Source organism: Mytilus galloprovincialis, chromosome 2 (assembly GCF_965363235.1).
Source record: "Mytilus galloprovincialis chromosome 2, xbMytGall1.hap1.1, whole genome shotgun sequence".
Taxonomy (NCBI): domain Eukaryota; kingdom Metazoa; phylum Mollusca; class Bivalvia; order Mytilida; family Mytilidae; genus Mytilus; species Mytilus galloprovincialis.
Window position 1 is genome coordinate 69263644 of NC_134839.1, and position 72089 is coordinate 69335732.

Sequence of the window (72089 nt, forward strand, 5' to 3'; positions counted from 1 at the left end):
TTTTTTCAAAAATTTACCTGTATAGAAATGTAATCGAGTTGACCTTTTGGTCATTAATTGTGTAAAACACTATTGTTAACAAAAGGTCGCATTAAAAAATTGAAAAAAATACACGTAAGTCAATGCTACGTCTATGTCGAAATGAAAAAGAACGAGCTCTTGGAAAGAATGACTCATATACAGATTGCAAACTATTTCAGTGTCTCCAGAATGACTATTACAAGGCTAAAGACTCGGCTTGGAGATACTCGCACGACAAATAATTATCCCCGAAGTCGCGGCCCACGTGAAACGGCGTTACGCCAAGACAGATAAATCTGCATTAGTCATCTCCGGAATCGATTTGTAAAATCGTCACAATGAGCACGACAAACCAATGGAAGAAATAACAACAGAATATATGCCCAAACAGTTCGTAACCCACAGTGTAGAATGGTAACGGACTTATGGATAACAACCTTGCTTGGTGCAGGCATTTTCTTATGTAGAAAATGGTGGATTAAAATCTATTAAATTCAAATACTTTGAAATGATTAAACATTGCATGAAATGTACATTTACCAATATGTAGTTAAAAAAGGGGCATAGCTCCTCATTTAAGGTAAATCCAACTTTAAATATAGATATTAACCATGTGGAAATAATCATTCCCAACTACTATACCATAATAAGACAAAATTTTAAATTTTCTGAAAATTCCTCGGATTTATTGTTAAAACGTAAAACAGAAAGTCGTTTTACTATAAATGAGTTCAACTAGAGAATTTATTAGAAGTAGTGGATTCGGAAACCAAAAATTACTTGCAACTAACGTTGCTCGTTGATTACCGTTTACGAATCCACTACTTCTAATAAATTCTCTAATGTATAATTCAAAGATAGTTCTCTTGATAATTTCATTATTTGAAATGCAAAGAACAAATGAAATAAAGGAACATTTTAAATTTGTTAAAACAATTAAAGCAGGCAATGTTTGAACAGAACTATAAAATTGATTTGTTTCTGTCACAAAAGAATGGAATAAGATTGATTTGATAAGATTTCAAATGATGAAATACAACCCACTCTGTTTCATGGTAAAAGAAGCTATTTTCGTAGTAATAAATTAGTTTTTTGTTTTCAATTCCAATGTTTCACACTCTTTAATCCTATATAATATATATGCTATAAAATAGATCCCTTGAACTTATTCTTTCAGAGGACCATGGCAGTCTTGTGCTATGAAACAATTATGGACGAACAAACATACTCTTTTTACCAGTGGCTGTTTATATTTCGCCATTCATTTCTTTTAAACTACTGTGGAGAAGCTACTGATAAAAAAAATTTGTTCAGTTGTTCTCTTTCCATACATTATCACTTACTATTAGCCACTTAATATTGATCTAATCAAACAACATCACTCAATCATGTTCAAAAAGGACATATTAAACAGATAGTCTGAAACATTATAACTCTTGCTTTTCTTTATATTGACATAACATCATATGATGAAACAAAATGTAAAAAGCATTGATAAAAAAAAATAGAGGTACATTTTTTCCTTCAGTTAATTAGCTATGCATTTTTAAAGGTGTTAATGAGCTACGGGTTACTCTGAACGATAAATCGATTGTAAAACGATCTTCCAATGAAATTGGATGTTAATTAGTTTACCAAATGTTCATTGAAAAACTATAATGATTTAGAATTTTTAAACAATTAAAGCAGACAATATCTTAAAAAAGATAGTTGATTTATTTCTGCCACAAAAGAATAAAAAAAAAGATTGACTTGATAAGATTTCAAATGATGACATAGCACTCATTCTGTTTTATGATCAAAGAAACTAATTTCGTCAAAAAATAAATTAGTTTTTGTTTTTAATTCCAAAGTTTCATATTCTTTCATGCATGCTATATATCCCTTGAATTTATTCTTTCAGGGGACCATGGCAGTCTGGTGTGATGGAACAATTATAGACGAACAAACATACACTCTTTTTACCAGTGGCTGTTTATATTTCACCATTCATTCCATTAAATCTACTTTGGAGAACCTTCTTACAGGAAAAAATATTCATTTGTTTTCTGTCAATACAATAACACTAACTATGCGTCACTTGATATTTATGTTATCAGTCAATCATCGATCATGATCAAGGTGTTGAGATCTTAGTCTGAAGTACTGTGACAACTGTAAAAGTACCACTCTTGTTTCTTTTTTTTATATTGACATAACAAAGTCATGATATGTTTCAAAAAAATAAAAATAAAGGATTAATAAGGAAAACAAGAGGTACATTTTTTGCTTAAAATAATAGCTTTGTATTATTGAAGGTATTTACGAGTATACTCTCAACGCTAAATCGATGGTAAAACGATCTTCCAATTAAAAAGGATGGTTAGTTTAACAAATGTCAATTGAAAAATTATAATAAAGGAACATTCTGAATTTTTCAAACAATTAAAGCAATATTTGAAAAGAAAAAGAAAATTGATTTATTTCTGCCACAAAAGAATAAAAAAAAATGATTCAATAAGATTTCAAATGATGACGTAACAACCATTCTGTTTCCTGATCAAAGAAACTAATTTCGTAGAAAAAAATGAGATTTTGTTTTCAATTGCAAAGTGTCATACTCCTTCATGCATGAGATATATCCCTTGAAATTATTCTTTCAGGGGACCATGGCAGTCTTGTGCTATGAAACAATAATGGACGAACAAACATACACTCTTTTTTTAGTGGCCGTCTATATTTGGCATTCATTCCATTGAAACTACTTTGGAGAACCCACGTATGGGGGTAATTGTTCAAGTGTTCTCTTTCTATGGATACATTAACTATTAGCCACTTGAAATTTAATATAATCAAAACTACATCAGTCAATCATCAATCATGATCAAAGTGTTGTCATCTTAAACAGTTAGTTTGAATAACTGTAACAACTTAAACAAGTACCTTGCTTCTAATTTTATTGACATGACATGATAGGATGAAAAGAAATGTAAAAAGCTTTGATAAAGAAAAACTACAGGTACATCTTTTGCTTTCGATAATTAGCTATGAAATATTTAAGGTATTAACGAGCTAATGTATAGTCTTAACGATAAATCAATGGTAAAACGATTTTCCAATTCAGCATGATGTTTGGTTTACTAAATACTTGAAAAGGTTTTTTAAGTATTTAAATTAACTAACATACTTCAAACATATGTTCTTGCCTTGACAGATAACAAAATGTACTACCTGATGCTAGTCTGCTTCGTCGTTATATCTATTTGCGGATTGAATGGTAAGGCGATCTTTAATTTCTCATTATTTATTCATTTATATAATATTTATGAATAACATTACTAATTGTCGTAGTTTGTCAATGTTATAAGTTCAGTTTTGCACTGAAAGTCAGCCTGCAGGATTAACCTGTAATTCAGTGGTTGTATTTTTTTTTTTTACTGTATATCATATGTTTCCCGTTTGAATTGGTTTGCTCTTGTCTTCACGAGCTTTTCATAGTTACTATGCGGCTTGATTTTTGTTATTGTTTTTAACTTCTACGTCGTTTTTGTCTCTCGTGGAGAGTTGTCTGATTCGCAATTCTACCACATCTTTATATGTTTATGTTAATATGCAGAAAACATCTCTTGGTCTTTTTTCCTTCTTTTCCATAGAACAGATATAGAGAAAGAATATAAAAACTAATTTAAAAAAAATACCGAACTCCGAGGAATATTCAAAACGGAAAGTCCGTAGTGAAAAGACAAAATTTAAAGCCGAAAGACATCAAATGAAAGGATTACAACTGTCATATTCCTTACTTGGTACAGACGATACACAATAACTGATACTTGCTGTTTGTTATTGTAAATATAGATCGATTCGATTTTTTGTTCCCTGAACATGCAGTATGGGAAATACTTTTAAATCATGATTCCTCTTTTTAAACAATTCTTCACAAAAGGAACAGAGCCCGTAATTTTGCATTTGTTGACTATATCTGATTTGTAAAGTATCTTTGATTTCGGATACAAAAATAATATGTTATGTTACTTAATGTTAATTAACATATCAAAGAGGTAATAATAAGAAAAACGATAATGATAACATTTGAAATTAGGATTTCCTTGGTTAAGTGGAAACTAAGGTAAGATTATGCAAACTACTTAAGACTAGCACTTTATTGAGGAAATAATGAAATTAAACACATTTTACTTAAGTGCCAATGCTGTGCGTGCTTATACTTTTATTGCTTATTTGATGTTCTGATTTTGAAATGCAACGTTGCGTAATATACTTATTTTCTAACTGTAAGTTTTGAGAGATTTAATTTTGTGAGAGCAAGTTGCTTTTATATTCTCCTCTGCTTCCTGTATCATTGTGTTGTTTTCCCTTACTAGTTAAACTTCTTATTGTTTTCTATCAGAGCTTATTTTATTTGTTAATTATGAATATTGCTTCAACTTAAAAGTTTGGAAATGTTGACATCTATTTAATTAATGAGACCTAATTAATTCGATTGGGACGTTTTGTTTTCATTTTCTAAACGATTTCTTTTTCTAGTTGTACCAGCCAAAATTTGCAAAAGATATATTCAAGAACAATGACCAGATTTTGCATCTTTGAAAACTTAAACTGTGCATTTCAAGGTTGACATTTGATCATCTATGATTTTGTCGTTAGTCACTAAGAGGGTCGAACGTTACCAGAGGGACATTCAAACTTATAGATCAAAAGCAAACTGACAGCGAAATGGCGATAACAGAAAAGGACAAACAGACAAATAATAGTACACAAGACACAACATGGAAAACTAAAGACTAAGAAATACGAACCCGCCAAAAACTGTGATCTGAAACTGTCATTTTGATCTGAACAGCTCCTAAAATACTGCATATTGAATTATAAGGTCCTTTTTAGTTTTTAAAGCAATCTTCAGACTCACCCACAGCAGTGAATTCGGTACATTTCAGACATTTGGCTTGCAGTAAATTAGTTCTGAATTTATCGCAGTGGATAAGTCTGAAATTTGACTGAAAAGCTGAACATGACTGAACTATCTATTTGTCAGCCTGTTAAGAGCTGTTTAGATCTAAATTACCATTTCAGACTAATTTAATTTACTAGTAGTGATATCTTTTTGAAGATTTTTAGATAAAAAAAATATACTGTCCAGGACGTAATGTGCTATATCAATTAAAATAATGGCGTCCCGTTTAAACAATGTAAAAGAAAGAAATTAGTATCTTATTGTATGGTAAAGAATGCATTACTACATATGAAATATCGCAATCTTATCAAACAAGAAAAGATTAATCACCAATCATGAAATCTGTAACATTTAGCCTGAAAAGCTGTAACAACTTCAACAAGTCCGACTCTTACTCATCTTTTTATTGATATATCAGGAAAGAAAATTATAAAAAGGTAGTGGACCATATTGACAAATAAGAACTAGAGGTATATATTTTGCTTTCGATAATTAGCTATGTTTTATTTAAAGTTTTGACGTGCTAATACATACCCTTAACGATTAATCAATAGTAAAAGCTATCTTTCAATTAAAATTGTCCAGTGAGATGGTTAATGTATCAATATTTAAAATTTTTTAAGCGTTAACATCAGCTAATAGACTTCATATATGTATTTGCTTTCCACAGAGTAAACATGTACCATCCAATAATAGTCTGCTTCGTCGTAATATCTATTTGCGAATTAAAAGGTAAGAAAATCTTTAACTTCTCATTCATTTTGTATAATGATCATAAATATGATTTATATGAACTAGTAGGAAGCCTGTTGTTTAGTGGTTGTAGTTTTTTGGTGTTGTTCATAGGTGTTTCTCGTTTCTCGGGCTGTATAAACATTAGACCATTGGTTTTCCTGGTTGAATTGCTTAACACTTGTCATTTTGACGCCCTCTATAGATTGCTTTTCGTTGTCAAATTTTTATACATCGTGACTTGGATGAAGAGTTGTCTCATTGGCACTCATGCCACATCTTTTTTTTTTAAGTTTGTCAATATCATAATTCAACTTTTGGGTTTTTTTTGTATAGCAAGCAGTAGTAGCCTGTAATTCACTGGTTGTATTTTTTTTTTATTGTACATCATGTTTTTTCGTATACCGTTTTGTATGTACTTAGTAAATCATTCCGTATCTTTTTCGTTTGAATTTATTTCTCTTTTGTCGTTTCAACGCTTGTTATAGTTAACTTTATGGTTTGTTTTTGTCAAATGTTTTATTAACTTAATCCTCATTTGGCCTCTGGTAAAGAATGTCATTATTAATCCTACCACGTCTTCTTATTGTTTATTGTTTATCCGCAGAAATCCATTTTAAGTATTTTTGTGACACCATGCAGCCTACTCTTGGTTTTCCTAGGTTGTGTAACCGCATGGTAAATGCACACTCACTTTCATAAACATGTGTGATTTATAATTGAAAAGAGTAAATCAAAAGTTTGATGTAGAAAAAAAAATTACTTTAAAAATGTTCAGTATTACAATCCCTTCACAGTTATATTTTGATCTGAATATCTCCTTTAATTCTCAAGAGCCAAGTCATAAAAAAAAATCAATCTAGACAGGGTTATTTTCTAAAAGGGAGTAATTGATAAATCTGAGTAAATAGGGATTAATTAATGAGATGTGTTATTGAAGCAAATAAAAATTACACTTTTGATAAATTGTGTATGAGTAACAAGAATATCACTAGGTGTTGATAATTTTGTAGGAAAAGATTTATGTCTAGTGGAAGGAATGGTAATAATAAGATAGATTGGGGGCCTAAATGAAAAAAAAATTGGAGTTTTTAAATAGTTGTCAAAATATAATTTATATCATGTTTTTTTCAAAAACTTTCAAACTTCAGGTTTTGCAGATTTTGTATAGATTATATATGGAAAACCTAGTTTTGTATGATAAGAGAAAACTAAACCATAGACAATGGGGTCAACGTACTCATGTGTTGGTTATATTAATATGAAAAATTTTACGCATGCATTTGAAAATGTCTGTACCAAATCAGGAATATGAAAGTTTTGTCATTTGATTTTGCCATGTGGTTAGGGACTTTCCGATTGAATTTTCCTCGGAGTTCAGTATTTTTGTGATTTTACCTTTTACATACTACTCACTAAATTTGCACATTCCATTAGATTTAGGCCGATTCTTATCTGCTCTTTCAAACTTCTAGATTGAGGGGGACACCATGGCAATATTCACTAGTTAATTTTGGAAAGGAATTGCATATCCCATTGACATGTAAGATATGAGTTTGGTGGGAAACTTTTGTTAATCTATTTTATATTGTAGACCGCAATTCTTCGTGCTTTGAAAACATTTACAACATAACTTCCAATGGATAAATCTAATTATTAGTATACAAGCAAATCTAAATAAGTTTTATCACTACTAGGTTTTGTCTATGAACCGCTCCCTAAAACAAGTAGTGTTTTTGAACAGTTACTGATTGTATAATCCCAACGGATTCACAATTTACTTGAGTTATTTCGCGATAAAAGAACTGAATATTTTCGCTGATGCAATCTGCAATCCAAACCATGATTATTTTTTTTCTTTTATTTACTTTATAATTAAAAAGCTAAAATTGATTTAGTACATTTGTGATACCAAACAAATACTAATGATCATTATTCTTAAAAACAATTTACAGTGAAATACAATATCATAATTATATGACAAACAACTTAACTGTTAATCGTTAATTTGTTCTCATCTCTAATTGATTTTAGAAAATTCAAATGTTAAAATGGAAAACGTATAGAATATAAAATTCCTAAAGGGACATTAAATGGAGGATATTATAACATAATTCTTTACGGACAGTTATGAACACTTCTTTTAAAATTGTCTTACTTTTTTACACATTTAATGACAATGGTGAGTAAATTCAAACTCTAAGGTTATTGCATGAATATTGGTGAATATTGTTCCGAGTAGATATTTTTTATTGCACGAGGTTCTGATTTTAATATATATATATATATATATAAATTACAAGGGTTAATTTACACCAAAATCCATACAAAAACACTTTTATTGTAAATCTAAACAAATAAAAGAACATATATAAAAAAGTAGATGTGGTATGATTGCCAATGAGAAAACTTTTACAAGAGACCACATGACACAGAAATTAACACCTTTAGGTCACCGTGCGGCCTTCAACAATGAGCAAGCCCATACCGCATATGCAGCTATAAAAGGCCCCGAAATGACAATTTGTTTGTCACTGAAAACGCCATCAATTTGAAAATTTGTTTGAATTAGTGCAATGTAATATATTATGGCAAATTTAAAATTAAATATGTTCTGTGTTAAATATGTTTTTGCTATACATTATTCTTATGTTCAATGCATTCGAGATTGTCCAAAGTCATTTATATAACGGCCCATTTCAGATGTTTAAAATGTTCAGGTTATCTGAAATTTTGACTTGTTCCCTTTTCTGAGAATATAAATACATTTGTAAACATACATTTAATGGGTTTAAGAAATCAGTAATGAGTAGTGATATCTATAAAACACAAATGTTTGATTATATTTGCAGCGTAAATCACAACAAATTTCAGAATAATTTAGATGCTTCTTTTACCAGGTCGTTGATTTATACATACATTTATATGTTCAGAAGTGGAGTATATATACTTAAATAACTGTTTTTCCGGACCTAAGTTTGTTTTTAGGTGTCACACCACCAATTACTCCCTCCAATTTAGAACGTATATGACAGTAGGCCTACTCGGACAAAAAATAGTGCATTTGATGTCATTGTTTAGCTAAACTATTAACCAACAAATTGGCAGAAATGAAACTTTTGGTAAAAGAGAAATATATTAATATAAAAAAGAAGATGTGGTATGATTGCCAATGAGACAACTGTCCACAAGAGACCAAAATGACACAGACATTAACAACTATAGGTTACCGTACGGTCTTCAAAAATGAGCAACGCCCATACCGCATAGTCAGCTATAAAAGGCCCCGATATGACAATGTAAAACAATTCAAACGAGAAAACTAACGGCCTTATTTATATAAAAAAAATGAACGAAAAACAAATATTTAACACATAAACAAACGACAACCACCGAATTACAGGCTCCTAACTTGGGACAGGCACATACATAAATAATGTGGTGGGGTTAAACATGTTGGGATCCCAACCCTCCCCATAACCTGGGACAGTGGTATTACAGTACAACATATATATATATATAAGAAGACCATTTTGAGCTTAAATTAACTTGTTTATGAGTTTGCATTCAAAATTGAGGATAAATGCACTCCATAGTATACTAATTTAAGATTTCCAGAAAACCAGGGGTTATTTTCGGAAGACCTCTTCTTTCTTATATGATTTCAAACATCTGTTGAAAATTGGCATGTAGAAAGCTGATACATGTACAATTCATGATATACCTGGTTTCTATGAAGTTAAACTTAAGGTAAAATATTTAGAAAGCTGTGAAAATTGCAAAATTTGGTTGAACAGATAGGTCCTTTCAATTGGTGGTCTGACACCTATATATCTGTCTTGTTTTACTAACGTCATTCCGTCTTGCTGTTCAATATAGTTTCCTTCGACTGTTTTATTAATTGTTGATTTCTGGGCCTTTTATAGCTTACTATGCGGAAAGGGATGTGCTCATTGTTGAAGGTCTTTAGGTGAATTATAGTTGTTAATTCTGTGTCAGTTAATCTCTTGTGAAGAGTTGTCTCATTGGCAATTATACCACATCTTTGTTTTTTATATCAACATATATATCAGAATGAAAAATCGTGTACACAAGACACGCCACGCCGTTCGTCTACAAGAGACTAGTCAGTGGCTCTCGAATCTAAAAAGATAAAAGGACAAATAAAGTATTGAGTTTAAGAGAATTGGTGGTCCAAAATTCTGTAAGATTCAATCAAATACAGCTAAGGTAATATATTCTTGCGTATAAACTAGTATTTCGTGAAAAAGAGTTTTTTTTTATCACATTTCATCATAATTATGACCATATCAATGATAGTTCACATCAAAACACATATTCTGACTAGTCAGATTGTGATGGTGATAGCCTCGCAGAGTATACCTCCACTTTCAGTGGCATAACCCCACTACCTCAATTATTATTCGAATTAATCAACAATCAATAATTATTTGTGATTGTTATAAATTGAAAGAATGTTTATGCCTTTATACTAGTTTTTTATGGGATATGGGGTATGGGGTATATATTTTAATTGTGAGAACAATTGTGAAGTAAGAAGTTTAACAACCTGTTTATTTTAAGAAAGCTTACACCATAGGCTTTCATTTCAAACCACAAATGAATATGTTCTTTACTCTTGCATATGGTAGACCTTAATAAGTGTATTGTCTTATATTTATAGTACCTAATGTCGGTCAAATTGAATCTTTTTTCGTGACTCCGCATCCAACAATGCACATTGGAATCGAAATAACAGCTGTGCAAAGTTTCGTGCTTTAACAAAAAGTAATTATTTTTTCTCATATCCGCCGTAATATACATGATTGAGCTCAAAAATGCCAATGAATAACATATTTTGGTCGATTTCACAGTTAGTGCTTCTTCTGATTTATAATTGGTTATCTAGAACAAGTAAACGCATGTACTTAAGATGAAAGAAACAAAATCAAGAATTGAAATTGTTACTATAAGTCAGAAGAGCGTTAGCTACGGAGTAAAATAAGGTAAAAAATTGATAGATTATGGAGCTCCTTTTCCAGATATTTAAGTTAAAAAAAAAAGAAATCTACAATCTGGCTAAATTTTTGTACATTGGTAAACCACTCCTAATGAGCTATTACAGTATTATATGAAAAGAAAAATGGGTGTTATGGGGGGAAATAGTTTACCCTATATCGTAGGAAGAAAACCAAGGAGTCCGAATATCATTGGTAATCATACAACATCTCCTCAATTTGATTTTAAAGTCACATCGTGATTACACATAAATTGACAGTATTACTCTCATTGACATATTTTTAGAGAAACATTTTATTAGCATTAAGGTTGATAATCCGTTAAGAGTCTGAATTATATTTTGTTATTTTGAATGTATCAAGAACAATGTGATTTTTTTAGAATCAAGGTATTTTGTCTTTAAATCGGAAGCAATTACAAAGATGCTTTTCAGTGCCAGGTACCAAAAAACGATGCTGCAACGAAGGAAATTAATTTTGCAATCCGTAAATGGCTTGATTATCAAGAATTTAAGAATAAAAGAAAGTAGAAATTAGCATGCCGCAAATGTTGCATAGTCGATTAAGCAACATTACATGAAGGGAACATAATTGATAAATTTTTCAGTATTGGCTCTTCTTTATTTTGTGAAAATAAATAAAAGTATGTTCAGCGTTATTTAAAACACTCCTTACAATAATTCGATTTTACTAACAAATAATAAAGTGTTAGCAAGACCATAAAATTAGTTTTATAATCGATGATGAAAATATATTGTTTAAAGCATTGTACGGTTTTTTAAATTGCAGTTCCTGTTTTCAACAAATCGAGTTGAGCATATTAACCTTTTTCGTTTGCTTATTCAGTTGGAGTATAACATTTGAATTTTAAATATAGATTCACTTGATAGGAATACATATTTTGAAATTTGTTAAATAATTTAGTGTTTATGATATTGATTTGCATCGAACTTTGTCTTTTGACATTACAGCTAAAATCGATCTCCGATGTTAGTCGTATGTTATGTCTACATTCTTCACTCTTGAACAAAGCTATGATTTTTTAAATGCAAAACTACAGTCAAGATGCGTCATTTATAGACAAATAAGTGTCAGTGAACGTACATGTCAAAACAACCAGTCCCATCCTTTTGAACGTCACTAATCTGAATTATAAATGATTAAATTGGAAATTTTGCTTAAGATATTGTGTTCCAACCGGTTATTCAAAATAACCTGCTTACATTTGTCCGTTATATATTATTATGTCGAGCAATGGTGTATATTTTTTTAGTATCTGAACTTTTTTTCTTGGGCATGGCTGAGTAAAATTGAGTTTCAGGCAAACATTAGCTTAATATATATTAGAATAACTGCGACATTAATATTTAGACGGGATTCATGATTTGTATATAACTTTACGTTAACCTTTCCAGCTGCAAGTTCTTTTAAGGAGTAGGGGTTTATCTAAGTTTCACAATTATTTGTAAGGAAAAAATGAATAAACTCCAAAGATGTAACTCTAACTAAAGGAACAAGTTTTTTTCTTAAGTTATCCTACAACTAAGCCTTCCAGATGTTTTCCCTCTAATATAATCAAATTGTCCTTCTTACTTTAAGCGGTTTTTAACTCATCAGTTAATTTTGCTACTGAAAGACATTAATCGTACCTATATATATGATCGAAGTAGCAAGACGTGCTTATCAATCACGCAACAATATTTACAATTTTTCTCATTGTCAAGCTTCAATACCCCCAACTAGCTTTCTATATTTTAAAATTGCTGTAAATTTTGTTGGTTCAGAGCGTTATGTTTAGCAAATACGAGTACATCTTCTGTCATGAATAACACATTTTTCGTCAGGGGTAATTGTTTTGGTCGTTCTCCCACCCGTAACATATAACAAGGATGTCCGTGAAAAAAACGACTGTAATTTGTAAAGGATAACCGTAATTTATAAAGAATTGCCGTAACTTTTAAAGGATGACCGTCAATTTTAAGAATATCCGTATTTGTATTCAGATCTTTTTGCTGAGTTTGTCTCGGTTAGCGAATATAAATATGTCTAATCAATTTCTTTTTAACTATTTGCTGTATTTTGAATTCATAACAATGTTGTATACACAGAGAAACAAGTTGTCAGTAAGCTGCTGGAGTCTCTTATTGACAACATTTTTGTTGAATTTAGAGGTAGACCACTTTTTTAAATTGTCGGCATTCCTATGAGAATGATAACTGTGCCTCTCCATGCGGACTTCTTCTTCCTTTCGTAACGTTTGGAGTTGCTTTAGACACTTGTGAAAAACAAAAAGATCAAAGAACTCAGATCATTTAATTTCACATTCAGATATAAATTGATGATGTTCTTTCTTTTAACTATCCAAACTTCTCCGATTGGATTCCATTTATATTTCCTCCATTGCTAGAAATTAAAGAAACAACAAACACGGCTTTCTCTGTCTAATGTTTAGACTTTTACAACAAATTTGGCATAAGCGGTTATCTCAGTACAAGAATCTATAACAAACGAAACGATTTTAATTTTTGAAAATTATCAATTTCTCCCACCTTAGAAGCAATATACCAACTGCACCTACATGTGGAATTATCATTTCCCAATCCATTTGGTTTCCAAAAACGTATTGCATCTGCCACTCAGACTTTGTTAATCGTCACCAGTGTCTGAGAAGAAAGTTGATGAAGAAGGTGTATGCAAGAAAAAGTCTAGTATTTTTTTTTCTAAAAAAGGGAAGATACCAAGACCTTGTTGATAAATATGTATTCAAATATCATCTTCACAAATATTACACGATAGTATTGAAGTCTATATTCTAGGTACTGACGTTGTTTATCATCTCAATAACATTTTATATTATTTTTTTATTTGTCTTTGTTAATTATTGCTTTAAATGTCTATCCGATTTTTGGTAATATATACAAAAAGAAGATGTGGTATGATTGCCAATGAGACAACTATCCACAAAAGACCAAAATGACACAGACATTAACAACTATAGGTCACCGTACGGCCTTTAACAATGAGCAAAGCCCATACCGCATAGTCAGCTATAATAGGCCCTGATAAGACAATGTAAAACAATTCAAACGAGAAAACTAACGGCCTTATTTATGTAAAAAAAATGAACGAAAAATAAATATGTAACACATAAACAAACGACAACCACTAAATTACAGGCTCCTGACTTGGGACAGGCACATACATAAATAATGTGGCGGGGTTAAACATGTTAGCGGGATTCCAATTTCCATACCCATTTGACGTTGTTTGGTACTTCCACATGTGATAAGGTTACTTTTTGTATTCTTGTCTTTCATGTTTGATAATGTGCTATATAAGCCTTTATTTTCCTTTGTTGACATAGCTGTTGTTTTATAGTGATTAAGACTATTACCACAATGTTTACTGCTGTACCCCTATTTTTGACATGCTTACCTATTACAGTTTATTTGTCATAAGAGTAACATGATTAGGTAGCTATAAAACCAGGTTGTATCCACCATTTTTCTATATAATTAAATGACTATACCAATTCAGGAATATGATATTTGTTATCCATTCGTTTGATGTGTTTGAGCTTTTGATTTTGCTTTTTGGTTTGGAACTTTAAGTTTTTAATTTTCTTTGGAGTTCGTTATTTTTGTTCTTTCACTTTTTTTTTAAATACAGGAGCCTTTAATTCAGTGATTGTCATTTGTTGATCAGTTACATATTTGTTTTTCGGGTTTGTTTTTTGGGGGGGGAATTAATTAGGCCGTTAGTTTTCTCGTTTGAATTGTTTAACATTTGGCATTTTGAGGCCTTTTACAGCTGACTATGCAGTATGGGCTTTGCTCATTGTTGAAGGCTGTACGGTGACCGATAGTTGTAAATTTCTGTGTCATTTGGTCTCTTGTGGAGAGTTGTCTCATTGGCAATTATACCAAATCTTCTTTTTTTTATATTTAAATAACACACTTTTATTTAAGTGTAATTGATTCACGAGGGATTTATTATTTCAATGCGCGAAACTGTTTTATTTCAAAATCGATATGTATCATACCTGTTCGAATTAAAAATATAAAGATATAACGCAAACAATCCAATAAATGACAAATAATTAATGAAAGAAGAAATTAAAAGAATTCTCTTGAGCAAATTAAAAACTAAGCATTGGAACCTGAAAAGGCAGTAAAAACTATTATACTCTCGACACTGAAATGTTCTTTTGTGGCTTTCTGATGTAAAGATTAATAATTCATTGACATGTTGTAGTTACATGAACATTGCATTATAATTATTTAATGATTTTTGTTTTAAAACTTTTAGCCATTCGCAGTTACTTTAGTTACTAAAATAGTTTTCAATTAGTTAAAATATTAGCATTTTTTAAAAGGAAGACAATTACAGATTGCATGTGTACATGTAAAAAAGTATAAGCTCAAAGTACGAATGAAAACGACATACCTTTAAAGTTATATGAAACCTCAAATTAAAAAAAAATGATTCCTATGGATTTTTTTGTAACAAAATGGATAGTTTTCACTCTTTAACTTATGTACATATACTTTTGTCTGAAGAAAATTCTTTAATTTGTCCACATTTAGAAGAAGTTTACTTTTTTTAATTGCTTGAAGGATGCAATTCGCCGACATATTTTCCGTATGCTTAGTCACCTTAGCGTGACCGTTTTCGTACAAATGCGGTGATTGCAATACGCATGGATCTGTCACTAACTCAACTTTCATCTGATAGGACTTGTTAAACGTGTGCTCAATATCCACGCTTCTTTGTTGATGTTTACTATAAGATGACAATCGGTAAATTTCGGTTTAAAACACGACAAGTAATGAGCTGCCATATTTTCACATCATAACAAGCAGAGAGAGAAAAAAAATGATATGCTGGAAAAGATGGGTGACACACACCAAAGTGGCTTTCAAACTCAATGGTCCAAAAGAAATTGACAACGACCTGGCAAATTTAAGTCAATAACATGGATAATTTTAAAAATAAAGACAGTTTGTTAATTTCTAAAATAATTAAGCTCGAGTCGTAAAATATATTAAGAAACGGCTGCAAAGAAAGTGTAAATCAATCTGAAAAAGAAAGACACATATTAAAGAGCTATATGCCTTTAATGAAAAAATGATAATATAATTCACAAAGTCATGTTTAGTAAAAACAAAAATGAATATAAAAATTCAAATAAAAAAAAGACGGACGATTCCAAAGGAAGGATAAAAGATTATAAAGCGAAGAGAAAGCGACAAAACCATTGCAAACAAGTGAAACTGTGAGCTACTGCTCACTGATGATACCCCGCCGAAATATTTAGGTAAACAGGGCGTTCTTAAGTAGTGACTCTGGAAACGCATCAAACGGTAAAGCTGCCTTATATAAACCCTGAAAACAAATTTCAGGATTCTTTGTATTGTAGTTCCTGAGGAAAATGTGACGAATATTTTTATGTGACGAACTAACTGACGGATGGACTGACGGATGGACAGACAGAGGTAAAACAGTATAAACCCACTTTTATACAGGGGTATAATAAACGAAAAGCTAAGGCAACGAACAACAGTCTACAAAGCACAGATAAGTTAAACAAAAAAACTAAAAGTGTCAGAAATTAATAACCTGCATTGTAAGAAAAATAAACAGCTGCGCCATGAGCGCATGATACGCCCGACGTCTTGTGTGGAAGTTTTATGCAATAATCATAAATAGTTTCTGAGAAAGTTTTAAGCAATTACCATTTATTGCTTTTGAGACACGGCGGGACATGTGAAACACCCCCCCCCCCCACCCCACCCTGTTCACTAAAATAAAATTTTGAATCAAACCAAAAAGGATACAGATCTTTAGAGTAATATAACAAAGAAGTCTGTACAGTTTCAAGCAATAATCATAAATTGTTTTTGAGATACGGCGCAAAATGTAAAAAAAAAACTCCCCTTTCTTACAAAATACTCAATAACTCAAAAATAAAATTTTGAGTCATCACCAAAAAGTATACAGATCTTTAGATTAATATAAAAAAGAAGTGTGTAAAGTTTTAAGCAATAATCATAAATCGTTTTTGAGATACAGCACGACATGTAAAAAGCCCCTCCCCCTTTTTTACAAAATACTCAATAACTCAAAAATGAAATGTTGAATCATCACCAAAAAGTATACAGATATTAAGATTAATATAACTAAGAAGTGTGTAAAGTTTTAAGCAATAATCAAGAATCGTTTTTGAGATACAGTGCGACATGTGAAAAAAAACACCCCCCTGTTTTAGTTACAAAGTGCCGTAACTCTAAAAGTTTAAATCTTATTTTCACCAAAAAGTATACAGATTATTCGACCATCATAAAGAACAACTATATTAAGTTTCATGAAATTTAGATAAGTCGTTCTCAAGTTACGGTGCGACATGTTTACGCCGGACATGCAGACGGACGGACAGACAGACGGACGGACGGACGGACGGACGGACGGACGCACACCGGACATTTGTATACCATAATAAGTCCCGTCAAAATTTTGACCGGCGTATAAAAAAATGTAAATTAATGACTTATGTAGTGGTCCGTTAATAGGGTAATTTTGTACATATAATTTATTGTTTTTCAAGTCATTGATGTTTTTTTTTCCGTTTGCATTAATATTGTTTTACATTTTGTCATGACATGCCCTTAATAGCAAACTGTGATGTAAAGGTTATACGCATATTAAAATATCATATGGAGACACTACAAACAAGTCAAAGTCTGAAATGGCCTATATTTGTACTTATTTTTACTCGACCAGTGTAAATTAGTCTGATATTACTCAACTGTAGTCAGAACCATACATTACAGTCTAAACTTGTACTCGACCTTTACTAGTACTCAACCATTTTATACGTGTCTGAACCATGCTCGACATAGTATTAATCATGCCCGACCTAGTCTGAACCATATTCAATTTAGTCTGAACCATACTCGACCAAGTCTTAATCCACCTAGACCTATTTTGTGTATCTATCTATTGTATTTCATCAATTTAGAAACTGTTTATGTATTTTTGTCCATCTGATGAGTTAAGCCCTTTTCAACTAATTTTTATAGTTCGTTCTTATGTTGTACTGTTATACTACTGTCCCAGGTTAGAGGGAGGGTTGGGATCCCGCTAACATGTTTAACCCCGCCACATTATTTATGTATGTGCCTGTCCCAAGTCAGGAGCCTGTAATTCAGTGGTTGTCGTTTGTTTATGTGTTACATATTTGTTTTTCGTTCATTTGTTTTACATAAATAAGGCCGTTAGTTTTCTCGTTTGAATTGTTTTACATTGTCTTATCGGGGCATTTTATAGCTGACTATGCGGTATGGGCTTTGCTCATTGTTGAAGGCCGTACGGTTACCTATAGTTGTTAATGTCTGTGTCATTTTGGTCTTTTGTGGATAGTTGTCTCATTGGCAATCATACCACATCTTCGTTTTTATATTGAACAACAGCTTTTTTCCATGGTGTCTAGTTTAGTTATTAATGCAGTTTATTTTATTAAAAAACAATGTATAATATAAAAAAGTATATAAAGCAACTTAATAAATTTTAAAAATAACACCTTAGCTTTGATAAACTAAGAATTTTGATCTAATCATGAAAAAAAAAATGCCATAGAAATTCTTGATAACCTTTAAAAAAAAAGAAATGTGTTCCAAAATTACATTAAAAAAATATTTCAATTAAATCTAAATATTTTTTGTAAAAATTAGAGACATGACATATAAGAAGCACTTTCATAAGCTTAATTACCTCAGTGCATGTGTGTTTTACAGGTGAAAAGAAAGCCCTTATTTTCTTAAACTCGTGTATTCAAACAATACAACGTCAATGCGAATATAAATTTAACTCTTCAAATGCAGTGACACTCATATTAACATTACACAGAAGAGTAAAAACGATTCAAAACATTATGTGTATGCATTCTTTGGTGCACTAATGTTTTATATTTGCGTTAGGTTGTTATCCCTTAATAAAACTGCTGACTATCACAAAGATCAGAACCATCATTTGTTTTCAACACTTACTTAGTTTAAACAATATCACCCCGTATTTGAAACCCCGATACAAATGAATCCGGACGTTGACGCGTTTGAAGCGATAATCAAGACAACATTTGGAATGACAACGATTTCAAATGCCTCTCTAGAACTTATTTGAGTATATATAAATATGTCAATGTGCATGTTAGTTTATTTATTCAATTATACAGTTGTTGTCAGTTTTAGATATTTCATAGAACGTTTGATAAAACTGCTACATGCAAAACGCACAGACATGGTGCAATTTCGTACGTTTTATGAGCTAAACAATGCTGAATATCTTTTCGTGCATACTTTTTTGCGTATTAATACTTTAAGCAATAATAAATAACTATACGTTGAATAACTACGTGCCTTCAAATGTTCCCTAGAATTTAGAATAAACGCAATATCATACCAAATAATTTTTCTCTTACTGTATTGTTCGTTCCACCAAATGTGTCGCGTTCGTTGTGCGTTTTTAAATAATCACTGTACAGTTCGTTGACAAAAACCGTCACAAATCACTTTCTTGTCAAGATATTCGAGATGGTGTCGTCGACCCTTTTTCTGTATTTTATTGTAAATGTTTATCTGTTAACTTAGTCAAAGTAGTTGAACTTAAAATATCAGTCATCCAAAGCCAAAATTGCAATGTTTAACCACCGTACATCTGATAGGAATGTTTCTATTGAAAATTGGGACTTTCAACGTTATTCCAGATGAAATTAACAGTTAATAAATATATTCCAGAGGAAATAAAGTTTCAAGAAGTATAATATAGTCAATAAAACTTTAATGACTTACTTTTCACAATTACTCTTCCAAATGCCGATGTTGGTTCAAATTCGCCTAGACGAAAGCAGACATAGGAGCTCGTTAAATTTACTGTGTCGAATGCCTTAGATGGCATTCCAACTGCTTTATTTTTTTATCTATTTTTTTTTTTTACATACAAAGCTTTGTAGATGTTGTGTGATGGCCAGTGAGACAACTTTCCACCAAAGTTTAAATGAAGTATGTGTATAAAGCAATTATTATAGTCCAATGTACAACATTTAACAATGAGGAAAACCTATACCATATAGTCGGCTAAAAAAGGCCCCGATATAAAAAAAAATCTATATAACCAATGTACTACAGGCTCCTGACGTTGGACCGAATCACAAAAAAAAAATGCGGCGGCGGGATTAAACAACCCCCAACCCTCTCCTTAATCTGGGTCACTGGTGTTACAGCACAACATGATAAAGAAAAAAAAACTACAGTTGCAATTGGCTCAACTCAAAATGTCGGTACAAGGCACAAAAACCATATACATAAAATATCGAAAAAGGAGTAATTGTAGTAACTGATATTTATTTCAAAGCGAATTGTACTTAAGAGGTAAATCATGTATCTAAAGTATAATTAGCCAGTATATATATCCAACGGTTTTAGGTAAAGACGTAATAAACGTATGAACTTTTGCAATGCCAAATATAAGTTACAGATTTAACAGGTACAGCAAAACTTTCTACATTGTAGCCAAATTTTATTTATTTTTTTTATGAAAGAATTTGGTTAAGGGTGACTGGGAAATATACTATTAGGTATGGTCACTTTGGTCTTTTTCCGACCGACAGTAAAACCTGACCGACGTTGGCCACCCGTTTAGTTGCGAGGGATGTAAATGTACACAGTCACGTCTAGTCCGAATGGGAATATAAGATCCGATGTCTCGTGTAGAGAGAGCACTACACTGTACAAACCCTTGCAAAACCTTTATAAGAGGTCCATAAATGGCCTGTTGAAAAGCAACATTTGTGTCCTTATTCAATATACCTCATTTTATCCAGTGACAGTACATTTTTTTATTGATAACTATTAAGACATGAAAGAAGAATCAAAGCAAATGTCTAAGGTTGAGTTGATGATTGATGCTTTTTACTGCCGTCCTTGACAGGACCATTCCCGATTAAAATTTGACAAATGTCTGATCAAGATCCTGTAAATCGTGGATGGAAATTCAAACTTTAATTAAAATTTAAAATTTGTGTAAACAAATTTTTCTTAATCACGACAACAATCAGATATTATTCAGGAAGCGTCGATATTCAACCGTTTCCAAGCGAATTTGTCCCGATAATTCAGTTCTCAATCCGATTCTAATCCGATTTGTATCTTTCGCATGGTAAAATTCGACCGAGTCTGTCACGACTGCGTCCAGATTATACCGAATGTAATCCGACAGAGTTCAGACAGTGACCAAACAGTGAACTGACGCTGACGGAAGTTATCCGTTAGAAAATTGTCGTCATATTCGGGATAATCAGGTACTGTCGGAACGTAATCCTATCATGGTCCACTCTATTGCATTGCAAACGGCTTTGTCTGGTCTCAGTCGTATTGCTTTCTGTAATTGTCGGGACTCTGACATGGGTATCATTGATGAATTTCGTATTAATAACGGGACTGTTCCGGAACGGTTTCGACAAAGAGGGTTAGCAATCTGGACTCAATCGGCAGAAAAACAGCAAAGAAAAATTTCTCCAGATCATTCCCGTTCCACAGAACACCGTCCAGAAAACACAGAACCTTGTTAGGATTTTGATCCGATACAGCAGAATCTGTCACGACATAGTCACGATTGTAATCCGACTTGACAAAATCGGCTGAGTTTCCCTGAATGTTACGGGACGCACCTAACTGTCGGGGTGCTTCGCCGAACTACCAGGACCCTTCCCGACCCGTAGGAATCTGATTCGAATCTGTTACGAATTTAAAAGACTGAGTTTAGACAATGTCTTATCGCTGTCTGATCTCAAACGGGAGCAATAATCGGCAATGTGTGAACGCCGCATTATGCCTTAAAAATTAAAAAAAAAAACATAATTGAAGAAAGCAAACAAGTTAATAGCAAGAATTATCTCTTCATCTTTATACCTTCACATTAAAAAAACTGTATTACTATTGAAGGCTTTAAGTTACATGTTCATTGTATACACATATTCTTTAGCCTTAATGTAACTGTATTGTAATCTATGACCCCTATGGTCTCGCCTCTGAGATTCAAACCTAAAGCCTATAATCCATTTATTGTTTTTGATTGCTGTCTATATAAAAAAAGAAGATGTGGTATCGAGACAACTGTTCGCAAGAGACCAAACGACACAAAAATGAACAACTATAGGTCACCGTATGGCCTTCAACAATGAACAAAGTCCATACCGCATAGTCAGCTCTTAAACACACCGAAATGTCAAATGTAAACTAACGGCCTATTTTACGCACAAAATAGTGAACAAAAAAAAATTATAACCACTGACTTACACGCTCCTGACTTTGGACAGGCAGATACAGAATATGGCGTGATTAAACACGTTAGCGGGCACCCAACCCACGCCCTAACCGTACATTGAATGTCGTATGGTAAACACTTTTAAAAATGCCATCAAATTAGAAATCGGACGTGTATATATGTATGCTTAGTCATATTTGCATCTGTTAAGTTGTATTTTCCTACCAATTTACACTTTCGTATACATAAGGATTGTTTTTACATGAACAAAATACCTCAAAGATCGTTTCAACAATACAACGGATATTATGGGTTGCTGTCTGCATGTTATGGTTGTAAATTATTTTTTTCAAACATGCATATTGGTTATAATCATATCAAAGCATAATTTAATACATGCAAAACTCATTGAGAAACGCAATATTGTGTCAACGAAGCGTACAGTATAAAAAGATGTAATGACAACGAAGCGTACACAACATGAAAATAAAGACACTTTAAAACGTGTACTTTTGTGTTTCTAGATACAACATAAACATACGATCTTTATAAGTCTGTTAATTTTAAACTATGACATTTTCAAAAATGTATGTTTTAAAAACTATGAGATACGAGAAACATTAAGTTTTGAATATTTAAAAATACCAAGCACGTTTTATCATTGATATCGTCGTGCGTTTTTTGATGTTTGTATATAAAAATGTCACATATTTCAAAAACCTTTTAGTAACTAATGAGTATTATGGGAAAGAATATATTGGAGCAAAATATCCGAAGAATAGATATTGGATTTTCTTTAAAAGTATGAATTTCTAACTGTCCGAACTCACGGTGTGTTTGATTCGAACGCGTCAACGTCCGGTTTCATCTGTATCGGGGTTATACGGGGATTATATTTCAAAAGTGCACAACAAATACAATTATACAATATACATACTGGGATTCGGAAACAAGAAAAACTTATATAAATCCGTTTCCATTACTTGCACTTACTTACCTCAATTCAACCAAAGTATCGGAATTATTGCTACATGTATATGAACAGTAAAATACAATTAATATGTATATTTATATGCATACTTACATTCTGGAGAATATATGCATGTCCAAGATCATTTAAATAAATAAAATGAACAATATATAAGGTTAAGGATTAATCACTTTGTGCACTTTACATAATAAATGTAGCATGTAGAATGTAGTTAAAATAAAAAGACTTATGACTAATTAAGCATAGTAAAAACTTACTATAATCATAGCTGTTCTGTCCTAAAGGGAATTATATGTATGGAACATAAATATGAATCTAAAATCATTAAAATGTTTCCTAATTTCGTATAGATGTATACTGATTTCGACTTTGTCCTGCACAGCTACTTTTGCATAAATACTATTTTTATACCAAAAATATGTAGTACCCGAAATCTACTTTTAATATTCAGTACTATTTTTTTACTTTAGAATTATTGTAATATTTAGGTACCTGTATTTTATAGAACATGATTTGTATTTGAAATTTAAGTACTACAGATTTTTGGTTGCACGGTTACATTTTCAGCATTTTGAAAGTTTGTCATTTTCAAATCTCATAAAGTTATGATGTTCAAACATGGAATTCTGTGCTCATTGTTGGTATTATTTTTATACCAATATTTTAAGTACAAATCAAGTACTAGAAAATACAAGTACCCAAATATTACAATAATTCTAAGTAAAGAAATAGTACTAAATATTAAAAGTAAATTTCCAGTACTACAGATTTTAAGTACAGAAATAGTACTTATGCAAAGTAGCTGTGTAAATCTATTTAATGGATATCAGTTTTCTCAATTGAAAACCTTGTACTTTGCAAGTTTCCAGTATATTATATTCTATTTGTTAGTTTACACATATTTATTTATAGTGGATTGGGAAACAAGTGATTGAAAATTATTTGTTTACAATATTGTTACTGGAACATGCAACTTTCAAAAGTACATTGTACTAGTTGTTATTCCTATTATATTCATCGTTTGTACTTTTTCCTTGTAGTATCATCGCTTTTCTGGAAAGAAATCTTCAAAGCCAAAAATCAGACTGGTATGAAAGTTTTTGATTTTTGGAGAATGAAAAATTTACACTGTGGATTTCATGACACAAATAACCTCTACAGACATGACTATATTGACAGAATTAACAAGACTTGTATTAAAGAAGTAAGTATCTATAGAGATAAGATGTGGTATGAGTACCAATGAGACAACTCTTCAAGTAACAATTTATAAAAGTAAATACAGTATATACATACATTAAAACATAATCTGACTATAAATATGCGGACATAATAATGTAATGTTACAGTGTCGTTAATTAACAACAAAAGAATGCTACATGAAGGAGGATAATAGATATGTTGCATACTGTTATCTATGAATTTCAAATGTATGGAAAATTTGATATATATTGCAGGTCTGTTTGAATTTAGATGTATATTTCGTTGTATCTCAACGATATCATTTGCGTGTTACAATTAAATGAAAAGTTGATGTAAATAACCTTACGACACACTTAAGTAGAATACTACTGCCTTCAATGACAACGCATCCGTTTTGAATTTTCCTCGGAATTCGGTATTTGTGTGATTTTTCTTTTTTTTTTCATAATATGTAGCAATACAAGAATAACGTTATAATAATACAAATAATCAATGTTTATATTATACCTCAGTTATCTTTTTCTGTTTAAAATAAGAACACAATATTTTTACTATTTTTTTCAAATTGCAAGCGTTTAACTATTTAACGGGTCAATAGTTTCCAACTATTGGACCTCGATGAATCTATTTGACCACGAACGTCATTATATTTCGCGGAATTTCCAATGCAGCTACGTGATTGGGGGCTTTTGAAAATACTGCTGAAGTAACGACGTCGCGGTTTACCTATTTATGTAGGTTTGACGTCAGTGTAGGACGTATTCTTAGCATTTCCGAATATTTATGAAGTAAACGTTAAACAATATGTTGGATTTCACACTTTTTTTATATAACAATAATGTACTTCCCCCGCTATTTATTGTCTGTTGTCTTCTTCGATATAATAAAACGCTTACTTACTGGATATTCGTGAAAAAGTAAATTTATTGACCACTCGGATACAACTATTGCCCTCGCCTACGCCTGGTGGCAATAGTTGCACCTCGGGGACAATAAATTTACTGATTCACTCATACCAAGTCAAAAAGTATACACTATAAAGAGAGAAAACTACAGACAGTCAATACATATCGAATCGCATTTATCTGAATTTTATCTGAAGACGATATAGCAAAAAAATTGAAAAGCCTTAAGATTTTTTTCAACGATATTGATAAAACATAAGCTATGCAAACAAATTGAAATGATATAGTATTGACAGATATTTCGACTAATAAATGTTCCTTAATCTTTCTTTCATGATCTACAACTATAGGGTCATCGGTAGCCAATTTGTCTAAGTAGTCAAACTACTGTATCCAACTATCCTATCAACACTGAGATTTTGAGTTTGTATCAAGCACGGGAAAGTTGTAACCGACTGCAATCTCAATTGACTACTATTGTCAATATTCAAGATCGTGCAGCTCTTACTATCTTTGGATTTCAAATGTTTGGCTTTGAGCGGTAAATCCAGAAAAATGCTTCGGACACAAGAAATTATTAAACGTGTTGTTTTCATTTTTTTTTTACAAGAGATGACCAGGATATTGACGAATGAACAAATCTCGAACATATCTTGAAGTAGGAACGTAATAGAAGCAGTAATTATTGTTAAACAAATATAAAGAAACGCATAAAATATACCGATTTTAAACGGATTTTATGATATAAATGAAAGACGTTTCAAATATTCCACTGATACATAATTATCTAACGATACAATGATGTTATTAGTGTTGAAAGCATGAAGACTTGAACATCACACGTATTATTATTCGAATACTAGTATATTAACGACTTTCGCAATGCTATTAGTAAAACAAATATTTGTAGGATTTTGTTGATTAGAAACAATTATAAAATTATAATTACTAAATTATTGTTGTCGGATCGTATATTTCCTTTACTGAACATTTTTCATTGGATATTCAAGTTTTAACCCGCCACCGCCAAGGGTGACTGGGGCATAAAAATATGGTCATATCAGGACTTCTGATCCGGGTGGAAACCTTTAAGTTGAGCGTCCGTTTGGCAGTGCAGGATGTACAAGAACGCAGCCAAACCCTGTCATAATATCATGACGTTTAATCCAATGCCTCGTGTAATGCTCTTTGCACGGTAAGAACCCTTGTATCAATTATATGATGGGTCCGTATACATAGGTAGCTTGTAACAAGGGTATATTTATTGCGAACCCTATGATAGTTTTCCATTTATTCACCTGCAAGTTACCTGTCGATTTAAACTTTTGGAAGTTCTATTGTCCTATCTAACAAATACAACAGGTATTGTTCTCTGTGTAGTTTATTCACTGGGACCTTTAAATTTCTTCCAAGAGAAATATATCACTCATTGATTAATTTACCTGAACAAAAAATCGAACTGTCAATGATGAAAAAATACTTATACCAATACTAAGTAAGGACTCACAAAACTGCATGTGGTGTTGTATTTATTCAATACCAATAACTTGTTTTTAATGTGTTCAATATTATTGCGAACCCTATCATAGTTTTCCATAGATTCACCTGCAAGTTACCTGTCCATTTAAACTTTTGTAAGTTCTATTATCCCATTGAACAAATACAACAGGTATTGTTCTCTGTTTAGTTTATTTGATGGGACCTTTAAATTTCTTCCAAGAGAAATCTATCACTCATTGATTAATTTGCCTGACCAAAAAAATATCTTCTTTGTTCACTGAAATACATGTATAAACTCACATAAACTGCATGTGATACAGTATTTATTCAATATCAATAATATATTTTCAATCTGTTAAATATAAGCACTGATTTAATTATAAAAAGTTTATTTCTGATTTTTTTTTTAACTACTGCATGCATTTATGTTTTAAAGAATTTGCATGTTTTTTGCGGTTGTTCAGTTATAAAGAATACATTTATGAAGACCTTTATCTAAACATTATCATTTCAAGTTTTTACTTGTGAACAGACTAAAAAAAAGCAAATTTTAATAGGTAAAATGTTGAAATTTGATCAGAAATCAACTTTCAATTTTTAAATCAGTGTTTATATCAAACAAATTGAAAATGTGTTTTTGATTGAATAAATACAACATCACATGCAGTTTCATAATTACTTATTTGTACATGTATTTCCATCATTGACAGTTCAATTTTTTGTTCAGGTAAATTAATCAGTGAGTGATAGATTTCTCTTGCAAGAAATTTAAAGGTCCCATTGAATAAACTAAACAGAGAACAATAGCTGTTGTATTTGTTAGATGGGACAATAGGACTTACAAAAGTTTAAATGGACAGGTAACTTGCAGGTGAATCTGTGGAAAACTATGATAGGATTCGCAATAATTCCGTATCCAATATACTATCGTTTACCAATGGCATTCTAAATTGACACGACCTAAATGTATATATTGCTATTGTTTTCTCGTTCTATTCATGCATGAACTATTAGCCACTAGAAGTTAAGCAACTACCAGCTAATAAACTTATCAATCAAGTTTAAAACAAAGAAATATGTCAGTTTAAAAAAAACCATAAAGTAGTTTGAACCAGTTAAGAATAATGATTTCTGGTTGTTTTTTTTTTTTATCAAATGTGTCAACCTCTGAGGATTGCAAAACTTCTCAAGTGGTAAAAAAAACACTAGTGAAAGGAGTAAATAACGTTTAAACGGGATTAAAAAATACACAAGGGGTGTATTAATAAACATACGAAGAAAACTTACGACTATATAGTATTTTTACGGAAATTTTATCCTGTCCAGTATGTACATAATCATTGCTTCTCTTCAAGTTGATCTCACAGACAAATGCATGTAATATGAACGATAATAAATATTGTTTAGATGATGGTATGTCAACCCGTGTTTATTAAGAATGTTAATAATCATATTGACTTTCCCTTTTTGCTCAGCTGACGTGGGGAAAAGGATAGTTATATCCCTCCAATAATAAACATTTGTGGTCCCACATGTCTTTTTTATTAACTTTTGGAATGTAGATAACAATTTTGGCTAGTTATATACTTATTGATAAAGTGTAAAAAATAGATAACAAGCTAAGAAATCACTGGAAAATAACTTATTTTGTACCAAAAACTTAAGCTTATGTCCCAAAAAATTCGATTATCGCATGAGTACAGAACAAGCCACAGTAGTTGGAAACATTTCACAAAAAAACGTTGCCGTAAGTATGTTCAAATCAAGATGATATTATCCTTTAGGATCAATCATTCAACTTCAAAGAGGGGTGGGGGGCTAAAAAATTTCTGCGCGAACATTATATTCTTAGTTTTTCGACGCTATCAATCTATTTTTTTCAAATTCTTTAACCAGAATGCAACTCATCTTACGTGGGTTTTTACACCTTCTGCAGAAAGGAAAAAAATGCCCATCCAAATCAGAAAAAGATTTTATCTTTCTGAAACACAAAATGCATTTTACAATTATATATATATTGATGCCAGGCCTTAAAACTTTCAAACTGGACAGGTAAGTCTGTACTCAGAGTAGTTTTTGTTGTGTAAATACCATTTTGTCCGTTTGTTATGATGAACCTTTAAAATCATCAATTCAATGTGAGGAGTTAGCTACAGAGAAATATTGTCATGACATGAAATATTTCTTGTAGTTTAATTGCAGACGATGCGAATATCTTTACATAAGTGTATATGTTACATTTATCCTTTATATGTACTATGTATAAACAATAGCTCCTGTTTCGTACGATTCGTCAAGTTACGTCTTTGTACAGTCGTTCATCAATATTCTGGTGCAGAACGTTGATGAACCAGGGATCTGTCAAAGAACGTCGGATGGGATAACACCTTGTTGCTACATATTCCGTATGAACTTCACAAATAATTCACTATGGTCTTGAAGTATAGATTCTGCGTTCTGATGTTGTTTATCATCTTAATAACGTATTATTGTTCTTATAATTTTTGTTTTCTTGTCTTTCATATTTGCTAATGCTTTGTCTATATGCCCTTTTGTGTTTCTTGGATACATAATGATATGGCTCTTTTTAGAAGAAATTCACAACAAGCGTATAGTTATGCGGCAAGCGACAAGGGACACTTCTGATTTAGATTCTGCAGAGGATATACATAAAAGATCTATAGTATAAGAATAAGAATACTTTATTAATCCAATTATGGACCCTTGCAGGTTTCAAATTTCATACAATGATTACAATGAATTGTGTTATAACAATGAAATAATAAAATGAAATACATCACAATAGAACACTGAACAGATATTGCATGCACATGGAAGAGAAAGTAATATGGGAGACTTAAACAGATATGGTGTTTTGAGCTGCATAAAAATGAAATGCAGCCCCAACGGATTAGATATAAGGGTATTTTTCTCCCATGTACACACAGCAACCAATTACTAGATATTTATGTATATAATTTTTTTTTTTTTATAATTGCAAGAATATGATAAGCACCTTAGAGATTTGACTGCAGTTTATTAATGCATATATAAGCATTTACATATTAATAGATGAAATATGCATACACATAGATAGAGAAATGTGTATTTAAATTTAATTTTTTGAATTTAAAATATATATATATATGGATAAACTAAAAGAGATTTAGCCATTTACAGAAATTGTGGATCTCAATTCAAAACTCTGGATAAGAAAAATACTTAACTTTTAAAGTATATGTTTATCTTCAGTGGACATTAACAATAAAAATTTTGATTTGCAGTCTAAGTTATTAAAATTTAGACAGTGCGCATGAGCTTGTGCAAACAATGATTCCCGACATCTATTATACAATGGACAGTTTATTAAACAATGGAACTCATCTTCTATATCATTATGAGAACAAAAAGTCTTCTGTGACCTTTCAATAGGTTCTTATGTCGCTCTTTTTCTACTCGTAATTGGTGGGCACTTATGCGAAATTTACATAATATTTGTCTTGATTGAAAACTTTGAATATCAAGATATTTTTCCATTTGGAAATTACTTTTATGAGAAAAATATATATTTTGCTTTCCAGTAACATTATCTTTATCATTGAACCATGCTTTTAAAAATAATGTCTTTAACTTTTTCATAATAAGTTGTTTTAATCTATTAATTGAATAATCAAAACAATATGTTTCTTTCAATTCAAGCTTTTGTAAAATAAATTTAACAGAGGAATACCATGTCATAGTGTTATTTTCATGCATATTTTTGTTACATAAAAACGCTTCTTTCAATAAATTTGAGTTACAATGATGTTATCTATGCAGATAGCTTATCATAGATATAACAGTATTAAAATATATAGGAAATCTACCTAATTCTGATTGTACAGCAACATTTGTACTTTTATTATTTAAGCCTAAAATATGCTTACAGAACTTTAAGTTCATTTTATCAGCAACATTATTCTGGTATATTTTTTCAAGTACATTTGTAGCATCTTTTTGACAAGAAGCAGAGTTGGTTTTAAACATTCCCCATATCTCTGATCCAAACAAAATAACAGGTTTAATGGTATGGTCAAACAAATGTAAATTTGTTTTAATACTAGCATCTGAGCCAGATAAACATCTATTACGTGTACATGAAGCTTTTAAGGATTTATTAAAAAAGTCTTCTTTTTGCATAATTAAATAGGCCATTTGACTGGAATATAACTCCAAGGTATTTATATTTGAAAACAGTTTCAATTAATTCATTTTTAAAATAGAATGGCTCTTTTATGTGGCGTCCACTTTTATTAAAAATTAAAACTTTAGTTTTTGTAAGTTAACATTTAGGCACCAGGTATCACAGTATGATTCCAATGCCTTCAAGCGCTTTTGAGGTCCATCAGCAGAATCAGAAAATACAATGACATCATCTGCATACATAAGACAGTCTATGCGATAAGTGTTGAGTTTTACACTATCAGGACAATTTAGTAAACTGTTAGGTAGAACATTCATGAATAGATTAAAAAGAGCAGGGCTTAAAACGTCCCCTTGTCTAACCCCAATATAAGAGTTAAAACATGGACCTAGTTTGTTATCAACTTTTATAGCTCTTAGATTATTGAGTGTATACATGTGTTTAATTAACTGGTAGAATTTTTCCCCAATGTCAGACTTGAGCATTTTGATAAGGATACCTGGGTGTATCACAGTATCAAAAGCTCTTTTAAAGTCAATAAAAGAAGCATAAAATGTACTTCCCTTACAATTAGTATATTTATCAATTAAGCATTTGAGGATAAACATGTGATCTGTTGTCCTTGATTTATTTCTGAAGCCAGCTTGGCTATCAGTCAAAATATTTCTCTCATCTAAATGGTTAGAAAGTCTTGTATTTAACACAACATTAAATAACTTTCCAATACAAGAAATTATAGCTATACCTCCGTAATTTTCAGGGTTATTTATATCTCATGATTTATGTATAGGTATACAGTATCCTTCACACCGTAGCTTTGGATAAGTACTATGAGTAAATATATATGTGTCTGTCTGTTGCTGTACTGCTTCCTAATTTACCACAAGTTTCCAAAAAAGACAGTTTACATTAAAAAAAATAATGGTTATTTTCTGGGTAAATGATGTTTCCATTAAATTCTAAATTAAAAAGTTTATTAATGCAGCCTATAAGGGCTGTTTGTCTAGCTTTAAGCATGTCATTTGGTATCAGGTCCAGACCACATGCCTTTCCAGGTTTTAAATTGGTAATTTCTTTAAATATTTCCTGATTAGTCACTTTATAGTCTAATACATTTGACATGTTCTCTTTTTTTCTAAATCAACAAGCATGTTTTTAATAGATTTATTTTTGATTTATTAGTATCCGATAGAGAATTTAAATATTGGAAGTATTTTGTCCATGTGGTGTTATTTATAGAGATTTCTGGGACATCCCTAGCTTCTTCTGTTTCCCCCTTTAATTTATTTACAAGGTTCCATTATTCCTTTGGATTCTTAGTTAGCAGCTGATTATCAAGTTGTTTAACAATTTTTGATTTAAACTCCCTTCTTGTATTTTTTTTTTAACTTTTTGAGTTCTCTATAATGTTTAAAATAGTTATTTCTAATATTAATATTATATTAATTCTCTCTTTTTATTGTAAGGATCTTGATCATACCATGTTTTCTTATTAATAGTTTTCTTTTTATATTTATAAGATTTGAATTTGAGTGACATTTTTGCTGCTTTAATAATAATATTCTGCAGGTCAGTAGCACAGAGCAGAGGCGGATTTAGCCCCCCCCCCCTCCCCCCCACCTTTTGGGAAAAAAATTGGTTGCTTATATAGGGAAACATTGAAGCGTGACTGGAGCGGGCCCCTCTTAGGTCAGTCAGTGGGCCCCCACTTATGAAAATTTTTGGATCCGCCACTGCAGAGTTTAGTATGTTTGATATATCTTGATAATTGTTAGTTTAGAAAAGCATTAATATCAAGTTTACATGATGGGTAACATAGAGCATCCTGTATATTCTATTCATAATTTGAGTCAATGTTAACCTAACCATGTGTCTGTCAGGGTAAGGATTCGGTCCAAGTACTTTTTATCTTCAATCCTTTATGGGTTGATGTAATACAGATACATATAATCGCTTAATAAAAAAGCAATGAACGAGGATGTTAAATTTTATAATACCTTTTTGTGCTTCTTTGTTACACATTTGTTTGTTTTTATAGTGATTAAGATTATAACACAATGTTTAAATGTTGTACCAATATGTTTGACATATTCACCTATAATGTCAGTTTGTTTTGTTCACCCATCGTTGTCAATATAATGACACCATTTTCTACATAAGAAAACGCCTGTACCAAGTCAGGAATATGACAGATGTTATCAATTCGTGTGATGTGTTTAAATTGGCTTTTGATATTGCCATTTGATTAGGGACTTTCCTGTTTGAATTTCCTTCGGAATTCAGTATTTTTGTTATTTCACTTCTTATGATACAGTTAACACTCTCCTCTAAAAAAAAGAACTAAAATCGACCCGTTAACTGCTCTTGTCTTCATTCATCATCTAATTGTACATTTTCACAAAAGTACTGTGATATTCCAAATTGATGCTCAAGTCGTAATGGAAAAAGAAATGGTAATGATTTATATACTAGGCCTTGTATTCTAAGTTATGTTATTGCCAATTTTTTTTAATAAATTAAATTCAGTTACTGCTTTCTGATATTGAAAACGATAAATCATTTCAGCAAAATGTAAGATATTTCTTTTTTAGTGGTATATTATGTTTGATGACAACAATTACGTCAAATACACAGAAAGTAGTGAAGATGAAATGTCGGGTAATCTTGAAATGGTTCTCCAGAAAACTCCAGATTTTGCTAATCCGCCAAGGACAATGACTAACGACCAATTTCTAACAAAGTGGGTACAATAAATTGTTATAATTGCTAACTTACAGATAATTACACTCAAATATGTATTGTGTGCTTAAATATGTGTCCGCTTATATTACCATATGAATATAGTGATATTGCCATATTCAACAGCGTAACACGAGGAATAAATCTTATAAAAAAAAGATGTGGTGATTGCCAATGAGATAACTATTCACAAGAGACGAAATGACACAGATACTAATAACTATAATAGATCATCGTACAGCCTTCAACCACGAGTAAAACCCATACCGCATATTCAGCTATAAAAGACCCCGAAATGACAAATATATAACAATTTAAACGAGAAAAACTAACGACAGGTTGATACAAATAGAAATACATCTAACAAAAAATGTTGACGTGGCCGGGTACTTGTACATTCCAACAACAAAAAAACACTGATTACAGATATGAAAGTACTCGTAGTTACTGAAAGCTAGTTCAAAACAACTAACAACCAGTGAAAACAATCATGCATCTAAGACTAAATTATCAATCGGTGCACTGCGAGCATCCAATGGATTAAGTGTAAAGAAGTCATATACAGTCAGAGAAAAAAATGACCCTGTACAATTTCAAGAAACAGATATCACCATAATGTAGATCCATCAATGTGCATATGTATATAAAAAAATATTTATTTTATTTCATCTCCACATGTTTTAACTTTGTATAGAATTGTTATGGTGAATAAAATATGAGAGATAAACATTTATACATACACCATTATATCAAGAGATCTATATTCGAGACAAAACTTTTAAAAGTTAAATGTAACAATCAGCTTCCCGAATATATGGCCGATGGATTAAATTCATTCAGTCATGATAGTATCTGACCTCCTTTGTCGAGTTACTTAGATAGTTCCCATGTATAAACTTGCATATTTATTCAATTTTCAAATGTACCATAACAAATTACTCTTTTTTATTTTATTTTTTTCCAGTCAAAACAAATATGAATACCTTACCCTGAATCAAGACAGTAGCAATATATATTATGGGATATATTTTGACCAATCTGATCCAGCAAACTGTCCACAGTTTGTGTGGAGCCAAGCAGGTTCACCATACACAGGTAACTTTTATGAAACTGTAACAAACTGCAAAAAAAACACTATTCATTTGATTTTTTCTGTTGTCTACCTTACTAAAACTTAGAATATACCATGTTTCCTTCTTTTTCCATTTTAGTATTGAAAAAGGAAAAGGTTTACTAGTTCAGTTATTAAGAATAAAAATGTGATCGTCATTGGTTGAATTTCTATTGTTTATCATGTTTAAAACCAATCAAAACGGTTTTATGTACACTTTTGAAAATATTACCCAGAAATCATTAAATTCTGAAACGGCGAATTCGGGAGCAATATTGATTTTTCATTTGTTAGCCAGTTTGATCGTCTGTCTTTCAACATTTTTTGTGATTTTTAGGTTTGTTAGAAATTTGAGTTGTAACAACATGGATTTTAGACGGTGTGCGTTTAAAAATAACAACTTTTGGACCAATTATGTTGCTTTTAATCGTCTTAATGAATTATTGTTAACCTTTTGAGATTTCATCGAGTTAACATTTTAATGTAGGACTTTGTAAATACAGCCGGTTCACAATTTTTGGGAGGTATATGATATTCATAGATATTTTGTTATGTTTACCTACTGGTTCCCGGCTCTCTATGGTTCATCTCGTAAGAGACATCGTTTGGGAATATTGCCGGTCAGTGTCTGCAGCTGAATGTTGTTTAATTTTTAGAGAAAAAAAATATTGGGTATAGACTGTGCTATTAGTCTATTCAAGGACCTTATTTCCCATTTATCAATTTCAGTTCAGTGAAACAAATTTGTCTTTATTAATTTCCTCTCTTTGACCCCCAAAAAATGCAGCAGGATTACTCAGTTTACTGTAGTAACTTATTAAACGATTACTTTTACCAGGAGCAAATATAATATCTGTAACATATGATGAAGGGTCAGCAGGAACGTGAACTTTCAGTGTTTCTATATTTCAGATACTTTCGAGTTTCTTCTTAGTTAGTTTCTTCTTTGTGATTTTTGTTATCCATATTCATTAGTATTCATTATTTTTTGTATATGTTATTCTATCCCTCTGATTAATCTAATAGAGATTACAGTTGAAATTTTGTATTTCCTTATTTTGGAGCAGATTTTATTTCAAATCTTTTTTTTTCAGTTTTCTTCGTGATTTTGAACACATATTGAGTATCATATCCCTCCTTTGAAAAGAACATTACTGTTTTGAGTATCTAAACTTGTTTATTTGAAGATGTAATTTGAATGTTCTGTATACATGTATTAAGACACATTTGTCTTTGGCTGTAACTCAAGCAACATTTCATAGATATTCCTTCATGTATACATGAATATTGCTGATTGCTCATTGTTTGTTTGAGCAATTTTGAGACGTAATAATGACATAGCAAAAGAATGGTACTCTTATTCCACCACGAACATTTAAGAGTGCGATCAATGAGGTTACGATAACAGTTTAGAATACAAGCCTTTAAGGATAGCAAGTGTTCATACGATCATTTTTTTTTTTAAATAGTATTTACCCGTCGTTTATTTCACATGTTTCATCACATATGTGGGCTTAAATAAAAGTTAATTATACTGAAATTATGAAGTCCTTTAAAAATATTGCATATGTACTCGATTATTAGGAGGACAATTCTTGATAACAGATTGGTTGATACCTTTTCCACCTTCAATCCTTTTTTGTGATATACATGGAATCGATAACTAATTTCATTATTTTTGTATATACTAGATGAACAAAGTCAACTTGTATCCAATACTTTTACGCTTTCTACTTCATAAAGTATTTCATTTCAACAAGGAAATTATTTTGATATTACTAATATGCAATATTTTTAGAAAATGTGTTAAACGAAGAAATTAATATCATTTCTTTTAATATCTACGAATTAATTGTTTGTCATTCTCATCTCTTTTTGTGTATGTTCATTTATTTTGTTCTGTTTGATAAATAGCAAATAGTGATTGTGTAAATGCAATGCTTTCGTTTCATGGTAACGATGCTTTAAGTTCTTTATTTTAAATAAGGTAGTCGATTGGCTTCTTCTTGTGTCAAAAACTCACTTTCTGTGTCAACTGATAGTTTACTTTTCTCGTATTCCAATTTATATTGTTTCTATTAAATTGACATTAAAACAAGGAGCGAAAAGTTACTACTTCTGGTCTTAAAAAAATGCACCTTTGGTGTCATATGATATCATATAGTTCACTGGTTTGATGAAATATGGTTTATATATACTTTTGCTCATGTCAAGGAAATAATTTTACAATTCTGGGTTTATATGTACCCTGATATGAAAAAAGTGGAAAAATGCTTCTTTCAAATTTTACAATATCACTATCTGTTGACTTTTGAACATTGTTGCTTATCGTGCACATATGAAGTTAAAGGTCAAAGGTCAATGACATCAAATATTTAGTATGTTTGAATAAGATATTATATCAAACTACTGTATCGACATTTTAACTGTTTCTTGAGAAAAATAAAGACTGAGCAACACGAACACCACCAAAACTGGGGGTGATCTCAGGTTCTCCGGAAGGGTAAGAAGATCCTGCTCCACATGTGGCACCCGTCTTGTTGCTCATATTATTAAAGGCAAAGCTTTTCGAAATTACACAATACGAGACTTCATTTATGGAAATCGGGAAGATTCATGTCAACCATACCTTTTCAAGGACTAAACATCGTTAATTATATGTCTTGATAAAATTATAGGACAGAAAACATGGAGCAGATGTTGGTGTTAACTGTATATAAGATTTATTACAATGTTGACAATATTGTGTTTACATTGTGCACTGAACATGAATGTTTTATTGATATCATGAATTATTTTGATAAAAACAACATAATAAATTCCAAAGTTTCATGCCACTCTTATAAATCGAAATCAACGAATGAAACATTTGTATAATTTTACAAATTGTGTACTCGGTGATTATTTATATTTCAGAAAGTTAAGACACATCAATTATCATACCAACATGCTAACGAGTTAATAATATGAAATTGAGTGTGACACAATTTGATTTGTCACCCAAATGTTTGAATGTACGTTTTTTTTTTACAGCAAACGCAGACCCATTGACATTCAGTAATATTGAAACACGTGATCAGTTTTATGTCATTTTGAATATGTATGGTAGGTATCATTTTCAATGAGAACCTTTGATAAAAAGGGCAAAATTTATGATGGTCTATACTGATAAAAGTTGGGAACGTGTCGATATTAACTAAAAAATATTACAATTGATACAATAGCTCGATCATTAAAATAAATAAAGTGTTCAACATCTTTTTTCAGTTGAACTGTTTTTTCCTTAACAAGTACCTTTATTCATATGAAAATATCTTACCAAACTGATGTTACTTATATGTATTTAGGAAAAGCTGGAGCCCGCCTACAAATGCAGGATTTGTCTGCTCTGTTTAAGACCAATTGGAGACATTGGGCTGCTTTGGGCATTTGGTGTTGTCGTCTCCTTGATACATCACCCGTTTCCATTTTCAATTCTATTACTTGCATATGATATTGTGTAATACACGTATTTGAGCAACAAAAAAAAAACATTTATATAAATCATATTCTTATTTAAATCAATTGTACATTCAAATCATCACTTAGAATGAAAAAAGTGCATTGTCGTGATTTAATGTATAGATATAAGAAAATTTGACATTTATGTGGATGAATAAACAAAAGTACCATGCCACTGCTGGTGGAGCCAAGAAGGCAGCACTTCTGTGCTGACATAAATAATCATTGATATGGTCATATTTATAAATAAACTGTTTACAAACTTTTGAATTTTTGAAATGCTAAGGCTTTTCTGCCTCAGAAATAGATTACCTGAGCTGTATTTGGCAAAACTTTTTAGGAATTTTGGTCCTCAATGCTCTTCAACTTTGTACTTTCTTGGCCTTTTTTACTTTTTTTGATTCGAACGTCACTGATGAGTCTTTTGTAGAGGAAACGCGCTTCTGGCGTTAATACAAAATTTAATCCTGGTATCTATGATGAGTTTATTTGATACTTTATGATCAAAATAAAAAAAATAAAAAAATTTTAAAAGGCATTTCTGATGGAGAAAATATTTCTACCTTCTACAATGGATATCGTCTATAAATTTAGGATAACAAATGTTTGTTTTGTTGCTTGAATACATAGATAATTAATGCATATCGCTCGAGTGATCTGCAAGTCATGTACATTTCTAACTTTCATATGTTTTCTTTTTTTTTTGTAGATCGCTGTCAATTTGAAGCAACAAGCCAAATTGAAAATTCAGGACCATGCCCAGGTAAGATAGACTAAATTTTTGTGGTGATGCCAACTTTATCATGATTTTAAGCGCTTCTTTAATTTATGTTACTTGGGAAGATGAGCAAGCAAACCTGCAAGTCAATTACACTTTTACAAAACGAGCCCTTTTATCTTCAATGTTTATTGATTATATATATATATATATGGTAAACACGTATAACTTCAATAGTTTTGATGTTGAATGAAGGCATAATAAAGATTAAGTGCGTCGAACATGTAGGTCTGAAATAAACTTTAATCGACCAGCTCAAGACTAAAAGTTAGAAAGGCAGAAAGGCGAGATAATTAAACAAAATTAAGTGCGTGACAACCAAAAATATAAGGAATAAAATCCTCATAATCGTCTACGGTCAGATTTGCTTGATGGAGGTGCAACCTGTAGCAGAGTTGCATTACAGTCTACGATTTTTACATGTGAATATGAATGTGATTGCATCGAAGCGTTAACTAAAAATTCACCAAAAATACCAAGCTTATAATCGTTTATAAGAGACCCGCGTTTCGTCTTAATAAGACTCATCAATGACACTCTTAAAATGTTATTATATGCACTTCTTATGATTTACACGTTCTCCCCGCTAAAACCTTCAACCTGTTTGTTTACTCCTATACTTATTAGGAATATAAAATAATCTTTTTCTTATCCGCATATTTATTGTTTAGTTCCAACCATTCCGATTGTAAGCACGTCTATGACATATGTGACCACACAGTCAGGAGCCAATCTTAATCTTGATTGTTCGTTTGACTCAATGGTCGATGTTAGTGGAGTGAAATGGGCATTTACTGACAGAAATAATGTATACAGAGAGGTTAATGAAACAACAAACGCATCTAAATACGGTGGATCGACTATTAGCACACCATCTCTTACAGTAAAAAGCTTTTCACAGTCTGATGAAGGCTTATACAGCTGTATCGTGGAGAATTTCATGGGACCTGGAACAAGCCATGCAATAAATGCCAGCGTAGCACCTTGTAAGATTTTCATAAGTATTACAGTCTAATCATAATGTGATAAGTTTTTTTAATGTTGTTTGTTACATATATTATCCGTAAACTTTAATAAATAATAGTTTTCTGTACAATCCGTTGTGGGTTTTTTTTCTCTAAAATTGCCTGCTAAACGGTATTCGTATTTTACATATTTCATTATTTTAAAATTAAAGGTTGTTGGATGTAGAACGAAATCAAGGTTGTGCAAGCCTGATACTGTTAGCATCAAATGCTCATAACATCTAAATAAATGTTTATAGATTTAGAGGTGTTCTGTAAACCACGTTACTACTTATTCAAATGATAGTTTTTAAACCAAATGTTTGAATAGCTTAGTGATTAAATGCTGGTTTTATAGTGGTGCTATACAACTATAGTCTTCTATTAAATCCAAGCTTTTTCGTTTAATATTTATGTAAGGAATGTATACGAAAATACATTGTTATTGATTTTATCGAACATTATAATGCTTTTTTCTTCTTCGTTTATTTTTAGATGTTGAACCAATGTGCCCATGTAATTGTGATTATAAAGATAAACTGGATTATTGGGCAGCTCAGAATCAAACCAACCACACTATGGAGGAATGGCGGGAGATTTTAGCACCAGTTCTTGAAAAACTCGAAAAGGAACTTAAAGTTGATACAAGTAATTTATCATCTACAGTCAATAAAAGGATAAGCGCAAAAGATTCCAGACCATCTTCACAGAAATTGGGAATGTTAGGGATTGTTTGTTTAAGTTTGATCGTTGGTGGCATTATTCTTGTTGATATCACATCGCTCCCACGACATTGTCAAACCGCTAAGAGCATTTGCACAGGTGGAAGTTAAGATTTGACACTAACCGATATATTTTAAAGCAAATAAAAAAAGGGTTTCGAGTGTAAAGGTCATAATGAGACCATTTACCAACATAATACAATGTCAATGACATCTTCTGGTCAACATACTGTTTTCGCTGATATCTAAATTTTATTTTATTATGAAAATCAAAGTATTTAGTCCTACCATCGCTGCATGTCCGTAAGAAAATAATATTGCTTTTTTACAGTTCATTTCAGATAATTTATTATAGAGAGCTAAATCTTAGACATAAACTGGTTACAAAATGGGTTGTAAATAAGTCCTTGCAACTGTTCCTTTACAATTTAAAATATTTAACTTCATTTTTATTCTTTAGAAGAAAACAACATTTACCATGTTTTTTTTTTTTCGATTAGAAAACCAGTCCATTGGTGAACAGAGCATGTTGGCCTGAATATGTCTTTTAGTTTTTGTGTAGTTTTTCTCATTTACGTTCGCATTAAACAAATATTAAAATGGACTATAGCTATTCAATGCATAACTTAGCTGCACACATTAAATTGTCAATTTGTTGCTAAAAACAACATAACCGAACAATATACCTCAACAACCCAACCCTGCCCTCGCATCCACAAAAAGAATTAAAAAATCCTAGACCAGTATTATCTTAATTGTTTGTGGTTATGAATGCTTTTGTATATTTTTTATATATTATAAGTTTGTCATCTTTTTAATGTTTTATATAATTGGTAATCTGATTAAGGTTTGTCTGTGGAGTTTCTTCACTGATTTTTCACTTCGAATAAATGTTTGAATTTGACAATGCTTTGGTTTGTTTTATTTTTTGGCGTCACGCACTTAAGCATGAACATGTTTAATTTTTATTTATTTCTTGGCATAACATTTGGTAAAAATGGAAACATCTAATCATGGTCATCATACAGGATTTACATACAAAATTAGTATATTTCCTGACAAAACCATATTCCTCAATTATATATAACGTTTCACATAATGAAAATAAAAACAACGTGTTATATAATATAACAGTAAGAACTTCAAATGAATACACAAACAAAATGAAATCGAAGTGTATGCTACAACACTTTAAAATAAGAACTCTTAACAATATTCTCCTAAAAACAATAAAACTGACATTAAATCAATTATATTCGGCCAAGGTGCTTTCTAGATTCACATTCATTAGGAATGCTAAAAACAAATATTAGAAATTCAACCATGGAGACAAAAATAAATAAAATAATAAGCGATGAGCTAGTTTACCAGTAGTGACTCTATGAATATAAGGGCAGATCATATAAGTTAAACTTTATCCCTGTAGATTATCACATATAAAATGTTGCATAATTGTTTAGTAAAAAGTTCTAAACTGTTCATTTGTTTTGAATGATCGATAAAATGGGGACTTATTGTCCTTTCATGTCGACATATTTTCGTTCTCATATGATGCATAATTCGTACAAAACCTTCTCAAAGAAAACGTGAAAACACAATTATGCTGAATTATTTAGTTACACTTTTAGTCTTGTCACTCTGTTACCCACATTTACTTAAATGTTTTATCTCATATAAGGTAGCACAATACAAAGATTTTTTTCACTCCCAATCAGACAACTTTAAACTGATGTAATTAATTTCATCCTTTTTTATATTTTATAAATGAGGTACCAAAAGAAAGAAGAAAGAATAATCTTTCATATTGTGATAATTTCATTATGACATAATTATTACATAATTAATTATTATGTAATTAGTTGCTATATTGTGATGTCAACACTTGAATGAATTTAGCATCTTTGTTCTTCATAGCATCCCAAAATATTTTATAGATTCTTGTACAACACAAGTATGTTGTCAAGTATGGACATCACAATATGGCAACTAATTACATAACAATTAATTATGTAATAATTATGTCATAATGAAATTATCACAATTTGAAAGATTAATCCTTCTTCTTTCTTTTGGTACCTCATTTATAAAATTTAAAGAAAGATGAGTGGAGATACATCAGTTTAAAGATGTCTGATTGGGGATGAAAAATCTTTGTATTGTGCTACCTTAAATAACCAACATTTCATTAAGTGTTTATCTCATATATCCATGTAAACTTGAGATGAAGGAAACTAGAAGATACTTTTCTCAATATTGAAATAGAAGGACGCATTCAAACTTGGTTCTATTCCAAAATCCAGTTGATCTCATGTGTTCAAAAGGTTTAGGCAGTAACTGCTCCACATGAGACAACCATAGTGCTACCCTAAACAATATTTTGTAACCTATGTATATATATATATATATAACTCGCCTAATGAATAAATCTGTTGTAGAGTTGTCACTGACTCAGACGTACTTATATATATACAACTCGTCTAAACATCAACCCAACAATGTTAGATCTGTAAATTTGCTTTCGCAAATTTGGTTCTTCCCTCGCCGGGGTTCGAACCCATGCTACTGAGATACCGTGACACCAAATCGCCTGCACTGTAACCGGTGCACTAGACCACACGACCACCTGGGCTTCATAAAAATGAAGCTTTCGGTGGTCGTGTGTTACCTTTCCACGTTAGTTTTAATCTAGCGTCGTACTACAGTACATGATATATATATATATATGTTACAGTAAATAGGTGAAATTAGGAATTACATGTAATTACTAAAATTTAGGAATTACATGTAATACCCGATGAACTTAGAAAATACAAGTAATTCCTAAAATGGCCCAGTTATTACCAGTAATTACTAATTTCAAAATGATTTTTTACACCTATTTACTAACTGTAAAACCAATGTTGTAATATATGGTCAACTGATCAAAAGTTATGGTAATACTAACTAGAAAATCAGTAAGTACGCTTAAAAAGTGATCAGCTTAAAATGTGCATTTTTGCTATAGGTGCATTACCTACGAGATTTAAAAAAAATATGATTTTTGTTGTTAAATTATTAATTAACAATTATATAGTGAAATTATATTTCACTTTCAGCAGCCTATCTGTTTCTATTTTGTTGAATAAGCTGAGAAACATGGTTGATGAGTTGTGCACTTGCAAGTTAATAATTGGGCCTCATTGAATACATATTCATTTGACCTTCAATTCAACCCCTAGCTGGAGATGGGTTACCAATGTATTCAGCTATCAAAATTGTAAGGGTTTCTCAAAACTTAGTGTCTCGTCTACTTTTGCTGTGAGTCGCAGGACCAACAAAAATAGGAAAACAATCATTAAAATTTTTCTCTAGATACTATCTTTTGACTAGTTCTGTAAGCAGATTTTGTCCAAATTTGGTAAAAATTAAGGATGGTTTATGAAATCTAATATTTTTTTAAAAAAACTTGAACTGCAAAGTGTATGTTATGTTAACTGCATAAAAAGTAGTCCATTTATAAGTAATATAAAAAAAAAGGATTTTTTTTTTACAAACTTTACTTCTGGATATTATCTTATGATCATAAACAAGCTTTTGTCCAACTTTGGTAGAAATCCAGGATATTTTGAGAAAGTTATTAAAATTTAACAAACTTTAACCACAGTGTGAATGTAATGTAAACTGGCATAAAAAATTAGTGATACCAGTAATCACTGAAACAACTAGTAAATACATGTGATTACTAAATTGACTAGTAATTATAGGTATTTACTTAAATGTTTAGTAATTACGTGTAATTCCTAATTTCACCTATTTACTGTAACATATATATATATTTATATAAGTATGTCACGTGACTTGAAAACAAACATATATGGAGTAGTTACTGTCTGTATCTCACGCTACGACATCACCATATATGTTTACCAACGGTTATGTAAATTCTCTAATCTTGAAATTTCAAATTTGGTAAAAAAAAACACGATTAAAAATGATAAATGTTGCTACCGGTATAAACAACAAATACATGAAAAAATAATAAGACCACACTAAAAACTAAAACAACAGCAACACGAAATCATTTTAATAAAATAGGGGTTGTCTTACGTTTTTTTCACACGTAACCAAGGTCATGTTGCTCATAAAAGTACAGAACTGGTGATAATCCTCTTTTAGTACATGTACATACTATTCGAGCAAAATAGAACGAGGTTCAGTTTAGTTTACTACAACTGAAACATATTCGTCGTCATAGAGCAGCTAAATATATAAAAGAGACATTCAAACTCAAAATAAACTGACAACGTCATAGTTCAATAAAAAGACAAACAACAGAACAAAACACGACAAAGAAAACTAAAGATGGGGCAACAAGAATCCCATTATATAACTGTGAGTGATAGCAGGTGTTTCTAAAAGTTAATCAGATCTTACGCCACATGTATCACATGTCGTGTAGTACAAACTGGATACTAAGTCTAACTTTGTAGGTCACATTTGAGACATAAAAATCTGTCAAATCTATGAAGGTGCTGATTTCAACCTCACCAGTCGGACTTCTTGGTTTATTAGCTTCCTTATGATCAGCAACCTCTATCGAGGAAATCACGATAGAAAATACAAGACATGGAATATCGTATCAACTGAGTGAGTGGTATATACTCCGTATGTAGTCGCTGCTAGAATGTTCCTATATAGAAGTGTAAGTTCACAACTCGTCTGTGAAACACGTATTCCAAAACAGTCAACCCTCCAGTGATGGATTCAATACATTGTCAAGGGAATGATCTCAATTTCACCATTTGGTACTCTTGGTTAATTAACTTTCTTGTAAACAGCAAACCCCTTATGAAGGAAATATAATAGGTAACAAAGCTGTGAAATATCGTATCAACTGAGGTAAACATACTTCGTATACAGGTACTCATGGTCCACCTACCATTATTGTCAATTGATGTAAGTCAAGATACGAGACACACTTAAACATTTCTGTTGTATCGTTAATTTCGTGTTCAATGAAATAGATGCTTTCAAGGTAACCTAGTAACCAACCTTTGAATTATTTAGTGAGATGACGTCATTTATGAAGCGGAACTTAATGTTAAAGGATAATGTTAGCTCTTTTTCATTCTTTCTAGAAAAAAGCTCCTGTATGATGTACGTTTCGCATGAATAGTGTCATAAGTCAACTAAAACTTATCGTTTGCCCTATCATCCTCTTCCAATATGGTAATCCTTTATTTTCATTTCAGAGGCTTTATGATATATAAAGAATGAACTCCGTCCCTTGCTTTTAATGCACTTTCCATATAAGGAGAACTATGATATCATTACCAGTACAAGTTGGACTGTACTTGATGTCAATTTTTGACAATTTGAACCATTGATTAAAAAGCTGATATAACAAAATATAGAAAAAATAAAGCATAAGTAAAGGCATAAAGTATGAGTCTCTTTTAAACAAATTTGTGTGAACTCTGTGAGAGAATTATTACTCCCCACATTGGATGCAGACACAAAGTAATAATAAACATTAACGAAACCTTATGTCAAAATGAAAATTAATTCTAATATGACGTGCTTCTTTCGCTTTGTAAACAACACTGTGCTAAAATTTTCGATATATCTATACTTAGCGCAGACTCAGAGATATACATAAAAATGGCTGTTACAATATACTTCCCACGTAAATCTACATGTATTGGAATCTATTTGCAGACCCTTGGTTTATTAGCTTCCTTATGATCAGCAACCTCTATCGAGGAAATCACGATAGAAAATACAAGACATGGAATATCGTATCAACTGAGTGAGTGGTATATACTCCGTATGTAGTCGCTGCTAGAATGTTCCTATATAGAAGTGTAAGTTCACAACTCGTCTGTGAAACACGTATTCCAAAACAGTCAACCCTCCAGTGATGGATTCAATACATTGTCAAGGGAATGATCTCAATTTCACCATTTGGTACTCTTGGTTAATTAACTTTCTTGTAAACAGCAAACCCCTTATGAAGGAAATATAATAGGTAACAAAGCTGTGAAATATCGTATCAACTGAGGTAAACATACTTCGTATACAGGTACTCATGGTCAACCTACCATTATTGTCAATTGATGTAAGTCAAGATACGAGACACACTTAAACATTTCTGTTGTATCGTTAATTTCGTGTTCAATGAAATAGATGCTTTCAAGGTAACCTAGTAACCAACCTTTGAATTATTTAGTGAGATGACGTCATTTATGAAGCGGAACTTAATGTTAAAGGATAATGTTAGCTCTTTTTCATTCTTTCTAGAAAAAAGCTCCTGTATGATGTACGTTTCGCATGAATAGTGTCATAAGTCAACTAAAACTTATCGTTTGCCCTATCATCCTCTTCCAATATGGTAATCCTTTATTTTCATTTCAGAGGCTTTATGATATATAAAGAATGAACTCCGTCCCTTGCTTTTAATGCACTTTCCATATAAGGAGAACTATGATATCATTACCAGTACAAGTTGGACTGTACTTGATGTCAATTTTTGACAATTTGAACCATTGATTAAAAAGCTGATATAACAAAATATAGAAAAAATAAAGCATAAGTAAAGGCATAAAGTATGAGTCTCTTTTAAACAAATTTGTGTGAACTCTGTGAGAGAATTATTACTCCCCACATTGGATGCAGACACAAAGTAATAATAAACATTAACGAAACCTTATGTCAAAATGAAAATTAATTCTAATATGACGTGCTTCTTTCGCTTTGTAAACAACACTGTGCTAAAATTTTCGATATATCTATACTTAGCGCAGACTCAGAGATATACATAAAAATGGCTGTTACAATATACTTCCCACGTAAATCTACATGTATTGGAATCTATTTGCAGACCCTTTGCCGATTGTATTGTTTTTAAAAGTGCAATTAAAAAAAGACAAAATAACTGTTATTCTTATTCGGATGCATAATAAAAAAAAGAAGTAATGCAGAAGAGCACGGAGAAATCAACAAAATAAAAATGAAATAAAATTCCGTGAAAGTCTATTAATTTTTTTGGCGCATTTAAGTCATTTCAAAACATGATGTTATACAAATGAAACCGCTAAAGTTGAAAGTTTTCTGTTACGTGAGCCATCGAAATTCGTATGTTATTGTATTAAAACTGATTTTTGAGGTAGGTTTTGTTTTATTTTCTATTCTATTGGATTATTTGCATTTTTACTAATTTCAGCAAGTCAACATGGCGGCTCCTTAGTTACGAAATGTCAACTTTGGATTTGACAGAAGCTTACGAGAAAATCATGTAAATCAAAAATGGCAAATTTTCGGTTTGAGAATTAGAAGAATTAAACAGTTTTTCTTTCTGGCGGTTATTCATGAAATTACCCATGCAAGCTACGGATTTATTAAGATATTTGAGCTTTATCTAACAGAGAGTAAAAAAGATCAGCCACACACACACCAAACCAACCATCGCTTCAGTATTTTAATGACCGTATGTGTCCTATTAGAATCGAAATAATTCATGAAAGCCATAGATTGTTGGAAATTTACACATGGCCTGGGCTGTGATATTCGTTAATGTTATCCCTCGCTAACGCTCAGGATAAAATTCGAATATCACGTCGCAGGCCATGTGTAAATTTCCAACAATCTATGGCTTTCATGAATTATTTCTTACATGACACATGGTCAGTTGACGTTAAAATATACTTTACAATTTTTATAGAATAAACTATAAAACAAATAATGCACGGCTTCTGAGAAGTTTGATTACTAGACGTACATTATACTGCGCCGTTCAATTGTAGTGGCACTGTCGTTGATATACATCCTTTAGCTTTCTTAAAAAAAATGTTTAAACGTCACAAATTATCTGACTGAAAGTTACAAGTACATGTAAGAAATGCAACACATGTCATCAAACAAGTGTATGTATCAAAAATGACAAGGTGGAAGTATTGCATAAACAAAAACTAAAAGATAATGGTAATGCCGTATTTCACTTCTCTCATTTCCCACCACACAAAACTTCAAATGTTTAGTGAAAAACGCTGTCATTAGCGTGTGCTTAGGAACCCAGTCAACAGATGATAGTCTTTTACTAAATGAAGAAGCACAGAGTCCCTAGTCACAGAAGCATTTGCCGAAAACTAGATCTAGGTACAAACGGGACTGTAACAGTTCTTCTTTCCGAATTCGGAGAGCAAATCAAATAAGGCTTTGTTCAATCGGCAACGAGTCACTTACAAACTGAAAATGGAGAAAACATACAGCTTGAGGTACTCGTCTTACTTTAAATAGATTACTGCTTCAAACACACATGCAATGAGAAGTTAGTACGAAGTATTTCCTTGGGTTCAAATAAGCACATCCAATTACCGAAGATGATATGTTTTATATCAATTTAGTTGGAGCAGATTATTACTAGAGTAAAGAATGAGATCAAATCATAAGAGGTAATGGACCAACTGACATGGAATCTGAATTGGGATACTTACTTCTTGTATCAAACACAAGTGTTAGAGGATGAAACAGATTCAATGTTAAACATTATCATGTTTCATCAAACAAAGCAATGTAATCTAACATAGTATGGGAAATATCTAGTCATTTGGTATAAATGGAAAAAAACTAATACAGAACTAGACGAATTTCAAATGGTGTATGAAAGCTCATTTTACTGGATAACAAGTGTAGTCAGCACTTCGGTGTTGACATGAATATCAATTATGTGGTCATTTTTATAAATTTCCTGAATATAAAACTTTGAATTTTCGAAATACTAAGGATTTTCTTATCCCAGGAATAGATTACCTTAGCCGTATTTGGCACAACTTTTTGGAATTTTGGATCCTCAATGCTCTTCAACTTCGTACTTGTTTGGCTTTATAAATATTTTGATATGAGCGTCACTGATGAGTCTTATGTAGACGAAACGCGCGTCTGGCGTACTAAATTATAATCCTGGTACCTTTGATAACTATATATCACAAAACTACCCTTAAAAGCCAATTATCCGCCGTTACAAAAAAAGTAAGCAGTTGTCTTTCGTAGAACTGAAAATATAATTGGACATCTTAGAAAAGAATCCCGATTATTACAAAAATATTGAAAATCATGAAAGAACAAGAACAACGTGAAAGTCGATAAACACTTAGTCAAAAGTAAAATCCCAAAAATTCCGAGAAAATTTAAAACGGAAATTTAATAATCAAATGACTTAATCATAAGCTCTGATACATCAAACGAATGTGTAACAACTGTCATATTCATGACTTGGTACAGGTATCTTGCTCCTATTATCATGACTTTTGTCTCCATTAATCATCTACGTTAATCATCTTCGTTAATCATCTTCGTTAATCATCTCCGTTAATCATCCCCTTTATTTGTTATATGTTTCTCCGTTTAATATAATTAAGTATCTCCTTTAATGATTACAGAAGCTCATTCCATTGTTTTGCAATTTCAAATTCACAAATATATCATGTTTTTATGCTTTATTTATCACTATAAATAAGAATGGACAAATGATTTGATTTCTAGTTGAATTGAACTGTGTGCATGATGTATTATAAATGATATAATAATTGTTAAAATAGTGATGTACTTTTCGTTATCGAATGTGGAATAAGTAGTGAACCTCTATATCAAGACAAACAATAAATACAGTGTTCGTTAACAATTACCTACACAACATTGGTTGGTGCCGGAACCCAGAAATTGAATAAATTGAAAAATAAAGAAAATGAACGATTTATTCAATAAAAATGTCAAGCATTAGTCACTTAAAAAGTATAAGAACACGATATAGGAATAACCTTTTGGCGGAGATTCAAACTGGATGTAGTCAAAGAGGATTGTAGTATGTGTTCTTACACTTTAATCTGGATTTTAACCAATTCGAACAGCTATTAGTACAATTTACTAAGAATGAAGTTTGAATTGTTAAAGAAAGTGCTATTCCAAGTGATATGGTTGATCTTTAAATAAAAATGAACGATATATAGAAATTTCAAATAGAACAGACAGCAAAAGAAAGTGATATACCAAGTGAAATTGTTGATGACCAAAGAAAAATGAAGGACATTAAGATTTCAAATTGTCGTGTTCCATTTGGAGTGATTTCTAGTCCGTTTCTCTTAGGAGCTACTATTGATTGTCTTTTACGTGCGTGTGAACAACCGATCGCAGAAAAAAATAAGGATCGACATGTATGTAGATAATCTAATCACCGGGGCAATTTCTGTGACGGAGGCGATAAGTATTTATTCAGATCCAAAGAAGATTTTCAGAGAAGCCTCTATGAACCTCAGAGAATGGATTTCAAATGACAAAGTGGTGGATACCTTTATTCCAGAGAGCGATACGGAGGGTGTCTGTTCAACAAATTTTTTTGGTCACGTGTGGAATGTTAATACAGATACTTTGAGTTTGGAGTCAACTCTTTTGTGTCTTATAGGAGGAAATCAAACAAAAAGAACCACTCTGAAGAAAGTAGCTGAAGCGATTGATCCACTTGGTTTCTTTTCACCTGTTAATATTCAAGGAAAGATACCTTTGATAACTATCTCCAAGATCTATGGAAGAAAAGATTTGATTGGGACGATGAATTAGATAAAGAAGATTACGTCAGATGGAATGAGATACATTCACAGTTACATAAGATAACAGATTGGGAAATTCCGAAAAGTATTGCAATGGATAGCTTGCCAAAATTAAGGAAGTATAAATTAATTTGTTTTTTGGAATGTTTACATATTATAGGTAAAAATGTCAAAAGAGGGGTACAACAGTCAACATTTTGTTATAATCTTAATCACTGAAATTACAAACAAATATGTAACAAAGAAATAGGAAAGGACATATAGACAAAGTACATAAACAAAGCTTAAAGACGAAAATACAAATTATTACCATAGCACAATAACAATGTATAACGGGATGTATAATTACCGAGCCATACCAATTGGATATCACCAAAATTTAACTAAACATTAAAATGTAAAATCACAATAATACCGAACTCTGAGGAAAATTCAAAACAGAAATTCCCTAATCACTGTAATACTCAAAAATACGAAAAACTTTTTTTAAACTGGAACACGTTATTAAGATGATAAAGAACGTCATCACCCAGAATCTGTACTTTAAGACCGTCGTGTATTATTTTTGAAGTTGATACGGAATATTTATCAACAAGGTATTGATACCTTCCGGTGAATTCTTATTTAGAAAAAGGACGAGACGTTCTTTGACATATCCCTGGTCCATCAACTTTCTGCTCAGACACTGGTTACGTTTGAAAAGTCTAAGTAGCTGTTGAAAGCTCTTAAATACCTAATAAATTTATATACAGGTGGTGGTACAGTGAAACTTCTCTAAACCGGTCCCTCTTAATACCGGTTCTCCCTTCATACCGGCCAAACCAACAAGTCCCGGCCGTCGTGTATGTAAATAAACGGTCAGGTAACCTTATAAAACCGGCCACCCCTTTAAACCGGATACCGGCCGTTATTTGTGTATTTGTGTAATCAAAATCAATAAAATATCACCTCATAAAACCGGCCTTCTCATTTGTAATCATTAGTCCATACATAATACTGTTATATAAACAAACAAGTTAATCCGGTCAATTAGACACCTGCATGGTCACTGAGTAGTGTTTACCTGTCAATGTCAAATCAATACCCGAATAAATTATCGGTTGAGAGATTATGATCTTCACCCACGCTAATCAATGATGATAATTAATTTTCATTAAATGTTTTAGCTTGGCTCCTTTATTTGATCATTTTAAAAAAAATATGTTTTAGGAAATTACAGAAATTAATCACTTTGATCTTTCAAAATAAATCGTAAATAGATATCGTCGGGATAATCTATTGATGTTTAATTTAAACTAATGATACACGCTTTTAATAAAATAAAAAGGGTAGTTACTGCAGTAATTCATCAATAATGTCTCGTCCAGTGAAACGTCAACGTGTAGAGTTATCACTTAGTGATAAAGTGAAATTGATAAAAGATCATGACTCAGTACCTAAGCCATCACAGAGAGAGCTTGCCGAAAAGTATAAAGTAGGCAAGTCGACAGTCGGCGATATTCTACGCAAGAAAGATACTTACCTGCAACAGTTTGAGCTTAACGCCAATTCTTCAAAGCAAAGATTTAACACCAACTGCAAATTCTTTGATATCAACGACATTGTATGGAAATGGTTCAATACTGCCCGTGCAAAAGGCATACCCATTTCCGGACCAATAATCCAAGAAAAGGCACTTCAGATTGCAGATGAACTCACCATTCCAGACTTCAAAGCTTCAAATGGATGGTTAGATAGATGGAAGTCCCGCTACTCTGTACACGCATTTAAAGTAAATGGAGAGAGTGCCAGCGTAGACACAACAACAGTAGAAGAATACCGCACCAGGTTACCAGACATCACAAAAGGCTACACACAAGCAGACATCTTCAACTGTGATGAGACAGGGTTATTTTATCGGGCCTTACCAGATAAAACACTCAACGTAAAAGATCAATCATGCAAAGGTGGAAAAAACGCAAAAGAGAGGCTCACAGTCATGTTCGCCTGCAGCTCCACTGGTGAAAAGTTGAAACCACTCGTCATAGGAAAGTCGTACAACCCACGCTGCTTCAAGAACGTCAACAAAGGAAACCTACCAGTCACCTACTACTCTAACAAGAAAGCCTGGATGACAACTAATGCCTTCATCGACTGGTTACGCACCGTCAACACAACAATGAGATTGCAGCGCCGACACATACTCATGTTCCTGGACAACGCATCTTCCCACTCAAAAGATTTGAACTTAAGCAATATGACACTTAAGTTCCTACCAGCAAACACAACATCAGTACTTCAACCACTAGACCAGGGCATCATCAGAGCTTTTAAAGCACGCTACCGCAAATTGATGATTTCATCCTTACTTACGAAGATAGACCAGACACAGTCAGCTTCTGAACTCTGCAGAGAGATCAATGTTCTGGACGCCATCTACTGGGTAACAAGAGCATGGAACAACACAAAAGAATCTACAATTCAGAAGTGCTTTCGAGTAGCAGGCTTTCCATCGTCTGACCCAGACACCGTTGATAACACCGCAGATGATGACGACGACGACGATGATGTACCACTGAGTGAACTTGCTAGACAACTTAATTTGTCACCCAACATAGATCCATGCTTCGACGATTCGCTACCAACAGAAGATGATTCAGACGACTGGGAAAGAGAACTCATCAGCAGCTACCAACAAGAGTCAACACACGAGAGCGACGACGATGACGTATCAAGTCAAAGTGAACAAGAACCAGAACAGAAAATGACACTTGAGGAAACCTTAGCTGAAATCAGAAGAATTCATGCCAGTACATCAGCAACTTCAATCCTATCAACAACACAGGCAATGATCACAGATTTAGAAGCCCTTATAGTGAAAAAGAAGTGCCAAAAGAAGCAATGTGCCATTGACAGTTTTCTTGTGTAATGTTTGTGACTGTAATTGTAATATTTCATAGTGCTCACACTTATTTGAAAATGTATGTCTTTGTTTTAATTTATTATTCGTAGTGCTTTAAAAATAAATCAGTTTTATGTTGTAATGAACATGTGTAGTGCTTTTATGTTTGTAAATTGCTTTTGGAGAAATTGAATTATCATCGTATGGTACCGATGATCAATGCATGTTAATTTATTTCAATAACATAATATATTGATATTAAAACTGTTTTGTTATATAGTTGCATTTTATTTGTTATTCCTGCAAAATAAAAAATAATAAAGATACAAATGATGTTTTAATATTTATTTCATAATCAATTTAGAATACAAAGCTAAATTTACACAACAAAACACACTTAAAGATTGAGGTACAATACATGGTAAAAAAACACAAATTCACACATATTAAAGGGAAGTAATTCTTATATTGAAGGGAAGTAACTCTTGCTTATTTCAAATTCAACAAACCGGCCACCCCTGAAAACCGGCCGAATCCCGTGGTCCGACGGGCGGCCGGTTTTGAGAAGTTTCACTGTATATAATTACAAATGTTATTGACATTGATAATTTCAAAATCAAAATCATCTCGTTTATCATTGATTCTGGTACTAAGATGAACGTGTATGTCAAATTTCAGGTATAAGTTTTAAAATGATGCCGACAAAGTAGAGTCGTTTGTTTCTTTAATTTCTTGTTCTGGGGAATATATTACTGGAACACCATCAGAAAAGTTTGGATTTTAAATGAAAAGGACATCATCAATATATATGAATCTGCAATCAAATGACCTGACTTCTTTGATCTCCATGTATTTGACAAGGAAAGGAACTCCTGCTTATGTGAAAATATGAAGATGTCAGCAAGGAGAGGCGCACAGTTTGTTCCCATTAGAATGCTGACAACTTGTTGAAAATTTCTACCTCAAAATAAAAAAAATAAACAATAATAAACTGCAGCACACTGATCACTTCCTCCACTGTGTAGCATGTTTTACCTTTTTGTTCAATATTAACAAAATATGCCGTACGGTATCCTAAAATAATAGATTTACAGCGTATGATACAATTTTATGTTGAAATGCGTTGTGTATTATTTTTTTTAAACGATTTTTAATTTCACATTGTAAATAGTGGTATACAGGGTTGAAAAATCAAAACTTTTGATAGACCTAATATCAGAAAAAGATCAAAATTTAAATTAATCCTGAAGTTCTTTAAAAATTCTGTCTTTCACAAATAGAACAGATCTAATAAAAAGTAAAATCTCAAAAATACTAAACACCAAGAAAAATTCAAAAAGGAAAGTCCTTAATCAAATGGCATAAACAAAAGCTCAAACACATCAAACAAATGGATAACAACTTTCATATTCCTGACTTGTTACAGGCATTTTTTCATGTAGAAAATAGTGCATTGAGCGTGGTTCTATAGCTAACTAAACCTCTCACTTGTATGACAGTCGCATCAAAGTCCATTATATTGGCCACGATGCTTGAACAAAACACACATACATAAAAGGAAGAAATGACAATAATACAGCAGTCAACATTGTGCTATAATCCTAATCACTAAAACAAACATACAAACATATAACAAAGAAGCACAATAGGGCTTTTAGACCATTAGTAAATCATGTTTATCAAAACACATCAATAACTACTAGACAGAATTTACTGACAATTCAATTAGATATGTGTACATGCACATTATTATTTCGAGTTTTAAATCTGACGGTGAATTGTCAGAGTATATCAAAGTTATTCTTAAATTATTTTCAGATGGTAGATTAAATTTCCGCGCATTGGCATAAAATGACAAGCTATTACAGCAACTTGATTTGAAGAAAATGAAAAAGTTCCCTACACAGCAAAGGCATTCAAATATTAGGATGGCATTTGAATACAGATCACGATACACTAAACTATGATAAAAATATTGTAGACACACGGAAAAAGACCTAATCACGAAACGCGAGGTACTAAGAGAATCGTCCAATATTTAGTATCTATTTCGGCTCATCAGTCCAGGTAACGCACGAGTTAGAATGTTAATACAAATAATTTGGGCAAGCCATGGTTTAACCATATGAAAATAGAACGGATTTACTTCAGACGAGATATGAATGCAGAGACAAAGACCGTTATGGGTTGTCATTATTGTATTTCATTGATGTTTGTACATAAATTTTGTACTGCTTGTAATACGAAAATACGTTTGCTTGATTTTATAAAGAATAAACAATGAATATCAAACAAAGCAAAGATATTATTTAAGTATTGTAGGTTCATAGTATTCATTGTGAAATAAACAACAACAACATGATTAGTTTTTAGCTGCGTATTTATCATGGCAACTTAATTTACAACAAACAAATTGCATAAATTGTCAACAAGTTGACTATCATACACTGACGGATGTACCAGTCAGTGTATAGGTAGCACGGTAGTATTTGCATTCCAAATTTTAGGTTGCTATTTTGTGTACCCTACTTAGGTCAATGTATCTGACCAGTGTGATTGGACTAAAAATACAGTATGAACTGAACATACTTTCCCAAACTGAGGGATAAATCAGGTGTTGAAAAATATGAAATAATTTTATATACAGGTGAAAATGAATTTTTGAGATTTTTTTTTTAATTTTTTATTCACTGCATGATAAAAGACCTAAAAGCACTATGGTCCTATGGTGCTAGAAAGTGGTCAAATTCTTAAAAAGGCTATCATTATCCCTTAAGCCACGATTCATCTATACATCTCCACGACATGAAATTTTGTCAAATTGCGGGTCATCTGTGTGATCGGCGTACGACAGACGAAAATTGGACATGCACCTTTTTTGCTCTGCGCTTTTTTTGTTGTGTAACTGTCGAGTGACTGTCATGCGATAAACATATTGTCATGAGTACCAACAAAAACCATTTTAATAAAAAAAAAATCTACGACTGTCTCACGACGGTCGTAAGACAATCTCAGGACTGTCACTGTACGATTATTTTTTTAATAAAATGGTTTGTCTCACGAATACCAAATGCCACACGATGCTCACACAACATGGATTGTCTGTCGTACGACAGTGGTACGTTCGTTGTGCAACATATTTTCGGTTTTTTTAGAGGAATACAATTCGGCGGAATCAATGTTTGGAAAAACATACAGTCTGTCGTTTAAAGAGGATGGTTATTCACCGGAACGATTACGCTTAGCCCTGCTAAATATGCGCTTTGTCGGACTCCAACAAGAGTAAAATATGCGCCTGTTAGCGTTGATTCAAGCCCGAAGACAGCATTTGAACCAACGAAACGCTTAAAGTTGGTGGGTTGGACCATGGATCAAACTGCGCCTGATGTTTGGGCAGTATAGTACACTGCTGCAAGAGCTGGAGCGGGAATCTGTCGGTGATTCCGTTGGATTAATGCGGGTGGAGCCTGGCATGTTTCAAGAGCTTTTGCTGAGATTCGACCCTTGCATCACTAACCCAATAAATAGGGCCTTCATTATATACTAGTAGTTCATGTCATGTTGTGCGACAGTCGTATGACAGTGACACGACAGTAACACGTGCGTCACATGACATGAACACCTGAAAAATAGCCGCAAACAACTGACGATTGTCGTACGACTGCCGCACGAATGATTTGCGACAAACCCACGACAGTACAATTACATTTTTTTTTCTGTCGTGTACCCATCGTGGAATAATCGTGGACATGTCGTAGCTGATGTGACCACGGGAATTATTTTTTTGACATTTTGAACGACAGTGCCACGACAACTATTTAATAGATCTTCCAAGACAAAAAATCGTTTGATCTGTTGTGACCGGGGGCTTCATGGGCCATGAAATACTACCGTCCCACCTTAACTGGGATATATATGTTTACACCAAATCATTAAAGGTATTTTTTTTAAATCAAATCAATAAAAAGTTGATTAAGGGCCACTAGACCAAGAGACGGTCCTTAAAAGAGGGACTAAAGATACCAAAGGGACAGTCAAACTCATAAATCTAAAATAACAAAAAAAAACTCACAACGCCATGCCTAAAAATGAAAAAGACAAACAAACAACAGCACACATGACACAACATAGCAAACTAAAGAATAAACCCCTGGGAGTGAAAATTGCTGATTCAGCAAATCTTGCTTGATCTGTGGGTAATAATGTTAAAATCTACCTGGAAAATACAATTTCTTTATTTTTACTTGCAATACATTTCTTTATTAAGTAACTAGGTATTCTATCTAGTCCTTCGTGTAACTCGGTGAATGTGATGAATATTTTCAACTCGACTCCTCGACGTAGACGCAGTCATGGTCATCGTCATTCTACATCACCTTCTCTGCATGATGTATCTATTAATGACTTGCTGCCATTTATACAAAAGCCGTTAGGTATTCATCACATTCGCACGAAACTTTGTTCATTACCCCTTTCAAAACTTCATTCTCTGTTCAATTTATATTTGGAATCCACTGTTACAAACCCTCATTCAAACCAATACAAAATTACAGCTATAATTTCGGATATTGCAAGTCACAGACTTTTCAAGCCAGTACGCATTGGCAAAGATGAAAAAGAGAAAAGATCTTTCCTTAATCTTTCCTTTGCCAACAAAGGTATCGATGGCGTCAACTTAGGCAATATCCTTCATCATAAATTAGTTCAATCGAAAATACCTCCTTATTTCAAAGACAAGTCTGTACCAATCATTTCTTATACCAATACCATACCTATTGCAACTAAAATTTTCAATTACAAACACGTTTTGCAGGATCTCGATATTGACGACTTCTAGTCTAAACCTCCTGATTGCACTTGTGCTAGTTCCCAATTCACATATAATCCTGCTGGCCACGTTATTACCGGTGACCTCAACACTGTTAATAACACTTCTCTACGAAATGTGTTATCGAAAGGTCCGAAATATCGTGAGCCTAAATCCATCAATTGGAAATACAACTTTAAAATTTTGGTGGATTCAGTTGAGGATTATGCCAGGCAATGGGCTAAGCGCGAGAAGGAAGACGTAGACACTCTTTCTGAATGGATTAAGGCGGTGAGGTCGTTGATAAAAATCAGAATTAAGAAACTAAATGGGTCTATCAATGCCCATGCTACTTCAATCTTTAAAGACCCACATGTTGCAAAACACCTATCCTACCTCCATGACAAATATGTTGTTGTCCCCGCAGATAAAGCCCCAAACAACATCGTTTTTGTATGTAAAACTCATTACATTAACTGCTTGATAAACGAATTAGGTATTGACAATTCACTTGGAAACTCAACATATACCCTCACGACACTTACCAAAGAGGAAATCCTGGATATTCATAGGTCTTTTCTGTGTTCCTTTGGAATTCCAACCAAAGATGAAGAACTGGATCTGCCATCACTGTATTGGATACCTAAACTACATAAGTGTCCTTACAAACAACGGTATATTACTGGGTCTTCCAAGTGCTCCACGAAACCTCTTTCTAAATTATTAACATCTATTTTATCAGCAATCAAAGACGGGCTTCAAAGTTATTGTGAAACTGCCTATTCTAGAGGGGGGTGAATCAGATGTGGAAACTTAAAAATTCCAAAGATCTTTAAGAGTACATACAATCTAACTCTCTTTCATCTTGTAACAGTATTAAAACATTTGACTTTTCTACTCTGTACACTAGTATTCCACATTTCAAACTAAAAGACAAATTGAAAGAGTTGGTATTGCTTTGCTTTGTAAAAAAGAATGGCCAACGTAGATACAAGTATCTTGTCTTGGAGAGGGATAAATTCTACTTTGTAAAGGATCACTCTGATTCGAACCAAAAATTCTCTGAAACTGATATTATCAAGATGCTTGATTTCTTGATTGACAACATATTTGTTACGTTCGGAGGACGTGTTTTTCAACAGACTGTCGGCATTCCAATGGGAACAAACTGTGCCCCTCTACTTGCCGACTTGTTTCTTTATTATTATGAGGCTGACTGCGGGAACTTCTTATGAAGAAAGATAAGAAGTTATCAATATCCTTTAACTCTACTTTTCGCTATATAGATGATGTTCTTTCACTAAATAATTCAAAATTTGGTGACTTTGTGGAACGCATCTATCCAATCGAGCTAGAGATAAAGGATACTACAGATACAGTTAAGTCGGCCTCATATCTTGACTTACATCTAGAAATTGACAATGAGGGTCGGTTGAAAACAGAACTTTACGACAAAAGAGATGATTTCAGCTTTCCAATTGTGAACTTTCCATTTCTAAGTAGCAACATTCCAGAAGCACCTGCATACGGGGTATATATCTCCCAATTGATACGATATTCCCGTGCTTGCATTTTCTATCATGATTTTCTTGATAGAGGGTTGCTGCTCACAAGGAAGCTATTAAACCAAGAGTTCCAAATGGTTAAGTTGAAATCATCCCTTCGTAAATTTTACGGACGCCATCACGAGTTGGTTGACCGTTATGGAATAACCGTTTCACAAATGATATCGGATATGTTCCTTACGTCGTAACTACAGTCCCCTTCCCTTTCATGAATGTGACCTACCGAATTAGACTATTTACCGGATTTGTTATCACATAAGCAACACGATGGGTTCCGCATGTGGAGCAGGATCTGCTTACCCTTCCGGAGCACCTGAGATCACCCCTAGTTTTTTGGTGGGGCTCGTGTTGTTTATTCTTTAGTTTTCTATGTTGTGTCGTGTGTGCTGTTGTTTGTTTGTCTTTTTCTTTTTAGCCATGGCGTTGTCAGTGTGTTTTTTGTTTATGAGTTTGACTGTCCCTTTGGTATCTTTCGTCCCACTTTTGCAATACATTTTTAATTATAAAGTTTCTCTTAAACTTTTCGCAGTGTCTGACACTGCAACAACTGGAATTTGAGACGCGACATATTCTAGTTGCCTGTATGTCCTATAATTTTCACCGTAATAAATAAAGTGCATACTTTTTTTTGATCTTTTTCCACACAATTACAGATATACTAGTTTTCTTCGGGTTTAACGGAAATTGTAGTTGTAACATTACACCAGTAAAGAGCTTTTTGGAATTCACCGTAATAAATAAAGTCCATTCTTTTTTTTATTTTTTTCCACACAATTACAGATATACTAGTTTTCTTCAGGTTTAACTGAAATTATAGTTGTAACATTACACCAGTAAAGAGCTTTTTAGAATAAGTAAATAGTTAAAGGGGTCCTTATTTATTCATTTAACCCTCATATTTAGCTGAATAGAGGGGTTTCTTTACATTGACAAGGCATGTTTTTGGACAAAAAATGTGATTATGATTGTATATCAGCAAGATTAGATAGTTTATTATTTTTTTCATGCAAATATTATTAATTTATTTGATTGTCTAACCCTTAAGAGCACAATAAAGCTAAATGGATTATGTAATGGGACATGATTTAACTGAATGAAAACATGAGAAATAGACAATGATTCAACTTAAAGATATATTCTAGTCATATATTGTCAAAAAGAACTTTAAACAATAGTTAACTGCCATCTAAAGTTTAACCCCGCCGCATTTTTGCGCCTGTCCCAAGTCAGGAGCCTCTGGCCTTTGTTTGTCTTGTATTATTTCAATTCTAGTTTCTTGTGTACAATTTGGAAATTAGTATGGCGTTCATTATCACTGGACTAGTATATATTTGTTCAGGGGCCAGCTGAAGGACGCCTCCGGGTGCGGGAATTTCTCGCTACATTGAAGACCTGTTGGTGACCCTCTGCTGTTGTTTTTTATTTGGTCGGGTTGTTGTCTCTTTGACACATTCCCCATTTCCATTCTCAATTTTATTGTTATATTGCCTTCATAACACATGTAACATGAAAATGCTTAAAGAAATGTAAGGCATGCTGTAAAATGTGGAATGTAATTTTTTTTTATGGAAATATTCTTTATAAAGCACAAAGGTGTCAGAATTCACCTCAGAAACTTACAAAACCTTTGAATAGACTTATTAAGAAGGGATATAATTACGATACTGTTGTCAAGTCATTAAAGATTGCATATTTTGGCGTTAATATTGAGTCACTGATAAGGTCTTTGTATCGGAACTAAACCCATTTATTCTAAAAACAGTTGTTGGCATGACACGGGTTATGTTCTTCTCATATATGTTATGATGGTATGATACTAAACCCCTAACGGGAAGGATTGTGCCTGATGTTCATATGATGAAATCATAATCTTTCAATCAGTTTAATTGAAGTCTGGAGCTGGCATGTCAGTTAACTGCTAGTAGTCTGTTGTTATTTATGTATTATTGTCATTTTGTTTATTTTCTTTGGTTACATCTTCTGACATCAGACTCGGACTTCTCTTGAACTGAATTTTAATGTGCGTATTGTTATGCGTTTACTTTTCTACATTGGTTAGAGGTATAGGGGGAGGGTTGAGATCTCACAAACATGTTTAACCCCGCCGCATTTTTGCGCCTGTCCCAAGTCAGGAGCCTCTGGCCTTTGTTAGTCTTGTATTATTTTAATTTTAGTTTCTTGTGTACAATTTGGAAATTAGTATGGCGTTCATTATCACTGGACTAGTATATATTTGTTTAGGGGCCAGCTGAAGGACGCCTCCGGGTGCGGGAATTTCTCGCTACATTGAAGACCTGTTGGTGACCCTCTGCTGTTGTTTTTTATTTGGTCGGGTTGTTGTCTCTTTGACACATTCCCCATTTCCATTCTCAATTTTATTCACTATCATTTTTCATGATTTGGTGCTTAAACAGCTGCTTTCAGTCAGATTAACTATAAGAAGGGTTGGCAATTCAATAATTCCTTCTAAATCGCCATGGTTTACTTCTGTCTTGATTTGAAACAACAGATATTTGGGTTTTGTTCTCTCCTTAAGTAAAATGTTCAGATGAAAAAAAAGTGAAAATCTGCCAGCTGAGGTAGGAGTATACTTGTTATAAATATTTTGGTAAGAAATAAGCTAAGAATAGTATTCTTCATTGTAACATGTTTCCTAATAAGAAGTCTATGCATCATACGTGCCATGGCTGATTTCAAATTTGTGATGTCTTTGTTAAGGTAGCACGGTAGTATTTGCATTCCAAATGTTAGGTTAATTTTTTTTGTACCCTACTTAGGTCATTGTTTCTAAACAGTGTGATTGAACTAAAAATACAGTATGAACTGAACATACTTTCCTAAACTGAGGGATGAATCAGGTTTAGAAAAATATGAAATAATTTTACAGACAGGTGAAAATGAATTCTTGAGATTTTTTTTTTTAATTTTTTATTTACTGCATGATAAAAGACCTAAAAACACTAGTGGCCCTAGGTTTTTAAAAAAAGCAAAAAAGTAAACGGTCATGATACATATTCAAATTCAGTTCTGATTAGTATAATAAAAATACTTCAGTTAAGTCTGTATGTAGAATTTTTTTTGCAGTGCTAGAAAGTGGTTAAAAATCCTTAAAAGGCTATCCTTTATGGGCCATGAAATACTACTGTGCCACCTATAACAATTGTCTCTGGTGGGTCAACCAAAGCAGTGAATTTCATTAATCCGCCATTTCAATAATCAATGAAGTCCGAGCAAATTCTGCCATAATGACTTTTGATGATCTTCTTATCATGTACATTGATAGAATGTCCAGAATATAAATGAATATTGAATAGTTTGCTTAGATTTGACAAGTAATACAATAAATGAATTTAATAAATAAATGATTAAATCTTATTACTTGAAAAATTGCTAAGATTCAGACAGAGACAATATGAAACATGTTATCATGGATGCTAGCTTATGCATACCTCGTTTCTGAAGGAAATGTCAATAAATCAAGAAGAACATTTAAAACAGTTAACGAACTAATGGCTGAAGTGATATAAAGTACCTTATATTTTTACGCACGTTATTCGTGTCATATTATAAATATATTGTCAGAGTGTGTGGAATTGGTTGAGTTCGAACACGACGTTAAAACCATTTGTCGACAACAGAATGAAAGAGTCACAATATTTTCATAGACAATTACTGTTTAGTGTCTTTACATATAAGCTGTATTTGTACGAGGCTAAGAAACAGGTATAATGCTCGCTTTAGTTATTGTCTTGCAATTAATTTTGTATATGGTTTTGCTTCTGAAGACGGAATAACATTTATTGCAATTATTTTCGATTTAAAATCATTTGAGGCCCTCGTAATAATATTAAAATCACACATTTGGCTAAAAAGGATTCCCAGAAAAGAACCTCGAATGGTCGAATTAATACATCGCTTAAAGTAAATAATTCTTTATTAAAACATAACAACTAATTCTAACATAAAAAAGTAACAAAAAATTGTCCAATTTAAAACAAAAGTGTATGATTTGTCCAACGCTTCAGAAGTTTGAACTGAATTGTGAATTCTCTGAACATGCTGAAACTGGCATTGTTACATGGTTGATTTTTTGTGTAAAACATGTACACAAGTTTTGAACTCGATGATTGGTTCCTTAGAAAATGGGGTTAATCCTGTTGTTCTTGTTGTAGGCTGGTAGTGAAAGGGTTTAATTCATATTGCTCAAATGAAATGCTTGAAAACAAACAGAACGTAGGTTCATACAACACTCGTCAACAGCAATACACAAACTAATCCGACAGAGGTCGCAGCTTTAAATCGATATCTGTATAGTATATTATCTGTTGGGCTGTACATTTATGATAAGACACTCAACTGCAGGTTAAAGGGAAATACTGTCAAAGTGAATCCAATCCCGACATTTTACTAATAAGAGGAATTACAACTGACGCGTTTAGAACCAACCTGTTATGGATGAACGGCCATAATTGAATAACAAAAAAAAAATGGTCTGCATGGAATAGTTGTTACACGTTACGGTTGATGCGTGACGCAAATACTGAATATGCACGGTGTAATGCAAAACATCAATTATTAGTACATAATCAACATTTACAGATTTAGCTCTGTCAAGAGAGTTACAGCCTAAGTAAAAAGATTAATAACTTATTTGTAGATTAAGAAAAAACGAACTGGAACCATTCGTTTGTTATTTGTGGTCTTTCGATTTTGTCATTTGATAAGAGACTTCCGGAATCGAATTTTCCTTGGAGTTCAGTATTTTTTAATTTTTTTTTTACTTTTTATGGCAGATTTTGTTTAATCACTTACTGAAACATATGCTATCGCAATATAGATTGTCTATACCTTCTAATTTCTAAAATATAAAGATAAGTCAAAACAGATCAACGTATCGTTTTTTGACAAATTAAAGTATGTTCAAATCTTTTACTTCAGACATCTAGGGACATATCCATCACACATTTGTTTTACTTGAGAATTTCAAATTTTCAAATAACATCAACATTTGTAAAATTATTCTTCATGTCAACTTCTAAATAATTTTCAAGGGTTTTTTCTAATACCTACCATCTATTAAGACACATTTAAAGGGCAATCTCCGTGTTGCCTATGTTGTTCCTCCAATAATTTTTTGCATATGTTCGTGTTGCTTTAGATTTCTATGTTGTGTTTTGTGTGTTACTATTTGTCTGTTTGTCTTTTTCATTTTTAGCCGTGGCGTTGTCAATTTAATTCCGAGCTATGAGTTTGAATATCCCTCTGGGATATTTTGCCACTCTTATATACACACGCTCTTAAATTTGATATAGTTGTATATGAGTTAATAATCAAGCACCTTCTTTCCACCTGTCCATTACTGTAACCTTGAACGATCTATTCCTAGAGTTATCTACAGACGTTTAAAATGTTGCAAACTACATGTTCTAACAGCTAATAAAACGGGTGATGTTTATATTGAAGGATACGCCACCTTTTGCCGCCATCTGTACCAAGTCAAGAATATGACAGTTGCTATCAATTCGTTTCATGTGTTTGAGCTTTTGATTTTGTCATTTGATTAGGGACTTTCCTTTAAAAATTTCATCGGAGTTCAGTACTTTGTGATTTTTCCTTTTGCTTTGTATTGCTTTTTTTAAAATTCATTAAAGTTTTTCCAAAACTAACACCAACCGTTTTCTGTGAACTGAAAGTATGTTTCTTATCCTAGACAATGGCATATGGTATACCCATTTATTTATTTCTGAGTTATTTTATAACATGTTGTATTCGAATATCAACAATATCATACACTTATAAAAATAAAAAATAAAAAGATATGTGTATCTGATTGATTGTTGGTTGATTGTTGGTTGATTAACGTCCAGTGGCAAATATTTCATGCATATTCAGGACGATATATGTATCTGATATTTTCTGTTTACACCAATATATCAATAGGATGAATAGCATATCGAATTATGCGTTTGGAACATCGGTTCATTACTGTTGTCTCGAATATGTATTTGAATCGCACGTGTCCCTTGAAACTTAGACAATCAAGAAAAAACACTTTTGTACTGGTCCCAAAGTGTATCATTAATCATACATCATTGGCTATTTGGAATTCTTAAGTTTTGGCATTCTTTGAGAAAGAAATTTAAAAAAACATGTTGCAGACGCAGGAATGTATATTTGGTAATGTTTTGTTATTTATAAGCACTAGGTTCAACTGCTGGTGGAATGTAGTTTCCATGGGGAAAAATCAAAATAATGATGTGGTCTACTTCAAACAAATCTATGACAACAAAAAAAAGAATTGAAGATTTCAATTCACAGGCACGGTTGACCTTGGCATTAGTTTGACTTTTATTTTATGTACCTAATAGTCAAATACTCCAAAATTATCTACGTATCTGCATATACGGCTCTCAACTTTTTATATTTTGAGTGTTCACCGGGACAGTTAAATCAGAAAAGCGCTATATATTCAATTTTTTCAAGATGAATAATTTGCCTCACTTATACAGGATCGTGGTTGTTAGAGATTTACAGGTAATGATATGGCCGTACTTCATATCTAACCTTTTCTACAACTGTATGTTTTCAAATGGTTATGTAGCTATCAGTCTTCAAGAATGGAGGAGTTAATTGCTTAAAGAATTCTTTGCTTTGTTCTTATTTTGTGAACCAAAAGTTTCCAAAGCAATGGTCGACATTTCAAATTAATATTAAATAATAAGGTTTTCCAGCTTCTTTATAACCTATTCAATTTTTATATCGCGAAATTTTCTTTATTTACTATTTTCAAATTTGTTCCTGGAACCTTGTCTCATTCTCTCAGGATACAGTAGAGCAAAATTTTCGTTTTACATAATTCTCACAGACGAACGTGACATTTCTGTGCTTGCAGATACTATCATTGCTCATGCTCTGCTTTTATTGAGTAATGCCACGTTGCTTGATATGCTGATCTCCTTAATGTCTTTAGTTTAAGTTATTTTTTTGTTTTTAATTGGTGACGGCATATTGATTTAAATATACGTATCTAGTTCCTGTGTTATTGTTATAATACTCTCTCTTATTTAAACCTAAATCTTTAGTTTTAAAAATTATACATATGGGTTGACTCTTTAGAATGGAACTGTTTCAGTTTTGACCGATTTCTTTTTTAAGATGTGCAGACGAAAAAGTTGTTAGATCTTGACATCTATAATAACTGCATACAACAAGGTTGACATTTATCAATTGTGCTTGTTGCTATATCAGTTACATCATGGCGTCAAGGTAATAAAAGATATTGAAGCAATCAATATCGTATTGCATGGCAAAAATGCATTATTGATATGGAATTTTTCAACAAGTTGTAAATACTTCTTTTTTTAATGTACATGTAAACAGTTTAATCATTACTTTATGAAATATTAACTTTTGGATTTGCCCATGTTCTCGTAAAGATTAAATGAAAGTAAGAAAAAGGAACCAGTCACGGCAGTGACAGTGTTTCCAGTTAACAAATAAATGGTTAGGGAATAAAGACAAAATTGTAGGAATCAGTAGTAGTTATTGAAAAGACCAAAGTCTCTTTGTATAGTTTTGGTGTTGTAAAGTAACATAAAAAAAGTCACATTAATAATGAATACATTGCAATTCCATATTCTAAAGAAAAAACTGCATTATATTTATTTTAATGTTCAGAGGCAATGCTGGTTAGGTTACAGGCAAATATTTGAAACAAAAGAAAAATAGCTTTTTTTTTAATTCATTTGGAATAAATAGACAACAATATGACTTCCATATTGGTTATTGAAATGATAGATTTTAAAATAATCATGAATAAATTGTTCAGGTCGTCTGCAACGGAGTATGTACGAAAGAGCACATTCTAAATATTTCAGTAGGTTCCGTTCAAAAATATTAAAAGTATATAAAATTGCAAATGGAAATGCGGAATGTGTCAAAGAGACAACAACCAGACCATAGAAAAAATAACAGCAGAAGGTCACCAACAGGTCTTCAATGTAGCGAGAAATTCCCGCACCCGGAGGCGTCCCTCAGCTGGACCCTAAACAAATATATACTAGTTCAGTGATAATGAACACCATTCTAATTTCCAAATTGTACACAAGAAACTAAAATTAAAACAACACAAGATAAACAAAGGCCAGAGGCCCCTGACTTAGGACAGGCGCAAAAATGCGGCGAGGTTAAACACATCCAAAGAGATCCCAGCCCTCCCACACACCTCCAGCCAATGTAGAAACGCATAACAACACGCACATTTAAAATTCAGTCCGATTTCAGAAGATGCAACCAAAGAAAATAAACAAAATGACAATAATACATAAATAACAACAGACTACTAGCAGTTACCTGGCATGCCAGCTCCAGACCTCAATTAAACCGACTAAAAGACCACGATTTCACCACACGAATACCAGGCACAATCCTTCCCGTTAGGGGTCCAGCATCACACCATCACAACATATACGAGAAGAACACAAACCGTGCCATGCCAACAACTGGTTCCCGAACAAATGCGCCCAGTTCCGATGCAAAGACCCCATAAGTGAATCAACACCAACGCCAAAACATGCAACCCCCAATGACCCAACAACAGTATTGTAACTACATCCCTTCTCAACAAGTCTATCCAAAGGTCCTGCCAGTTTCTGAAGCGAAAACCGACATTTCTGTGCCTTATAAAGAATATTTCCACAAAAAAATGGATGCAAAATACCCGAACGCATAAGAAGTCTGCATGTCGAGCCATATTTACGAACGATGTCCCCATACCGACGACAAAACCCAGCAAATGTTTTGACTACTTTGTAATATCGAAAACCTTGGTGTAATAATTTTTCAATAATACATAAATTTCTCTCGTTAAAATCTAAAACATTATTACATACACGAGCGAATCGTACAAGTTGAGATATATAAAAATGGATAATTAACGATTGGAAATGAAAATCATCTCTTTTATCATAAATTTTGGTATTAAGCTTTCCGTTAGTGATATAGATATCAAGATCGAGGAAAGGGCAGTGGTCATTGTTATTATTAGCTTTATTTAAAGTAAGTTCAACATGATAAATTTCTTTAGTATACATACTGAAGTCGTCATTATTGAGAGCTAAAATATCATCCAAATATCTAAAAGTATTATTAAATTTGTTTATAAGATGTTGTTTCGATGGGTCTTTGCTGATTTTTGTCATAAATTGTAAGTCATAGCAATACAAAAACAGGTCCGCACTTAGTCCCCATTGGAATTCAGATAATCTGACGATATACGGAAACTCCAAGGCGAACAAAAATGTTATCTAGTAAAAGTTCAAGGGCATAGTATCAAAGCATGTCCAGTTGACATAGTTTTTTGTTTATTGCTACTAAAAAATTACCTTAAAGAGTTTGAACATATATATTCACATTCTGACTTTTTAAATGCCCATTTAATTAGGTGTGTGAATTTTTTCTTAATGAGAATGTGAGGCAATGTGGTATACAGGGTAGAAAAATCAAACTTTGAACAGATTCAAAATCATCAATATAAGCATGCAATTTATCAAGTACTTCCAACGAGTTCTTGACACTCCAAAAGTAATAAATTCCACTATTTTCGAAAGACTTATTTGAACAATTTATGATCAGGCTTTTGATTGTACCAAGTGTACTGGTAAGGAGAATAGACAATTTAGTAGTGGAACAATGGCTTGAAGACGAAATAAATCTATATTTGTAAGGTGTTTTGTGTAGCTTCGGAAGCCAATACAAAGTTGGGACTTTCATTGTATTTGGTTCTGCTTGTAAAGCGGTAGCTAAAAGTTTATGTTTGTTACAGATGTCGTTTTCTGAAAATGGAGTCAGTTGGAATGTTGGTGAATTGGTCATTTATTTTTTTTCAGAACCTCAATGTAAAATTTACGTCAAACAATAATAATATTATTAGCAGCTTTATCGGCCGGGACAAAAACAAATTCCTTGGCAAGTTCTTTTAGTTTATGTTTGATACGATAAATAGGTTTATTGTGGTTATTGTTAATAGTAAAGTGTTCTTTAAAATGTTGAATACGTATATCAACTATGTTCATTACTGAATTAAAAAAAAGAGTCCAAAGATTTTTTGTCAGCTTTTTCCCGTTTTATCCATTTCATACAGTAAGTACCGAGTGAGTCGTGGATGATATTACGACACTCATTTCAATTAATAATTGACGGTGGACGATATTTAGATCCTTTACTGAGGAATGATTTTAACTCTCGGTCTTGAACAATGTTAAGATCTCCTGTTATAACATGGGAAATGGGTCCATAAATGTATTCGGAATTACTACAATTACATGATGTAGGTGTATTTTCATTGATATTAACATCTTTACACAATTGGTTATAATTAAACACAAATTTCCGGGTAGATTTCTTGTAAATATAATAAATAAGAGGGAGCTCAGTATTGTCAAAATATCCAGGAATTTGTTCTTTAACAGAATGGTCGTTAAATATACCGGCAATATTTACAAAATCAAAACCTTTATTGACATACTTTAATTTGATAAAAATAAATTATGATCTTCAGGGCGATCAATTTTGGGAAATAGTTTAGAATAACAATATGCCATAATAATTTGAACTATTTCATACTTAGGACTGCTATATGAAATTGTGTTGCAATCCTCTAAAATTTTATCTAACCTATTAACCGGTAATGAACAGAGCTTTGTTAACAGATAATGTCTGCCGTTGTTTTTTTAAATATAAATGAAGTCCGAAATATTGGTATGATTGGTCCGAAATTTTCTTTGATTGCAATTTTTTCTACGACCGTGAGAACGGTTTTTAAGAACAGGTTTAGAAACTATATTACCAATTCCCATGATATTATCAGTAAGACCGGGAGGGTAGACTGTCTGTAATCTTTTAATCCAATTTAATTAAATTATTGGCCGTGATCGTACAAACTTTGAATGAGATTCCCCAGGCTGCTTATTTACTACTTCTCAAGGTTGAACTGCTAAATGTTTAAAAAGATGATTGTGCTTTTTAATGTATTGATAAATGATACTTTTGAATTTATTGGGTCTTTTTAAACGATACAAATGTTCTTGAGTGCGTTTAGATAAATATCGTCCAGTTTCACCTACGTACTGAATACCACATCCCGGTTTGTTTCATGTGAGTAAATAAATAAGACTGTTTATTTTAAGTTATATCAGTTTCAAAATTTAAAGAAAATGTGCGACCATTACACGTGGACCTTACCGTATTGTTGGTGGAAAGACGGGGACATTTAAGTCATTGTTTAGCATGACACATATCGATAGAAGGGTAACCATGATTTTTATTGTTAAAAATGTTAGCGATGGTTGTATTTTTAGATAACCGATTTTGAAGATCAAGACGTGTAGATAAAGGAGCTAAGACTGGCGTCCAGAATATGAACCAGCATACAATAAATTAATTTATGTAAAAATGATAAATCTGTTAGGCTAAAAATGTCAAACGCTATTAGTATTAGTTACCCGAAAAACATAGGGTATATTAGGGTAGCGACTGACCGTTGACTAAATAGAAGAATCGGGCTGAATATTGAAATACTACT

General features: G+C 32.2%; 1 protein-coding gene across 2 annotated transcripts; it reads left to right on the top strand.

Annotated features, from left to right (window-relative positions):
• Positions 1-5560: 5560 nt before the first annotated feature.
• LOC143062383 (uncharacterized) lies at positions 5561-41579 on the top strand. Of its 2 annotated transcripts, none has more exons than XM_076234094.1 (8): positions 5561-5701; positions 24070-24233; positions 33412-33560; positions 34524-34654; positions 37704-37775; positions 38881-38934; positions 39621-39935; positions 40449-41579. In XM_076234094.1, the coding sequence occupies exons 1-8, from the start codon at positions 5647-5649 to the stop codon at positions 40784-40786; spliced, it is 1278 nt and encodes a 425-aa protein (XP_076090209.1). In that variant the 5' UTR covers positions 5561-5646; the 3' UTR covers positions 40787-41579. The 2 variants fall into 2 exon arrangements, with proteins under 2 accessions (XP_076090209.1, XP_076090210.1); XM_076234095.1 differs by lacking the exon at positions 5561-5701 and adding an exon at positions 7758-7883.
• The last annotated feature ends 30510 nt before the right edge of the window (positions 41580-72089 follow it).

Coding starts and splice junctions, on each gene's coding strand:
- LOC143062383 (XM_076234094.1), top strand. CDS start 5,647: ATGTACCATCCAATAATAGTCTGCTTCGTCGTAATATCTATTTGCGAA. Junction 5,702..24,069: donor ATCTATTTGCGAATTAAAAG/GTAAGAAAATCT, acceptor TTTTCCTTGTAG/TATCATCGCTTTTCTGGAAA. Junction 38,935..39,620: donor AAATTCAGGACCATGCCCAG/GTAAGATAGACT, acceptor TTTATTGTTTAG/TTCCAACCATTCCGATTGTA.